Genomic DNA, 72,089 nt, shown 5'->3' on the forward strand with positions numbered 1-72,089 from the left:
TTTCTGTGCAGGTGCAATCAGTTTTAATGCGTTTTTCACGCGCGTGAAAAAAAAAGATGATTTACAAACAACATCTCCTAGAAACCACCAGTGAAAAACGCATTGCATTCGTACTGCATCCGGACGCAATGCGTTTTTCACTGAAGCCCCATTTACTTTAGAGCCAGGTCTTCATGAAAAAAGCAGAATATAGAACATGCTGAGATTTTTCCTGAACGCAGAAATGATGCGTGTAAAACAACTCTTATCTGCACAAACCCATTGAAATGAATGGGTCAGGATTCAGTGCTGGTGCTATGCCTTAGTCGCAATCTGCGACTTTTCCCAGCAGATCTAAAAAAGTGGGAGTGATGTTGGCGGAGAAGGGGACGGCCCGAGAGGCCTGTCTCATTCATCATTTTCTACGCCTGTTTTAGGTGTAGAAAATGGTCTGAATGTAAGCCAGCTAGGAAGGTGGCTTACATTTAGACTGGCAATGGATGTGCCGAAGTTATGTAGAGGATTGTGTCTCTTCATAACTTTGGCGGATCCACCGCCAGATATAGGGGCTAAGACCGGCGTCTAAAACATCAGGGCACACTTAGGCCCCTTTCACACGGGCGAGTATTCCGTGCGGGTGCAATGCGTGAGGTGAACGCACTGCGCCCGCACGGAATCCGGACCCATTCATTTCATAGGGGCTGTGTACATGAGCGGTGATTTTAACGCATCACTTGTGCGTTGCGTGAAAATCGCAGCATGTTCTATATTCTGCGTTTTTCTCACAGCTCTGGCCCCATAGAAGTGAATGGGGCTTCAGTAAAAACGCATTGTATCCGGAAGCAAGTGCGGATTCAGTGCGTTTTTCACTAATGGTTGCTAAGAGATGTTGTTTGTAAACATTCCGTTTTTTATCACGCGCGTGAAAAACGCATCAAAACGCATTGCACCCGCGCGGAAAAAAATGAACAACTGAACGCAATCGCAGACAAAACTGACTGAACTTGCTTGCAAAATAGTGTGAGTTTCACTGAACGCACCCTGAACCCATCCGGACCTAATCCGTGACGCTCGTGTGAAAGAGGCCTTAGGCTACTTTCACACGGGCGAGTTTTCCGCGCGGGTGCTATGCGTGAGGTGAACGCATTGCGCCTTCACGGAATCCAGCCCTATTCATTTCAATGGGGCTGTGTACATGACCGTTGTTTTTCACGCATCGCTTCTGCGTTGCGTGAAAATCGCAGCATGTTCTATATTCTGTGTGTTTAGCATGTTCTATATTCGCAGACAAAACTGACTTAACTTGCTCTTAAAATGGTGCGAGTTTCACTGAACGCACCCTGAACGCATCCTGAGCCAATCCGTCATGCTCGTGTTAACTCAGCCTTAACAAATTGGTGTAAAATATAAATGGCTTAGTTGCCCATAGCAACCAATCAGATTCCTTCTTTCATTTTCCATGCTTCGGCAGATCCATGGCCAGATATAGGGGTTATTAAGACCGGTGTCTAAAACGTCGGCATCTAAAACAGACCTAATAAGCGTGCCCCTATGTGCCTCTACTTGACCTTACTTGTACAGGATCACAGTGACATAAAGCTGTCGGTATGATCCTGTAGAAGTAAGGTCAAGCAGAGACACATAGGGGCACCTTTATCAAACTGGTGTAAAGTAGAACTGGCTTAGTTGCCCATAGCAACCAATCCGATTCCTCCTTTCATTCTCCAAAGGAGCTGTCCAAAATGTAAAGAGGAATCTGATTGGCTGCTATGGGCAACTAAGCCAGCTCTACTTTACATCAGTTTGATAAACGACCCCCATAGCATTATAAATCAGTATAATGTGGTCAGCTCCTGCAAGTCCAGAACGGAGGATCACACTCACAGACGGAGCGTCATTCCCACAATGGAGTCACTCATGTGAAACAGCCCTTAGGCCACATTTATGACGAGGCCTGTCCCTTGTGCTGAAAATGACAGTTTTTTACTGTTGTGGGAATGAGGCTGGTGACAAACTGACTAGGACTGAAGAATGAAAACCCTGTTATCAGCCATTTCAGGCCGGGGAGAAGCTGACTAGATTGGAGAATGCAATACTTTGCTACCCTGCTATATCAGCCTTTCCAAACTGAGGAAAAATTGGCTAACACAGGAGAACACAGGCTACTGCTCTCTGTCATCAGCCATTTCAGGGTCGGCAGAGGCTCATGGTAGGATAGGTGTATGCATTTATTGGGGGTCATTTACTAACAGCTCTACGGCAGTTTTTGGAGAAAAAAGTTTCAAGGCCTCACTTTGCATCTTTATAACTGTTACTGCGTTACAGGGCTTATTATACCGTCCTCGCCATTGCAAAGTGGTGGGGACCAAGCCATGGGACCCAGCAAATTCACTAACATTCTGCATGGGGGTCCTGGGCAATTGCTTTTGCCCCCCTCACCCCCGATCATAGAAGAATGCATCATTTTCAGTAAAAAAAAATGTCCTTATGTTTTATATGAAATGTACATTATGAAGTAACTCATTATTAGTGGGAAAAAACACAGTATACCACTATGGTGATTTATCCTTTAATAATTACACTACTCTTGTATCTTAAAATCTCTTTAACATCTGAAGTGCTTATTCACATGTCCGTGATGAGCCCGTAACAAGAAGCCACTGTTTCAACTGTGAAGATGTTGGTCCACGTGTCTGTTTGTAGCTTTCCAACTGTCATCCGTATTTCACATGCACACCAAGTAGTGCATGTCTCCGTGATTTTTTTTACTGACCCACAGTGAGTAATAAATATTCATGTGCGAGCAAACACGTTCAAATCAATGGGTACGTGTGCAATATGAGGAAAATACAGACAGCATTCACAACGGTGAAAAATGGAACTGTGGACGAGGACTTAGAAGGTGTGCAGAACACATTGTAAGACTATACATTTGCTGTTTTTCATGTGGTTGTTGCCACACAATCAAAAAGTCCCATGTAAATATATCCTTACATAAGGAACATGTCAGCATGGTGGAAGGAAGAAACTTATCCAAACTGGAGAAAGTCTGGATGTCTTGTGCCTTATTAAAACCATACAAAATTCAACTGATCCTTACCTACTACTTTAGGGTGAACTGTTCCTGCAGCGCCTGGGATTATTAACTGAAGATCTTACAGACATGGAGATGATGCTGGAGTTGACTGAGAGCTAAAATGACATGTCTGATGGCATGTAAAATGGCCGCCGCAAATGAACTGCTGCAGCAGTTGCCGGATACATCACAATGCCTTAACATTCCATCAGCTGTGATGTCCGTAGCTAAAGGGAGTAGTCTATGATGTCTAGAGAGACCAGAAAGGGGGGCTCAGCAATATATGCTACAGAAATTCATTATTTTCATTGAGATGAAAGCACATCCTTATGTTTTATTATCTGAAATATACATTATGATGCAACTCTGCATTAGAAGAAGAAATCACAGTATACCACTATAACGATTTACCCCAGAATCACTGCTCTACTATTGTATATTAAAATCTCTTAACATCTGAAGGGCTTAGTCCTTATTTATGCATCTGAGCAATGGTCACCAAAAACCACTGATCAAACATGGATGCCATCAATTTTCTGTCAGTGGTTCTCCCATCCCATAGATATCAATGAGTGTTTGCTCAAAAATACTTACCTAAGTAGTCCATTTTAGGGCTCATGCATGCGACCGTATGTTTGGTCCATATCAAATCCACATTTTTTGCGGATCGGATGAGAACAGATTAATTTCAATGGGGACAGAGTCATTTCAATGGGACTGCAAAAGATGCGAACAGCACACCATATGCTGTCCACATCCGCCTGTCCATTCTGCGGCCATGAAAAAAAGATGGACCATGTCCTATTCTTATCTGTTTTCTGGACAAGTATAGGACATTTCTATTGTTGTGAAAGAGAAAATGGCAGTATTGCAGATCCGCAATTTGAGGACCGCAAAAACACTAACGTCTATGTGCCTGAGTCCATATCTGTTGTTTTTCCACTGACCCACATTCAGTGGAAAAACAAGGATGTGTGAACAAAAACCTTAAAATCAATGGATAGCTCCCAGCATGCATATCTGCTCTGCTCTTCTCAGAACTCTCATAGAAATAAATGGAACATGTTGGGAATTGTAGTTTCACAACAGCTGGAGTGCCGAAGGTTGCTGTCCCCAGTCTGTGAGATAAATTCTGAAATGGATGAATGCAAAAGTGTCAGATATGTTGCAGATTTTCAAGGCGGAGTCTATAGTAAATATCGACAGTTTATAGTACACTACCTGTGGATGGGGTGTTCAAAATCCTATGCACATTAACCTGTTCCGGACATAGGGCGTACAGGTACGCCCTGATGTCCCGGTACTTAAGGACACAGGGCATACCGGTACATCCTATGTATTTCCGATCACCGCCGCTCGGCGGGCGGTGATCGGAACCCGGTGCCTGCTCAAATCATTGAGCAGGCACCTGGGAACAATGCGCCGGGGGGTCCTGTGACCCCTCCGTGTAGGCAATCGCAGCAAACCGCAGGTCAATTCAGACCTGCGATTTGCTGCGTTTCCAGGTTATTCGGGTCTCTGGGGACCCGATAAACCGGAACAGGATGGTGACCGGTGGTGTGATAATACACCACCAATCACCATCCTGCGATCCTGAGAGGTGATGGTGACATCACCTCTCAGGATCGGCTATCATTGGCTGCAGGGGCTGGCGGGCCATTCAAATTATCGCAGCGCTCCTCTCCTCTTCCTTTTGTGTCCGGAAGCCGAGGGGAGAGGAGCGCTGCATCGGATCTCCAGCCAGCACCCCCATCTGTTCAGAGCTCAGGATCCAGGGATCGTCAGCCAGCACCCCATCTTTGCCCCAGCACCCCCATATGTGCACCCAGGTATTTAGGGAAAGGTTAGGGAAAGGTTAGGTTAGGCAGAGATATTCAGGGAAAGTTAGTGGAAGAAAAAAAAAAAAGTTTATGATTGCATCACCCTAAATCGGGTGTCTGGGGTCTGCAGCACAGCTGTGTGACCCTAGACCCTCCAGGGGTGCTGCAGCTTGCCCACCTGCCCCCCTCCACCCCCCACAACTTTTTTGGGGGCGCAACCATTATTTTAATTTTTTTGTGTGCGTACGCTGACTGGTGCCGGCACTCTTAGCGTCCGGCCACTGTTAGCGTATCGCACACCCCACCGCTGATCAACTTCGGACGGTTGATCAGTGAGTTAGAATTTTTTTTTTTTTAAATTTGCCCTTTTTTTAGTTAGTTATTTTTTTTTCTCTGTTAGATTTAGGGTAAATTCGCGAACACCCGTGCCCCCACACACACGCACACCAAATAAAGTTTATCATGCACGCATGCACACACACACTCCCCTATGGCCCGCCGGATGTTCTCAGCCGAGGAGGCATACGCCCAGCTTGCCTCCGAATCCAAGAGTCCCAGTGAGGACGAGGATGAACCCACTTTCCTTTTGTCATCCGCGTCCTCCTCATCATCTAGCGATGATGATGAGCCCCCAAGGCGGTGGAGCAAGGGGACCGCCATGCTAGGGACCCTGTGGTCCACCCTATTACGAGCAGCTCTGGGGCTCGTACTAGTTTTCCGGCCCACCAGTTAAGTCTAACGGAGCCCCCTGCCGGTGAACTTGCATGGTATACCCCAGAGCGTTTTGAACCCGTGATTCTTGATTTTGTAGGCCAACCAGGAATCCAGATTTCCACAGTGAGCTTCACTGAATATGTCTACTTTAGTCTTTTTTTCAGTGACCACTTTGTAAATCTAATTTTGGAGCAAACAAACCTGTACGCCCAACAGTTTGTTGCTCAACACCCGGGCTCCAGGGTAGGCTAGGCCTGGTGACTGGACTCCGGTCAGTGCAGCCGAGATGAGGACATTTTTGGGCCTTGTGCTGCACATGGGCCTAGTCAAGAAACCTAGTGTCAGGTATTACTGGAGTGGGGACGTCCTCTACCAGACCCCACTTTACAGTATGGCCATGACACGCTCCCGGTTTGAGGCCATCCGGAAATGCCTGCCTTATTCAGATAATGCAGCATATCCCCCACAAGGTGAGCCTGCCTATGACCGCCTGTACAAAATCAGGCCGGTCATCGATTACTTTGGGGCCAAATTTGTACAGACCTATGTACCTGGAAGGGAGGTCGCGGTTGATGAGTCTCTCATTGCTTTCAAGGGGAGACTCCTTTTCCGGCAGAATGTTCCCTCTAAGCGGGCGAGGTATGGCGTGAAGCTGTACAAACTTTGTGAGAGTACCTCAGGGTACATTTACAAGTTTTGTGTGTACGAGGGGCGAGATTCCCGTATTCAACCCCCAAAATGTCCCCCCACTCTGGATGTTAGCGGGAAACTTGTGTGGGACCTTATGCACCCACTGCTAGATAAGGGTTACCACCTGTACGTGGATAACTTTTATGCTAGTATCCCCTTGTTCCAGTCCCTCACCGCCAGATCCACGTCCGCTTGAGGAACCGTGCAGAAAAATCAACGCGGCCTCCCTACCTACCCCCTTCAGGTACCTATCCCCAGGGGTGCGACCCGTGCCCTTACCAGTGGAAACCTGTTGCTGGTCAGATAAAAGGACAAGAGGGATGTCCTTGTACTGTCTACAATTCATGGTAACGGCATCACCCCTGTCCCTGTGCGAGGTACCGCGGCAACGGTCCTCAAGCCCGATTGTATCGTCGACTACAATCGGTATATGGGAGGAGGTGATCTCTCTGATCAAGTCCTCAAGCCATATAAGACCATGCACAAAACCCGGGCATGGTACAAAAAATTTGCGGTCTACTATTATTTTTTTTGTTTATAAAAAGATAATACAGTGTAAAACATAAATAAATTTTAAAAAAGTAGACACATTAGGTATCGCTGTGTCCATAAGAATCTGCTCTATAAAAATCCATGACCTAAAAATCTATAAAAACCCCATGACCTAACCCCTCAGATGAACACGGTCAAAAATTTAATTAAAAACGGTGCCAAAACAGCAATTTTTTCGAAAATTTCCCATTTTAATCAGTTTTTTCCAATAACAAAGCAAGGGTTAACAGCCAAACAAAACTTAATATTTATTACCCTGATTCTGCAGTTTACAGAAACACCACATATGTGGTCGTAAACTGCTGTATGACCAAACGGCAGGGAGCAGAAGGAAAGGAACACCGTATGGTTTCTGGAAAGGCAGATTTTTATGGCCTTTACTTTTTTTTGGCACCATGTGCCATTTGAAGCCCCCCTGATGCACCCCTAGAGTAGAAACTCCATAAAAGCGACCCCTTCTAAGAAACTACACCCCTCAAGGTATTCAAAACTGATTTTACAAACTTTATTAACCCTTTAGGTGTTCCTCAACAGTTTATGGCAAATGGAGTACATATAGTAGTGTGAAACAGCTAGTGTGGAACATCATCATACACAGTCCCAGTGTTGCAGAACAAAATACTCACTGGCGTAGCTATAAGAGTCACAGCAGATGCAGTTGTGTCTGGGCCCCTAAGCCAGTGGGCCCAGAGGGTTCCCCTTGCCAGGGGTACTGTACTTTTCCAGTTATAAGATGCAGTGCATCTTATAAAGGGAATACTAGTGAGTGCTTCCATTATGGAAGCGCTCACTAGTCTGCAAAAGGTGGGGGAGTGAAGTGCTATGAGCGCTGTACTTATCCCTCCTCCCTGCTTGCTCTTTTCAGGGCCCACGCTGCTGTGTTCTGGCTGCCTACAGCATCAGGACATACGGTACACAGGGCACTATGATCTGATGCTGCAGGTAGTTAGGTGACTGTGCAGCGCGGGCCCCGAGAAGACAAGAGACCCCGCCGGACATGGAGAATGGCGGCAGAGCAGGAGAGGTAAGTAAATTTATTTATTTTAAAGTCTGATCTGAGGTCTGATATAAGGGGTCTGACAGGTCTAATGGGGACCTGGAGGTCTGGTCAGAAATCTGATATGGTGGGTCTGGAAGTCTAATTGGGGTTTGGAAGTCTAATAGAGGTCTGAAGGTCTAATGGGGGTCTGATATGGTAGTCTGGAAGTCTAATGGGGGTCGGATATCGAGGTCTGGAAGTCTAATAGGGGTCTGGAGGTCTAATAGGGATCTGTCTGTGGTCTGATATGGGGTTTTGAGAGGTCTAAGGGGGTCTGGTCTGAGGTCTTATATGGGGGGGTCTGAGAGTTCTTATGGGGTCTGAGTGGTCTAAAAGTGGACTGATCTGAGTTCTAAAACTAGAATTTGATATGGGTTCCGACCTGAGATCTGAGATGGGAGGGGGGTGTTTCATCAGAGCTTTGATAAGGGGGTCTGATCTGAGGATCTATTCTGGGGTCTGATCTGAGGTCTGATATGGGGGTCTGATCTGAAACGTAAGGAGAGATTTTTTCTACTGGCACACAATATAAGGGGGTATCTTTTGCAATGGGGCACATTATAAGGGAGTATTTGCACGGATGTACATTATAAGCGGGTATTTTTGCCCCTCCATAGTAGAAATGCCCATTGTGCCACCTTCACATTAGCAATGACCATTGTGCCCCCTCCAGAGAAGAAATGCCCATTGTGCCCCCTCCAGAGTAGAAATTCCCATTGTGTCCCCTTCACATTAGCAATGCCCTCTGTGCCCCCTCCAGAGTAGAAATGCCTATCGTGCCCCTCCATAATATAAATGCCCATTGTGCCCCCTTCACATTAGCAATGACCATTGTGCCCCCTCCAGAGAAGAAATTCCCATTGTGACCCCTCCAGAGAAAAAATTCCCATTGTGCCCCCTTCACATTAGCAATGCCCATTGTGCCCCCTCCAGAGTAGAAATGCTCATTCTGCCCCTTCACATTAGCAAAGCCCATTGTGCCCCCTCCATACAATAAATGCCCATTGTGCCACCTCCAGAGTGGAAATGCCCATTGTGCCCCCTCCAGAGTAGAAATGCCCATTGTGCCCCCTTCATATTAGCAATGACCATCGTGCCCCCTTCACATTAGCAATGCCCATTGCCCACCCTCCAGAGTAGAAATGCCCATTGTGCCGCCTTCACATTAGCAATGACCATTGTGCCCCCTTCACATTAGCAATGACCATTGTGCCCCCTTCACATTAGCAATGACCATTGTGCCCACTTCACATTAGCAATGACCATTGTGCCCCCTCCAGAGAAGAAATTCCCATTGTGACCTCTCCAGAGAAAAAATTCCCATTGTGCCCCCTTCACATTAGCAATGCCCATTGTGCCCCCTCCAGAGTAGAAATGCTCATTCTGCCCCCTTCACATTAGCAAAGCCCATTGTGCCCCCTCCATACAATAAATGCCCATTGTGCCACCTCCAGAGTGGAAATGCCCATTGTGCCCCCTCCAGAGTAGAAATGCCCATTGTGCCCCCTTCATATTAGCAATGACCATTGTGCCCCCTTCACATTAGCAATGACCATTGTGCCCACTTCACATTAGCAATGACCATTGTGCCCCCTATACAAAAAAAGAACAAATACTAAAACAAAAAAAACACAGTACCTACTCACCTTGTCCCGTTCCGGAAGCTCACATACCTCTCTACTCTGCCGGCACAGATCGCCCTGCAGCACTGTGTGGGCGGAGCTTATGCAGATTCCCGGGCTGCAGGCTCCGCCCACACATGCTGGCAGCGCGATCCATGTCTGCAGGCTGAATGGTGGAGCGGGGAGAAGTCTTCCTACTCTACCATTCAGAGCGCCGCTGGCCTGAAGGAGGGGAGGAGTGCGGGGAGCTGAGTGACAGAACAGCAGCTCCCTGTGCTCCAACAATGAGCGCTTCCATCTGTATTGATGGAAGCGCTCATTGCTTCTGGCACCCACCTGAGAGCGGCACCCGGGGTGGACTGCCCTCTCTCTTAGTACGCCACTGCTTGAGAGCGCTTCTTGAGTAGAAGGCAGGAGCGCTGATAAACTGCGCCTGCCTTCTCCTCGGCTCCCCCACTCTCACCAATAGCCAGGGACCCGTCCTGCTCCAGACTCCTGCTATAGTACAGGGGCAGGAGCTGTCATCCTTCCTTGTGTGGTGCTCCAGGAAGAAACACAGCAGATCGCATGATCAGCTGTGTTTCTGTCCAGCAGGACGGGGGCCGCAAACCTTGCCTCCGGGGGCCGCATGCGGCCCGCGGGCCGCAGGTTGTGCACCCCTGAGCTACAGGTTTTCTCACATGCATCTCCCATTCTCAGGAACTCCCTACCCCAGCACGTCAGACTCTCCCCCAACATGTAAACCTTCAAAAGCAACCCAAAAAAAACACCTCTTCAGGAAATCCTATTACCTCCCATAAGGATGTTACTACCACACAGCCAGATGAGCATCTCTCAACCTCCCCTACTGTCTCGGGGGTCTTCACCCTGTCTGTGCCAGTCTGTTAATAAGTTCATGCTTATTGTACTTTCATGTTATGTATACCCTTTTAGATGTACAGCGACGCCTTGCTGAAAAACGAAATAATAAAAAGGAACTCACTTGTAAAATACATAACACATAGAAGTATGGTAAATAGTCATCTATATGGGTCGGCTGCATCCCAGTACCTTCAATATCTATATGATAGGGCTTCAGAGGCCGAGTAGAAATAGACCCTACAGGGCAAAATATGCGGTGGGCCAATACGTAGCAGGGCACTTGCTTTATTAATGCTGTAAAAGGCCTTCCTGGGTGCTGGCCTGGTACATAAGGACCTGATGCTTCTAGCACCAGGACATGACAGAACACAGGATCCATCGACATGCTCTGCCTCCTTCTTACCTGCTTCTACCGCCTGGTGTGGTGGTACCTGCTGTATAATACGTGTATATATATATATACACTCACCTAAAGAATTATTAGGAACACCATACTAATACGGTGTTGGACCCCCTTTTGCCTTCAGAACTGCCTTAATTCTACGTGGCATTGATTCAACAAGGTGCTGATAGCATTCTTTAGAAATGTTGGCCCATATTGATAGGATAGCATCTTCCAGTTGATGGAGATTTGAGGGATGCACATCCAGGGCACGAAGCTCCCGTTCCACCACATCCCAAAGATGTTCTATTGGGTTGAGATCTGGTGACTGTGGGGGCCATTTTAGTACAGTGAACTCATTGTCATGTTCAAGAAACCAATTTGAAATGATTCGAGCTTTGTGACATGGTGCATTATCCTGCTGGAAGTAGCCATCAGAGGATGGATACATGTTCTCATGCTGTTTACGCCAAATTTGGACTCTACCATTTGAATGTCTCAACAGAAATCGAGACTCATCAGACCAGGCAACATTTTTCCAGTCTTCAACAGTCCAATTTTGGTGAGCTCGTGCAAATTGTAGCCTCTTTTTCCTATTTGTAGTGGAGATGAGTGGTACCCGGTGGGGTCTTCTGCTGTTGTAGCCCATCCGCCTCAAGGTTGTGCATGTTGTGGCTTCACAAATGCTTTGCTGCATACCTCGGTTGTAACGAGTGGTTATTTCAGTCAACGTTGCTCTTCTATCAGTTTGAATCAGTCGGCCCATTCTCCTCTGACCTCTAGCATCCACAAGGCATTTTTGCCCACAGGACTGCCGCATACTGGATGTTTTTCCCTTTTCACACCATTCTTTGTAAACCCTAGAAATGGTTGTGCGTGAAAATCCGAGTAACTGAGCAGATTGTGAATTACTCAGACCGGCCCGTCTGGCACCAACAACCATGCCACGCTCAAAATTGCTTAAATCACTTTTCTTTCCCATTCTGACATTCAGTTATGAGTTCAGGAGATTGTCTTGACCAGGACCACCCCCCTAAATGCATTGAAGCAACTGCCATGTGATTGGTTGACTAGATAATTGCATTAATGAGAAATAGAACAGGTGTTCCTAATAATTCTTTAGGTGAGTGTATATATATATATATATATATATATATATATATATATATATACAAGCTGTATGTGGTGTGAAGGAATAGAGTGTAGTCAGGTGCATAAGTCAAATCCAAAGAGGAGTCTACATCTCAAAGGGTGAAATCCGGGCAGTAATCAGCAGCATGGACATGTAATTTACATCCGCAAGTTATTTTATCCAATTTTATCCATGAAAAAAAAAAGGTTCTGCAACTGCAGATGAAGACCAGGTCTTTGAGGTTTAGTCAAGTCACTTTGAAGCAGCTAAATAGAATTACATTTCAGGACCAGGGGACAAAAATCGTCCCTACATTGGAAGGCAAATAGGCTAGGGCTACACAACGACATGTGTTGCGCGACAATTTTTATAATGATAGTCTATCGTGACGCACTGCGACACGACAGTAGCAAAAAATCTATCCAAGATGGATTTTTCTACGATTGTCATGTCACAGTGCAACACCATAGACTATCATTATAAAAATTGTCGCCCGACACTAGTGCGACATCAATGTCATCGTGTAGCCCTAGCCCTAGACAATTGCTGTAGATCTGCCTATTTCCCATCACTGGTAAGGACCAGATTCTTCGGGAGTCCATTCAGGACCTGACCACTAGGGGGCCAAAGAGACAAATCTACACTACGGTAGTAATTAGTGGACCAGGTCCTTGCGGCGCATAGCTTTAAGACACAGGTCGCTTGTGGTGACGTCAGCGGAGGCGCACTAAATATCCGGAAGCGAGATCCACCAATCGTAGTCGGCGCATATTGGCCGGGGAGACGTCTCTCTGCACAAGCTGCTCCAGCTGACAGCCAATCAGGGCTCAGCAGCTTCGGTTTCGTTTGCACACCGGTGTTAGTGGCTGCCGTCAACATGGTGCTGTCGGAGATGTCGGTGGAGGGGAAGATCTTCTACTCGGTGCTGCTGTTCTCATGGGTGGTGTACATCTGGGAGGCTTATCTGGCCAGCAGGCAGGTGAGAGGAGCTGCGGCGCCCGCTTGCTTTGTCACTGTATGAGGCCCTGTCTGCCATCATGGCTGTGCTCTGCGGGTGTGTCCCGTCAGCTCGTATGTGGGGTCACTTACCTCTTTGCCCTGGAAATACATTAAAGGGGTTATCCAACCCCCCTAATGCCTGGGCACCTCATCCAGGTTATACTTGCCCAGCTCCTTGGTACCTGTCTCTCTCCTGATGCCCGCCACTGCATCACTGGGTGACACTAGGGAGGCTCGCTCCCATCCTGGCTTGCTATTGGTTGCCCCTGCCCCGTGTGGGTGCCGGAGGGGGGTAAGTATAACATGTATGAAGTGCCTGGGTATTTTGGGGGGGGGGCATTCAAGGGGTTGGAGGGAGAGAATCCCATAGAATGTCCTTCACTGTAGAGCTAAACCTGCCATAGATTTCCGTGGAGGGTGGCCATGCACAGCACTAGGGGTAGGCACACTCGGAATCAGTTAGACGCCCACCCATGAGACCCGTCGGACCTGCACTTAAGAATGCAACCCTGTTCCTGCTAACCTTTCCCATAACTTCCTTTCTGGTATTAATAGCCAGGAAACAAACAATGTATTCCACTTCTGGGGTACTACAAATCCCCCCCATGGTGAAATGCAGGTCAGGTTGTGCTTGTGGTTTCCTCCTGGTAGTTTTGCATCAGATGTCCAAGAAGGCTGTGAAGAGACCAGGTTAAGGACATAAGGGCTTATACATAAATCCAAACTACCCAAGGAGGGGTCCATGATGGTGCCAAGGAGGGGTGCTAGCTATCCTAGACTAATGCATAAAACACGCTTCACAACAAGCCCCCAAAAGCAGACGGCGCATGTGCAGCCAACCGCCATTCCTTGCTATGGGAGTTCTGAATATGAATGGAGGGAAGCTACGCCTACACGGCTGCCTTCCACCCACTTCCGGTGTCCTGTTCTGGGACTTGCATCTGTCTCCAGAACGGGACCTCTAAAGTGGTTGGAGAGCAGCTGCGTATGTGCATCTGCTCTCCATCTCCGCCAGGCCCATAGAAGTGAATGGAGTGGTGGCCGTGCTTGCGCTCTCCACTAATGTCTATGGAACTGCTGAAAATAGCCACGCGCTCTCTTAGCTATTATTGGAGCTCCCTAGAAATGAATGGAGAGCATGACGAGCATATGTGACTCTCTCTCCTTCACTTTCAGGGGCACATTCTGGAGATGGGTGCAGGTCCCACCACCTCCTCTGAGACCTGCACCTACCTCAGATGAGACAACCCCTTTATGGCTGGGGCTACACAGAGATTTTGTAGTCACGGAACTGAGTTGGGTCGCAGAGTGACTCTCAAGTTGCTGCAACCTTTAGGCCTCTTTCAGACGGGTGTTGCGGGAAAAGGTGCGGGTGCATTACGGGAACACCCGCGATTTTTCCGCGCAAGTGCAAAACATTGTAATGCGTTTTGCACTCGTGTGGGAAAAATCGCGCATGTTTGGTACCCAAACCCGAACTTCTTCACAGAAGTTCGGGCTTGGGATCGGTGTTCTGTAGATTGTATTATTTTCCCTTAACATGATTATAAGGGAAAATAATTGCAGTCTGAATACAGAATGCATAGTAAACTAGCGCTGGAGGGGTTAAAAAAAATAATATATTTTTTTTAACTCACCTTAATCCACTTGTTCGCGCAGCCCGGCTTCTGTTCTGTCTTTAACTGTGAGCAATAGGACCTTTGATGTCACTGCTTTCATCACATGATCCATCACCATGGTAATGGATCATGTGATGAGCGTAGTGACGTCATCAAAGGTCCTATTGCTCACAGTTAAAGACAGAACAGAAGCCGGGCTGCGCGAACAAGTGGATTAAGGTGAGTTAAAAAAAATATATTATTTTTTTTAACCCCTCCAGCGCTAGTTTACTATGCATTCTGTATTCAGACTGCAATTATTTTCTCTTATAACCATGTTATCAGGGAAAATAATAATGATCGGGTCTCCATCCCGATCGTCTCCTAGCAACCGTGCGTGAAAATCGCACCGCATCCGCACTTGCTTGCGGATGCTTGCGATTTTCACGCAACCCCATTCACTTCTATAGGGCCTGCGTTGCGTGAAAAATGCACAATATAGAGCATGCTGCGATTTTCATGCAACGCACAAGTGATGCGTGAAAATCCCCGCTCATGTGAACAGCCCCATAGAAATGAATGGGTCGGTATTCAGTGCGGGTGCAATGCGTTCAACTCACGCATCGCATCCGCGCGGAATACTCACCCGTGTGAAAGGGGCCTTAGAATTGCACACAAATTCCACACTGCTGGATTTTTGGCAATTCTGAGATTTTGTTTGTGCCTCACTGCTACACAGCGATCTTTGACCATTCGGTGGATGCCACGTCTAAGGTCGCTGTGTAGCCCCAGCCTGCTGGAGAAAGCGGAGCACTGTACTATAGGCAGTGAATGGAGTGGTGATCACTGCCGCACCGTTCGCACAGGTACGCGGGTGCCACCGTTCTTCTGATCCCAATGGTGGAATGTGCACCGTGGGACTCAATACAAATCCATGGCAATTCTGCAGCAGAATCCTTTAGCATGCTTCGGGTTTGAAAATCCTGCGAGTTGTTTTTCCATCTGAAAAATTTCTCTTTATGTTTGGATGATGTTTTTAAAACCTCATCTATGGGCATGCTTCTGTCACTTGCTGCGGAGTTCCACAAATCTGCAATGTCTGAGCTGGTCCTTTAAAGGGGTTATCCCACAAAGTAAAAAAAATATTGAAGTAGTACGGCACACCATTATTTTACCTACATCGGTGGCTTCATGCCTGTTCTTGTGATGTAGATTGGAGGGGATTTTATTAAGACCAGTGTGTGGTATGCCAGTCTATAATATTCTCTGCGTTGCCAGAGGATGCCCTTAATTTACGGTGAGGTAAAGGCCTTATCACAAATTTGGCGCATTCTCCGGCAGTCTATCTGTGGCAGCTGGGATCTTCCGTAGGTCTCGGTCTTCATTTACACCTGGAAACTGGAGTAACAGGAAATACATGACTCTGCTGTGCCTACCCTGCCCTCCTCATGCTTCCTGCTTGGAAAGTGGCGAGGGCGGCATAGAAATGCTATGGGCAACTAAATATAGTTGCAGCGGAGTTGCAAACATGGGGTTTGACTTTTTTTTTTTTTTTTTCTTCAGACAGAAAACTGGCTTGGGGGAATGATAAATTCCCCCCCCCCCCCTCACTGGGTGTATTATGTGAACTTTGCTTAACTATGATTCATGTTCGTTTACTGGTTTCTAATGACAACCAGCAGAATTCTGAATGCAGCTCTGGGGAATTTATCATGCCCTGCACTTCAGAATTCCGGCTTCAAAAAGTTGCTACATAGTGTTTTGCGACTTTTTGGGCTTATTTCCGAAAAGAAAATTGTAACCTTTCACATTTTTTCCACCACTCTCTCCAGTTTTGAACAGTGAGTGGGGAAGTCGAGCAGATTTATCAACTGCGAAAAGACACAAAAATTGTCTCAATCTTATAGCGGTGGCAAAGACGGTGGATGATATCTCAAGACATAAGAAGCATCAAAACTTTGTCAAACGTGACATTGGATAAATTTGGCACAAAATACAGCAGCACAAAGTCCTACAAAACTGACTGTAAAAATTCTCCCCTTGATATAACTTTTAGGTGGCAGACAATAATGTTCTTAGTTGCCGATTCTCGGTATACCGGCCAGAAGTGGCCTTGAGTAGCTCCACATTCCTGCTCTGAATAGCTCTTGTTAGAATTTCACCATACTTAGGAATGGTCTGTTTTTTGCAGCGTAAGATATATGAAGCTAGAAGACATGTGCCAGCCGAACTTGGTAATATTATGGATCCGGAAACCTTTGAGAAGTCTCGGTTGTATCAGCTTGATAAGAGTACATTCGGTTTCTGGTCTGGACTATACTCGGAGGCAGAAGGCACAGTAAGACTCCTTTACCTTTACATCCATTCAGTATGCATGCTTGCCGTTCTAAAAAGGATTTCCAAGTTAAAAGGGTTCTCCGGGCTTTTTCTATTAATGAACTATCCTCAGGATAGGTCTTCAATATCAGATGGGCGGGGGTCTGACACCAGGCAGCCCTGCCGATCAGCTGTATGGGGAGACGGCGCGCGCAGTGTGCACGTGCCGTCTCCCTTCTCTCTTTCTGTCTGTTGCGGTCCCATAGACATACAGCTGATCGGCGGGGCTGCCTGGTATCAATCATGTTAATGCTCCATGTCTCTGCTGTCCGGAGCGGGGCTTGGCACTCTTTCACGCACAGCGTGAAAAGAAGGGTTTATCCGTCTCTGCAGTCAGGAATTTCTTGTCAACCTCTGTTAAAAGCACTGAATAATGTAATTTATTTTTTTCGGTCTCTAACATCTTCTGATTTTGTGCAGCTCATCCTTGTTCTTGGTGGTATTCCTTTCCTGTGGAGCGTGTCGGAGCACATCCTGGATCGTGCAGGCTTTGGTTCCGAATACGAGGTCAGCATTTCTTATTAAAATCAGTTTAGTTTTTTTTTTTCCACACTACGAAAATATACATATATATAAGGTACACGTCCCTATGATATAGCAAACACAAATATTATAAAGGAGGACGCTTAAAATTTTAAGCGTCCTCTATAATATTTGTGTTTAGTTTTTTCTTCCCCTTAATTTGATTCTGGATACTGAAGGTTGGTGGATATAAAAATACATAAAGAATAAAAAAACGTATTGGGTATCACAGAGTCATAAAATGTCTGAACTATTAGAATGGTAAAAAAAAATAAAAAATCATGTACGATGAACGCCGTCACAGGAAAAAAATTAAAAACACGCGATTTGCCTTTTTTTTTTTTTTTCTTCTCATCTTGTCCCCCCTAAAAAAAATTAAAGACATGATCAAAAAGACATGCATTCCACAAAAAATGGTACCAACAAAAAAGTTTTACGCAACAAACAAGCCCTCATACAGCTCTGTACACCGAAATATTAAAAAAGTTATGGTTGTCAGAATATGGCAATGCAAAGAAATTTTTTATTTTTTTTTATTTATTTTTTTAAGTAGTAAAAAAAAAACTGTACAAGCTTGGTATCGCCGCATTCTGTGTTGTGTGTGTGTGTGTTTTTTTTTTTGTTTAGTTTCCCCCCCGATTTCCAATACAAGAAATGGTAAATTAAATGGTGGCATAAAAACGCACTGTGTCCCGCAAAAAATAAGCCCTCCTATAGCTATGTGAATGGAAAAATAAATAAGTTATGGTTATTTGAACGCGGGGAGAAAAATCTAAAAAGCAAAAATGAAAATGGGCATTGACCCCAAAGGGGTTTTCCAAACTATGCGCTTCTTTGCATCTGGGTATCATAGTAGTCAGGATTGTTCTAGCTTTCCTTATCTACATAGACTTGTTTGGAGATGACCGTCCACATGCTCATTCATAGCTCTGTACATCTTCATAGCAACAGGAGACATTGGCTGCCACCCTTTTAGCCAGGAGAGACCCCAGTCTAACACTTATTTCTTGTCCCTTATTAAGGCTACTTTCGCACTAGCGTTTTTCTGTTTCCGCTATTGAGATCCGTCATAGGGTCTCAATACCGGGACAAAACTGAACTGAAGGTAACGGAGTGCACCAGAATGCAATACGTTCCGTTTCATTGTGTTCCCATGACGCGCACACAAGCGTTGCAAGCAGCGTTTCTGAGTGCGTCCTAAGATGTGGAGCAAGATGGGTCCGTCATGACTCGCAATGTAAGGGCTCGTTCACACAAACGTTTTTTGCGTTCCATATACGGGCTGTTTTTTGCGTTCCGTATACAGAACCATTTATTTCAGTGGTGCCGCAAAATAAACTGTACGTATCCATTCCATTTCCCTATTTCTGTTCCGTTGAAAGATCGAACATGTCCTATTATTGCCCGCAAATAACGTTGTGTGGCTCCATTCAAGTTAATGGGTCAGCAAAAACGGAACACATGCGGAATATACTCCGTATGTCTTCCGTATCCGTTCCGTTTTTGCAGAACCATCCATTGAAAATTTTATGCTCAGCCCAATTTTTTTTCTATATAATTACTGTATATATGCGGAAAAACGAAACAGAACAATGGATCTGGGGAAAACGGCCCTCAAAACACTGAAAAAGATATAGGGTCGCGTGAAAGAGGCCTTACTCTCACAATTGTGTTGTATGACAAAGCAGTAGACTATGTTCACGTTGCAAAAAAACAAGCAAACAGAATATTCCGCGTGTAGATAAGTTTTCATAATGCACTTCCAGAATAGAACAAAAGAGATTTCCAATATTTTTTTTCAAGCCCGGGCCATTTTTCATTTTGCGATTTGATTTTTCACTCCCCGCCTTCCCATAGTCCTTACTTTTTTATTTTTCCATTCACATAGCCTTATGAGGGCTTATTTTTTGAGGGCCAAGTTGTACTTTCTAATGGTGCCATTTATGGTTGCATACCATGTAGTGGGAAGCAGAGAAAATATTCCAAATGAGATAGAATTGGGGAAAAAACAAAATTTCTGAAAGGTTTTTATTTTTTTATTACACTGTACAGTATGCGGTAAAAGTGACCTGTTGCCTTCATTCTCCAGGTCAGTACGGTTCCAATGATACCACACTTTTTTTTCCTTGCGTTTTAATACTGAAAAAAAAATTACCTTATTTTCTCGCCCATATTCCTTGGGGGACACAGGAAACCATGGGTATAGCTCTGCTCCCTAGGAGGCGTGACACTAAGTGAAAGCTGTAAGCCCCTCCTCCATCAGCTATACCCTTCAGCCTGGAGAAGAGACTGCCAGTTTTTGCTTGGTGTCCAAGGAGGCAAGACACCCCCTGCTTATGCAGGGTTGTTTTCCTATGATTTTTTTTATTTTTGCGTTATTTGTTGTTTTTAATTCGATTTTTTTTTTTCTACCTACAGGGACAACAGAGGCGCATTAGACCCCTCTGTTTCTCCCGGGGTTGAGTTGCGCCAGTGCCGGTAATTCCGCACTGCCGCCTCCCCCACAGAAGACAAGGTGGACCAGGGCAGCTTCGCTCCCCTGCGTCCCGCCAGCTCAGGGTCGCCCGCACGCCAAGTCCCTCCCCCGGCTTCCTGCCACTGCGTGCCAGGAGCTGAAGGGGCGACCCCCGCTGGATGGACTGAGGGCGAAGACAGCGTATGGTGAGAGTGGCTGCTCCAGCCTCCCCTTCCTCCCTCCCACCGCTGCTACATCCCCCATGGCCGCTGCTACATCCCCCATGGCCACTGCTACATCGACCGCCCCCCCTCCCCCCCCGGGCATATCGGGACCGTTACCGGGCAGGGGAGTTTATCTGGGCAAGTCCTTGGCAGGGACGCTGCCTTCAGGGGACGGCTGCAGGCAAGCAAGCCGTCTGCCACATCCAGGCGCGGCGGGGGCCGCTTACTTGGCGTGAACGGCGCCATTTCATCTTGGCCGGCACTTCATCACCTTGGGGGTTAAAATCATTTTGCCGCGCGCGCGCGGCTCTGCTTCTTCAGCGCGGCAGAGGGGGGGCGGAGCTTCCTACATGCGCTCCGCTACTTCCGGTTTCATCGGGCTCCACTTCTCAGTGCTGCGTGGAATCCTCTCTGCCGTGCGATCCTGAAGCCATTCATCTCCGTGCTGCTGCCTCTCCTCCACAGCCTCCTCAGTCTGTTCCCCTCACCGCTGCCGCTTGCATCATCCGGGTCTGGTAGGACTGTTAACCCCCTCCGTGCCACCACTTTTCTTTGGGGTCTCCCACTTTAAGTGCAACATCTTTTTTCCACCATGTCAGACCCTTCTGCAGCCGCCAAGCCTTGGTACCATGCCTGTACTGCTTGTAGGGAACCCTTTCCCCGGGGGCAGTCTGATCCGCACTGTACTGCATGCCGAGCTCCACCGCATCCTCAGTCGCCCGCTGTGTCGCTCCCTGCTTCCTCTGACCCGCCTGACTGGGCTAGATCCCTGTCCCAGGCCGTGGAAAGCCTCACTCATGTCGTGGGCCGCCTAATAGACAGGCCACCTACCCCGCAGGACGCCTCTCTGACTGTCGCGCCCTCCGGGTCCACTGCTTCTGCCGCTGCAGCGGGTTCACTCTCTCTTAGTGACCCCTCCCGAGCTAGGCACTCTCAGAAGCGTATTAGAGTAGAGCGAGCCTCCTCCTCTGAGGCCTCACTCTCCCCGCGTGCGCACCCAGACGGGCCTCTCCTCTCCAAAGGATTCGCTCTCTGAAGGTGAATTGGTTTCAGATTTGGAAATGGACTCGGCCCTGCCGTCCAAGCTAGCCTCAGCGATGGGTCAACTCATCTCTGATATTCGTGACACCTTTAAGGTGCAGGATGATCCCCCTAGCTCTGACGCAGCTAGCGTCTCCTTTATCAGACCCAGGCAGGCCTCAAAAGTCTTTCCAATCCACTCTGATTTCTCCTCTGTGGTGTCTAAGGCTTGGGCTCGCCCGGACGCCCGTTTTGTCAACCCCAAGAAGCTGGACATTTGCTATCCTTTTCCAGCCGATGTCGTGGCCACATGGTCTTCCCCACCCAAGGTGGACCCCCCTGTGGCCCGGCTGTCAAAGAACACGGCCATCCCTGTTCCCGACGGGTCCTCTCTTCAGTCAGCGGAGGACCGTCGCATGGAGACCCTTTCCAAGGGCATTTTTGCTGCCTCCGGTTCTGCTCTCAGACCGGTTTTTGCCTCTGCTTGGGCAGGGAAAGCAATCTCTGCTTGGGGTGCGCAGCTGGAACAGGAGTTGGACTCGGACGTCCCCATCCAGGACCTACGTTCCTTGGCCCAGCTTATTATTCGGGCCGGGAATTTTGTTTGTGAGGCCTCCCTTGATGCGGGAGCCCTTATTGCACGCTCCTCCGCCCTGGCAGTTTCCGTCAGGAGGGAGCTCTGGCTGAAGGTTTGGAAAGCGGACGCTGCCTCCAAACGTTCCTTGGCGGGGCTACCGTTTGCGGGTTCCCGCCTTTTCGGGGTCCGCCTAGACGAACTTATTTCGGAGGCCACGGGTGGTAAAAGCACCCATCTTCCTCAACCCCAAGCCAGGGGCGCCAACCGCAGACGCCCTGGTGCGTCTCGTTTTCGGTCCTCCCGCAGGGCCTCTGGGGCTCCCACCACAGCTGCCGCTTCGGCTCCTCCCCAGGATAAGCGTAGGAAGCCGTTTTTTCGGGCGCAGCCCTCCTGGCGCAAGCCGCAGGCTGCCCGCACACCCGCAGCAAAGCAGTCCTCTGCCTGAAGGCGCGCCCCCACCCACCCGGGTGGGGGGCCGGCTCCTCCTTTTCAGGGACGTCTGGATGGCTCACGTCTCCGACGCCTGGGCCCTCGAAATTGTGTCCTCCGGATACAAAATCGAATTTGCATCCTTCCCTCCAGATCGGTTCTTTCGCTCCCGCCCGCCGCGGGACCCGAAAAGCGCGGCTGCGTTCTCCGCGGCCGTTCAAGCCTTACTGGACAGGGGGGTGATTACCCCCGTTCCTCTAGAGGAAAGGTTCCAAGGGTTCTACTCGAACCTCTTTGTAGTTCCCAAGAAGCGAGGTTCGGTGCGGCCCATTTTGGACCTCAAAAAGCTCAACCGTTTTCTCCTCCTTCGACGGTTTCGGATGGAGTCCCTCCGTTCCGCGGTGGCTTCCCTGGAGCAGGGAGATTTCATGTCTTCCATCGATATACAGGATGCCTACCTCCATGTTCCGGTAGCCCGGTGTCACCATCGCTTCCTCCGATTCGCCGTGGGGGACCTCCACTTCCAGTTTGTCGCCCTTCCCTTTGGGCTGGCAACAGCCCCCCGGGTGTTCACCAAGGTCCTGGCCCCGGTTTTGGCCTTACTCCGTTCCAGGGGTGTTTTTCTGCTACCGTACTTGGACGATATCCTCATCAAGGCTCCGTCCCTTTCTCAAGCGGTTGCCAGCGTGGATCTCACTCTAGAGACTCTGGCGAGGTTCGGTTGGGTCATCAACTTCCCCAAGTCCTCCCTTCCCCCCTCCAGACAACTAGTCTTCCTGGGAATGCTTTTAGACACAGGAGCGGCGGAGGTACGTCTTCCCTCGGAAAAACGTCTGATCCTCCGTGGGGCGGTTCGGGGTCTCCTTCTCCACCGTCGACCGTCCTTCCGCTTCTGCATGCGGGTCTTGGGGCAGATGGTTGCCTGCTTCGAGGCGATCCCATTTGCGCAGTTTCACTCCCGCCCTCTCCAACGGGCGATCATCTCCTCCTGGGACAAATCGCCGGAGTCTCTGGATCATCCCTTCCATCTATCGCCTCCGGTGCGGTCATCTCTCCGCTGGTGGTTACAGTCCCCTCTTCTGGGCAGGTCCTTTCTGCCACTCAACTGGTTGGTGGTTACAACCGATGCCAGTCTCTTGGGCTGGGGAGGCGTGTTTCCTCCCCGATCCGTCCAGGGCATTTGGTCTCCATCGGAGTCCAAACTCTCGATCAATGTCCTGGAGCTGAGAGCGGCCCTTCTGTCTCTACGACACTGGACTCATCTGCTGAAGGGTCATCCAGTTCGTGTACAATCGGACAACGCCACGGCTGTGGCGTACATAAACCACCAGGGGGGCACTCGCAGCGCTGCAGCAATGCGGGAGGTCACCAGCATTCTCCGTTGGGCGGAAGCCCACGTCCCGGCCCTATCTGCAATTTTTATTCCAGGGGTGGACAATTGGGCGGCGGACTTCCTCAGTCGCACCACCGTCGACCCCGGCGAGTGGTCTCTTCACCCGGAGGTATTCGAGGCCATTTGCCTTCGTTGGGGCATACCGGACGTGGACCTCATGGCCTCAAAATTCAATCACAAGGTCCCCGCCTATCTGTCCAGGGCCAGGGATCCGGGAGCTTGCGGAGCCGACGCCCTCGTTCTTCCTTGGCGAGGCTTCGCGCGCCCATACATATTCCCTCCCATCCCTCTCCTGCCCAAGGTCCTTCGGAAGATCGCGGCGGAAGGCGTCTCGGTGATTCTGGTCGCTCCGGACTGGCCCCGCCGGTCTTGGTATGCCGACCTCATGCTGCTCCTGGCAGACGCGCCCTGGCCGCTGCCCGCCAGGGAAGATCTTCTCTCTCAGGGACCGATCTTCCACCCGCGTTTAGGGTCCCTACATTTGACGGCGTGGTTGTTGAGACCACCGTCCTGACACGTAGGGGTTTTTCTGCGGACGTCGTCCGCACCATGATCCGCGCCCGTAAGCCGTCCTCTTCTAGGATCTATTATAGGACCTGGAGGACCTTTTTGGGGTTCTGTGCCGATCTGGGGATTCTTCCGCTCCGCTTTTCTCTCCCCACCGTTTTGTCCTTCCTGCAGAGCGGACTGGCCCAAGGTCTGGGCCTTAGTTCTTTGAAGGGTCAGGTGTCTGCGCTGTCCATTTTGTTTCAGCGCCCACTGGCCCCCCTTGGTCCTGTCAAGACCTTCCTTCAGGGCGTGGCTCACGCGGTTCCCCCGTACCGCCCTCCGGTACCGCCCTGGGACCTGAACCTGGTTCTCTCAGCACTCCAGGCTTCCCCTTTCGAGCCTCTGCGGACGGTTTCCTTGCGACTTCTGTCCTGCAAGGTTATTTTCCTTGTAGCCGTCACCTCTCTTCGGAGGGTGTCCGAATTGGCTGCACTCTCCTGTCTGGAACCTTTCCTAGTGTTCCACCAGGACAAGGTGGTTCTTCGTCCGGTCCCTTCCTTCCTTCCTAAGGTGGTCTCCGCCTTTCATCTGAACGAGGACATCGTTCTCCCCTCTTTGTGTCCTTCCCCTTCCCACCCGCGGGAGAGGAAGCTTCATCGCCTGGACGTTGTCAGGGCGCTCAAGATTTACCTGGAAGTAACCAGCTCTTTCAGGCATACTGACTCGCTCTTTGTGGTCCCGGAGGGGTCGCGCAGAGGGATGGCGGCATCCAAAGTTGCTATCGCCCGTTTTGTCAAGATGGCTGTTACTGAGGCTTATCTCGCCAAGGGCAAGGTTCCGCCCCTTGGTGTTACCGCTCACTCCACTAGAGCGGTCGGGGCTTCCTGGGCTCAGAGGAATCGGGCTTCTACGGAGCAGATTTGCAAGGCGGCCACTTGGTCCTCCTTGCACACCTTCACCAAGTTCTACAGGGTGCATACTCATGCGTCGGCTGACGCTGCTTTAGGCCGTCTGGTGTTGCAGGCGGCAGTTGATTGATGCCTCTGGTGTTGGTTGAGTTTGTTCTGGTCCCTCCCTTCTGGGACTGCTCTGGAACGTCCCATGGTTTCCTGTGTCCCCCAAGGAATATGGGCGAGAAAACGAGACTTTTGTATTACTTACCAGTAAAGTCTCTTTCTCGCTCTTCCTTGGGGGACACAGCACCCGCCCTTCATTTGGGTTACAGTTGTGGTTCCGGCTTGGTTGCCCCCGTTGGGGCTCGACAGTTCTTTTTTCGGTTGGTGGTTATCTTTCACTACTTGGACACGCAACTGGCAGTCTCTTCTCCAGGCTGAAGGGTATAGCTGATGGAGGAGGGGCTTACAGCTTTCACTTAGTGTCACGCCTCCTAGGGAGCAGAGCTATACCCATGGTTTCCTGTGTCCCCCAAGGAAGAGCGAGAAAGAGACTTTACTGGTAAGTAATACAAAAGTCTCCTTTTTTGCTTTTATAAGATGCACTCCACCCCCACCACCCGGAAGTTGGGGGGGGGGAATGGCAATGCGTCTTATAAATGGAATGCTGCCATTTTTCTTTGCTGACACTGATACATCGCCGGCCGCTATGCTGCACAGCGCGGCCTGCGATGTATCAGGGGGGAGGGGCTGGAGGCCGGCAACTCGCGACGGGGCCCGGTGCAGTCGCTGTACTCTTATTACACAGGGCCCTGCACAGCAATCTTCATATGTAAAGTGTATTCATGTAATCCCAATTAAAGTAGCGCAACCCTCTGCAGTAGTACCTGCTTTCAAACTACTGTAGCTGGCAGGACAGCCGGCAGCGTAACGTCACACGCCTGCGCCTCCTGCTTCATTAATAAAGTGGGAGGAGCAGGCGCGTGACTGAGTGAGTGACGTTACGCTGCCGGCTCCCCTGCTTGCTACAGTAGTTTGATAGTAAGTACTATTAGGAGCACATAAAAAGATCTCATTACTGTGCAGTGCAGCCAGGCTTGTGTATCAATAAAGTTATGTGTTCAACAAAACAAGAAGTGGAGAAAGTAAACAGATCTGCCAGGATAATCTGTCTTCCAGGGGGAAGGAAAGCTCGGACATGAAAAACAGGTATTGGGGGCATATGTAGGCATGCATGGTGAGGGCTGTTAGGAGCACATAGAAAGAATTTTGATTTTGGGACCGGACAACCTCTTTAAGGAGTGTAATACAATACAGATGTATTGTAATGCATTGCAGAGGGGCTCAGACCCCCAAAAAGGAACACCAGAAATAAAATAAAGACGAAAAAGTAAAAAAGTGTTTTTAATAACATTAATAAAGTAATAAAATTAATAAAGTAAAAAAGAAAAAACACCCCTTTCCCCTTATTTTATAATAAAAAAAACAAAACCCACATATATTAGGTATCTCACCCTGATCCACCCTGTCCGATTAAACACCATAAAAATAAAACGGTGTAAAAAAGTGCAATTTTTGTCACCTTACATCACAAAAAGTGATCAAAAAGGCATGTCCCACAAAATAGTATCAATAAAACCGTCACCTCATCCCACAAAAAATGAGCCCCTACCTAAGACAATCGCCCAAAAAATAAAAAAAACTATAGCTCTCAGAACATGGAGACACTAAAACATATTTATTTATTTATTTTTTTGTTTCAAAATTGCTTTTGTGCTAAAGTGAAAAAATTAAAGTATACATATTGGGGATCGCCACGTCCGTAACAACCAGCTCTATAAAAATATCACATGACCTAACCACTCAGATGAACACCGTAAAAAAAAAAAAATTGTCACATTACATCACAAAAATTGCAACAGCAAGTGATCAAAAAGCCCTATGCCCCCCAAAATAGTACCAATCAGACCGTCGCCTCATCCTGCAAAAAATTAGACCCTATTAGGTTTTGCCACTTCCGTAACAATCTGCTCTTTAAAAAAGTCACATGACCTAATCCCTCAGGTATACGCTGTAAAAAAAAAAAACACTGTGCCAAAACTTTTTTTTGTTTTGTTATCTTGCCTCACAAAAAACATAATTATAGAGCAATTAACCACCTCAGCCCCCCTAGCTTAAACACCCTTAATGACCAGGCCACTTTTTACACTTCTGCACTACACTACTTTCACCGTTTTATTGCTCGGTCATGCAACTTACCACCCAAATTAATTTTACCTCCTTTTCTTCTCACTAATAGAGCTTTTATTTGGTGGTATTTCATTGCTGCTCACATTTTTACTTTTTTTGTTATTAATCGAAATTTAACGATTTTTTTGCAAAAAAAATGACATTTTTCACTTTCAGTTGTAAAATTTTGCAAAAAAACAACATCTATATATAAATTTTTCTCTAAATTTATTGTTCTACATGTCTTTGATAAAAAAAAAATGTTTGGGTAAAAAAAATAAATGGTTTGGGTAAAAGTTATAGCGTTTACAAACTATGGTACAAAAATTTGAATTTCCGCTTTTTGAAGCAGCTCTGACTTTCTGAGCACCTGTCATGTTTCCTGAGGTTCTACAATGCCCAGACAGTACAAACACACCACAAATGACCCCATTTCGGAAAGTAGACACCCTAAGGTATTCGCTGATGGGTGCCTTCTTTCCAAAATAGGGTCACTTGTGGGGTAGTTATACTGCCCTGGCATTTTAGGGGCCCGAATGCGTGCGAAGTAGTTTGAAATCAAAATCTGTAAAAAATGGCCGGTGAAATCCGAAAGGTGCTCTTTGGAATGTGGGCCCCTTTGCCCACCTAGGCTGCAAAAAAGTGTCACACATCTGGTATTGCCGTACTCAGGAGAAGTTGGGCAATGTGTTTTGGGGTGTCATTTTACATATACCCATGCTGGGTGAGATAAATATCTCGGTCAAATGCCAACTTTGTATAAAAAAAATAGGAAAAGTTGTCTTTTTGCCAAGATATTTCTCTCACCCAGCATGGGTATATGTAAAATGACACCCCAAAACACATTGCCCAACTTCTCCTGAGTACGGCGATACCAGATGTGTGACACTTTTTTGCAGCCTAGATGCGCAAAGGGGCCCACATTCCTTTTATGCGGGCATTTTTAGACATTTGGATCCCAGACTTCTTCTCACGCTTTAGGGCCCCTAAAATGCCAGGGCAGTATAAATACCCCACATGTGACCCCATTTTGGAAAGAAGACACCCCAAGGTATTCAATGAGGGGCATGGCGAGTTCATAGAAATTTTTTATTTTTTTTTTGCACAAGTTAGCGGAAATTGGTTTGTTTTTTATTTTTTTCTCAGTCTCCCTTTCCGCTATCTTGGGACAAAAATTTTAATCTTTCATGGACTCAATATGCCCCTCACGGAATACCTTGGGGTGTCTTCTTTCCGAAATGGGGTCACATGTGGGGTATTTATACTGCCCTGGCATTCTAGGGGCCCTAAAGCGTGAGAAGAAGTCTGGAATATAAATGTCTAAAATTTTTTACGCATTTGGATTCCGTGAGGGGTATGGTGAGTTCATGTGAGAGATTTCATTTTTTGACACAAGTTAGTGGAATATGAGACTTTGTAAGAAAAAAAAAAAATAATTTCCGCTAACTTGGGCCAAAAAAATGTCTGAATGGAGCCTTACAGGGGGGTGATCAATGACAGGGGGGTGATCAGGGAGTCGATATGGGGTGAATAAGGGGTTAATAAGTAGCACCAAGCACCACTACACTACACCCCCCCCCCCCTGTCACTTATTACTGAGCTGCCTGTGTCCTCTGGTGGTCGATCCAAACAAAAGGGACCACCAGAGGACCAGGTAGCAGGTATATTAGACGCTGTTATCAAAACAGCGTCTAATATACCTGTTAGGGGTTAAAAAAAATAAAAAATCGCATCTCCAGCCTGCCAGCGAACGATCGCCGCTGGCAGGCTGGAGATCCACTCGCTTACCTTCCGATCCTGTGAACGCGCGTGCCGGTGTGCGCGCGTTCACAGGAAATCTCGCGAGATGACGCATATATGCGTGACTGTGCGCAGGGCTGCCGCCTCCGGAACGCGATCCTGCGTTAGGCGGTTAAAAATCATATGTACCCCAAAATGGTACAAAAAAAAATGGCACCTTATCCCGTAGTTTCCAAAATGTGGTCACTTTTTTGAGTTTCTACTGTAGGTGTGCATCAGGGGGGCTTCAAATGGGACATGGCTTCTAAAAAACCAGTTCAGCTAAATCTGCCTTCCAAAAACCATATGGCGTTCCTTTCCTACTGCCCCCTGCCGTGTGCCTGTACAGCAGTTTACGATCACATGTGGGGTGTTTCTGTAAACCGCATAATCAGGGTAATAAATATTGAGTTTTATTTGGCTGTTAACCCTTGCTTTGCTACTGGAAAAAATGGATTAAAATGGAAAATCTGCCAAAAAAGTGAAATTCTGGAATTTCATCTCCATTTTCCATAAATTCTTGTGGAACACCTAAAGGGTTAACAAAGTTTGTAAAATCAGTTTTGTATACCTTGAGGGGTGTAGTTTCTAAAATGGGGTCATTTTTGAGTGGTTTTTATTATGTAAGCCTCACAAAGTGACTTCTGACCTGAACTGGTCCTTAAAAAGTGGGTTTTGGAAATTTTCCGAAAAAATTTCAAGATTTGCTTCCCAACTTCTAAGCCTTCTAACGTCCCTAAAAAATAAAATGTCATTTTCAAAATGATCCAAACATGAAGTAAACATATGGGGAATGTAAAGTAATTACTATTTTTGGAGGTATTACTATCTATTATAAAAGTAGAGAAATTGAAATTTGTAAATGTTACCAAATTTTTATGAATAAAAATATTTTATAAATTTTTTATTTTTTTACTCCTTTTTACCACTGTCATGAAGTACGATATGTGACGAGAAAACAGTCTCAGAATGGCCTGTATAAGTAAAAGCGTTTTAAAGTTATTACCACATTAAGTGACACGTCAGATTTGCAAAAAATGGCCTGGGCAGGAAGGTGAAAACAGGCCCGGGGTTGAAGGGGTTAAATAGTTTGAACTCTTCGGAAGTAATATGTGTATTATTTATATATTTTATATGTAAAATTGGGAAAGGGGGTGATTTATACTTAAAAAAAAAATAAAAAAAAAAAAATAAAATAAAAATAATAATAATATATAGTGGATCTTTTATATAGAGGGGAATAAAAGATCCACTATCCTTTTCACCTTACATCTGGAGTGCTGCCTCATCCTTTTGAATTTATATCTACAGTTAGCCGTTTGAGAGCTTAATTAGGGTAAATAGGACTTCACACTCTCCCTGCTGCCTTGTGCTCTGTACACACAGCAGCAGGGAGATTACCATGGCAGCCAGGGCTTGAGTAGTGTCCTGGCTGCCATGGTAACCGATCGGCGCCCCAGGATTACACTGCTGGGGCTCCGATCACAACTGGCACTGCACCACCAATAAGGAGGCGGGGAGGGGACCCTTTGGCCACTGCCACCAATTACTTTGATACTGGGGGGAGGGCGCACTGCGCCACCAATGAAGATAACTAACCCATTAAAAGAAATAAAGATGGCGGGTGCCGGCTGCAGAATCACATAGCCGGCACCAGACCTCTATGACAAGGCGCCGCGATCCACAGCAGTTAACCCCTCAGGTGCGGAACCTGAGGCGTTAATTGCAGTGGATTGCAGTGCCCTGTCGTAGAGGCCGGGTATGTGATTCTGCTGCTGGCACCCGCCACCTGTATTTGTATTAATGGGTTAGTTATCTTCAATGGTGGCGCAGTGGCCACAGCCCCTCCCCTCTCTCCTGTCATTGGTGGCAGTGGCACAGGGGGAGGGAGAGACGACTCCTCCACTGTGCTGCTGAGGAGAACATGGCACACGTTCAGATTAGCCGTAGCACAGCCTAGTATCGGTAAAAGGCATATCCCGGTATCAAATTGACACCGATACAAAAGTATTGTTTGGGTACCAATAATTCAATACCCGGTGCAACCCTAGGATGAAATAGTTTGTTTAATACATAAAGTTTGTCAGGTATATACAGTTAGGTCCATATATCTTTGGACAGAGACAACATTTTTCTAATTGTTCTGTACATTACCAGAATGGATTTTGAACAAAACAATTCAGATGCCGTTGAAGTTCAGACTTTCAGCTTTAATTCCATGGGTCGAACAAAATGATTGCATAAATATGTGAGGAACTAAAGCATTTTTAAACTCAATCCCTTCAATTCAGGGGCTCAAAAGTAATCGGACAAATTAAATAATTGTAAATAAAAGTTAATTTCTAATACTTGGTTGAAAACCCTTTTGTTGGCAATGACTGCCTGAAGTCTTGAACTCATGGACCTCACCAGACACGGTGTTTCCTCCTTCTTAATGCTCTGCCAGGCCTTTACTGCAGCGGTTGTCAGTTGCTGTTTTTGTGGGACTTTCTGTCTGACGTCTAGTCTTTAACAAGTGAAATGCATGCTCTATTGGGTTCAGATCAGGTGACTGACTTGGCCGTTCAAGAATATTCCACTTCTTTGCTTTAATAAACTCCTGGGTTGCTTTGGCTTTATGTTTTGGGTCATTGTCCATCTGTATTATGAAACACCGGCCAATCAGTTTGGCTGCATTTGAGCACACAGTATGTCTCTGAAAACCCAAGAATTCATCCGGGTGCTTCTGTCCTGTGTCACATCATCAATAAACACTAGGGACCCAGTGCCACTGGCAGCCATGCATGCCTAAGCCATCACACTGCCTCCACCGTGTTTTACAGATGATGTGGTATGCTTTGGATCATGAGCTGTGCCATGCCTTCACCATACTTTTTTTCCCATCATTCTGGTAGAGGTTGATCTTGGTTTCATCTGTCCAAAGAATGCTATTCCAGAAGTGTGCTGGTTTTTTAAGATGTTTTTAGCAAAGTCCAATCTAGCCTTCTTATTCTTGAGGCTTATGAGTGGCTTGCACCGTGCAGTGAACCCTGTGTATATACTTTCATGCAGTCTTCTCTTTATGGTAGATTTGGCTCTTGATACACCTATATCCTGGAGAGTGTTGTTCACTTGGTTGGCTGTTGTGAAGGGGTTTCTCTTTACCATGGTAATTATTATGCCATCATCCACCACTGTTGTCTTCCGTGGGCGTCCAGGTGTTTTTGCATTGTTGAGGTCAACAGTGCTTTCTTTCTTTCTCAGGATGTTCCAAACTGTAGATTTTGTCACTTCTAATAGTGTAGCAATTTCTCGGATGGTTTTTTTTCTGTTTTCGTAGATGAAGGATGGCTTGTTTCACCTGCATGGAGAGCTCCTTTGACTGCATGTTTACTTCTCAGCAAAATTTTCTAAATGCAAGCACCACACCTCAAATCAACTCCAGGCCTTTTATGTGCTTAATTGTGAATGAAATAATGAAGGAATTGCCCACACCTGCCCATGAAACGGCCTTTGAGTCAATTGTCCAATTACTTTCAGTCCCTTTAAAAACAGGGTGCCACATGTAAAGGAGCTGAAATTCCTAAACCCTTCATCCAATTTTAATGTGGATACCCTCAAATGAAAGCTAAAAGTATGGTCTTTGTCCATATCCATTATAAAACTATAACTTGAATATGTTTTCGTAAACGGGTAATAAAAACAAAATTTGTGTCAGATATATATATATCTATCTATTTTTACTTGTAAATATATGCAAAAATTTTTCCCCTTTAAATAATCAAGTACTAGGATTTAAATTTGCTTATCTCGCCTATAAAACATCTTTTATCTTTGTTTTTTAGATAATTCAGTCTTTGGTATTTCTACTCCTTGCTACCTTGTTCAGCTCCCTGACTGGCCTTCCATGGAGCTTGTACAATACTTTTGTGATTGAAGAAAAACATGGCTTTAACCAACAGGTAAGCATGTTGTTTTTGGTGTAAGGGCTCTTTCACACGAGCGGATGCCGTGCGTGGAATCCACTGCATGAAATACAGCCAAGCCCCACTCCGGACAGCAGAGACACGGATAATTACCCTGACTGATAATGCTCAGTGCTTCTCTGTGATCTTTTTACTACAAAATCATAGTGACAACTTTTGTCTCGCTGTGATTTAGTAGTAAAAAGATCACAGAGAAGCATGGAGCATTATCAATCATGATAATGCTCCGTGGCTTGGCTGTCTTTCACGCAGAGGATGAAATGCACGCCATCCGCTCATGTGAAAGAGCCCTAACTGTTTTTTTTTTTTTTTTTAAGCCACACTCCATTTGAAGACAAAAAATTCACTTTAACTGGGGAACAAACCAAAACCTTACATGGTGGCCTCCTTTTCAGCTGTAGATCTGTCATTTCCTGGGCGCCATTTCTGTCATCCAAGAGGGCTGCACCGCTTCTCAGACTACCTGATGCACACTGTGCCCAAGACGCTTGATCTTGGTTTGGGCAGCACTTCTCACATACTCGGGCCAGTCTGAGGGAAGCGGGAAGCTTTGGCCTAATCTTGATCTTTATGTAATCATATAAATGCTTCATTTCAGATATTTCAGCAATGCAGATATTCCCCTTAACACACTGCCCGCACACATTTTTTCTCTGCTTGGTAAAGGACTTTGGCATGCCATTGTATTACAGTAGCTTAGAATAGCATGTCTAGCTGTGTGTGACTACAGAGAGAAGGCAGAGGCAGTTGTGAAGAGTCCTCAAATGTGGTTAGGCATTAACATAACCCCATTTAGGGCTAATCCGAATTAGGCTGGGTTCACGTCTGCTTTGAGCTTTCCGTTCTTCTGATCCGTAATTTTTCATCTTACTGTTCCTCTGATGGACCAGTCTTTTTTTTTTTTTTGTGCATCAGTTCCGTCAGATATCCGTTATTTTTGACGGGAGAAAAAGCACATTTACTCCCATCAAAAATAACTAATTTCTCACTAAACTTGTGCTGTTCTGACGGATCAGAAGAACAGAAAGCTCAATGAATATGTCCTCAGCAGCAGTAGATGTGATAAAATAACAAAAAAGGGTGATGCTTACTGCTTTCTCCCCTTTGTTCTCCGGTCCTGCAGCGGTGACATCCATGCACATAAGTCACTACGCAGCCATTTACTGACCTCAGCAGTATACATGACCACTGATTGGCTGCGGCGGTGATGTGGCATGCATGGAATGTCACTGCTGCAGTCAGGAAACCAAACAGTTCACCCCAGATACCTCTGCTTTGTCATTACCTGTCACCAGTTACTGTTTAACAGGAATGAAAGGTGGTGCCACATTCCTAACCACAAGGGTAGGGTGAATAAAGTTGTGTTTTTTTTTTTTTGTTTTTTTTTGTTTGTTTTTTTTATCACATGCCTACTAAACTTTATTTTTATGTTCACAGACAATGGGATTTTTTTTTAAAGATACCTTAAAGAAATTCTTAGTAACTCAGTGCATTCTCCTCCCGGTAACCTCTCTTCTGTTGTACATCATCAAGATTGGTGGAGATTACTTCTTCATCTATGCATGGCTGTTTACTCTGGTGGTGTCCCTGGTAAGGCCCCTTGTTTTCTGCTCTTAAGGCCTCATGCATGCAACCATATGTATTTGGCGGTCCGCAAACTGCAGATCTGCAAAATACAGATACCGGCCCTGTGCATTCTGCAATCTCCACAGGCCCCATTTTCAAAATTCCTATTCTTGTCTGCAAAATGGACAAGAGTAGGACGTGTTCTATCTCTTTTCCAGGGCTGCAGAATGGACATATGGATTCGGACAATGCCTTTAATTTTTCTTGCGGCCTCATTGAGATGAATGAGTCTGCATCCAATCCGCAAAAATGCATAGTGGATTTGAAAAAAAACAATAGTCGTGTGCATGAGGCCTAATGGATATATGAATGTAATAGTGGAGTCTGCATAATGCATCTTCTATTCCTTTTTTCCAGGTGCTCGTAACAATATATGCAGATTACATTGCTCCATTATTTGATAAGTTTACCCCGCTTCCTGAAGGAGAACTGAAAGAAGCTATTGAAACGATGGCAAAAAGTATTGCCTTTCCACTGACCAAAGTTTATGTTGTCGAAGGTAAGTGGCATATCCTACATACTTAGGCGTCTTGCCCATATATATATGATCATATGAGTGCGGAACAATAGTCCCGCGGGCGGCCCGACGTGCACAGCATCATTGTAATCTATGATGCTGTGTGCTCCCGATGTATGCCGCTCTGGGACATATGACCCGCTCATGGACCATATATCTCAGAGGGCATACGGTCGTGGGCAAGAGGCCTTAAAGAAAACCTCTCAGGGCCTTCATGCTCCCCAAACCATGGGTAGTGTATCAGAGGAAACGTAGTTTAAAGGCATGTTGGACATGGGTATTTTCTGCCTACCTGATATGATTGACAGGTCTCTCCCTATACACAACTAGGGAGAGGCCTCCCAATCAAGCTGAGCCAAGTCGGTAGAAGCCAGTGGGGACCTGCCGAGATGACTCTTCTCCCTGTTAAATTTTTCTGGAACGCCATAGCTGTTTTTAACCCAAGATCCTGTTGGGAAACTTATGATAGGTTGGCTTTAATACTGATGAAAACTTTAGTTTACAATGTCTTTCTCCTGTGTTGTGTACAGTTGTCTCTAATTGTAGTGGGATAATCCCCATAAGTCAGGGTCCCACCAAAAATCAATCACATGTAGTTTTGCTGCCAGTCACCATGGATCAGTTTTAAAGGGGGTTTTCTGGGAATATTTTTTTTATCCAATGCCTGGAGCCTTTTTCCTGAAACAGAAAATTCATACATTCCTGCTCCCCGCTTCGGTCTTCCGCTGAATTAGCTTTCTTCCATTTCTGGTCCCTGAAGTGTTTACCAGGCCTTCTCACTGTTTACAGCCAGCCCACTGACATCATGAATAGTATCAACTAGCGTGGGCGCGGCTAAGCTCTGTTCACTTGACTGGAGCTTAGCCCCGCCCACACTAGTTGATACTAGTCGTGACGTCACTGGGCCTGCAGTAAACAGTGAGAAGGCCGCGGCGCTGCTGGAGCGCCGCTGCCTTCTCAAACAGCTGATCGGCGGGGGTCCCGGCTGTCGGACCCCTGCCGATCAGAAGCTGATGATCTATCCAGAGGATAGATCATCAGTTAAAACAAAGTGCAGAACCCCTTTAAGTCAACAATGGCTTGTCTAATTTACTCACACACCAGTGCAACGAAGAACCTCAGAAAAAAAATAACCTCTTCCTAACCTGATGATATTTTGAGAGCCGCCAGGACATTGTGGCAATCGTGTAGGACATTCTATCATTCCAGAATGATGGAAGAAGATAGATGTTCCTGTCTTATTCCCAAGAAAATGGTTATTAGAATGATTCTATGGGGATTGCATTTCAGAGGCGTGATATGTGAAAAGCCTGTGCTTGTGTTTCCTTATTTTTGACCATTTTAAAGTGGTTGTCTGGGATTTTTATGAATAACCTATATGAAGAATATAAAAGTTCCAGATAAAAAAAAAAAGGTTAAGGTAAATGCTTGAAAAACAAGTCTTGATCTATGAAAATTGAAAATGGTGAGGCATACTTCTAGATTATAAGCCTATGGACAGGGCACTCTCCCCTTCTGTACGGTCTGTCACTTGGTAAGGTTCTGCTTAGAGGCCCCTTTATCGGTCCAAACATTGTAAGATAATGATCAGGCTGTGTAGAGCGGCGCCCCGGGATCTCACTGCACTTACTATTATCCCTGGGTGCCGCTCCGTTCTCCCGCTATGTCCCCCGGTATTTTCGATGAATTGGTTATACTAGGCGGAGTCTGCCCTGTTTTTACCTGGGCGTTCCTTCTCCCTGGCTGTAGCTCTGTCCAATCGCATCACAGAGCTCACAACCTGGGATTTTATTTTTTTTTCTCCCTGGCTGTGAGCCTGGGAGAAGGAACGCCCAGGGAGAAACAGGGCAGACTCCGCCTAGTATAACCAATTCATCGAAAATACCGGGGGACATAGCGGGAGAACGGAGCGGCGCCCCGGAATAATAGTAAGTGCGGTGAGATCCCGGGGCGCCGCTCTACACAGCCTGATAATTATCTTGCAATGTTTGGACCGATGAAAGGTCCTCTTTAATGTACTGATATGTTTTTGTCTCATCTTGCTTTAAAATCTCTCAGATATCTTTAAAAAAGGCATTGTTTTCTGTATTGTGACTTTTTCAAATTTCATTATCTCCAATGTAACGTGTTTTTTGTACTGTGGAATTTCTGAAGGCATGAAAAGCTTCAGTGCAGTGATTGTATAATGGCCGTCTTATCAGGAGTTTTGCGTATTCAGATATCCCTGTACTAGGCTACTTTAATATTTTCCCACTGTCTTTACCTAGGTTCCAAGCGGTCATCTCACAGCAATGCATACTTCTATGGGTTCTTTAAAAACAAGCGTATTGTTTTGTTTGACACCCTGTTGGAGGACTACTCTCCCCTAAATAAAGCCAACGCTGAGGAAACCTCAGAGAGTGAAAATGTGGACCTTAAACCTAAAGCCAAAGTAAGTTAAGGTTGAAATTAAATGCACATTGTGCTCCTCGTGTTCTTCTGATCATTTTCAGCAGAGGTTACATTGTACTGCACTGCTAGGTAGACCTAGCAGTGTTCTCCAGCATGTTCCAGGCCACAATCATCTAGTCTATATACCTTTTTATGGGACAGGAATAAAAGGTCAGAATTGTGCCCTCTCTGCTCGTTTAGGAAGGAAATTCTTCAATATTGGACTGATTCCAGGAATTCAGAAAATCCAACCGTGGACATGCATTCAAAGTGCATCTTATAAAAATATCATTGATGCTGTATGTTGAAATCTTTTTTTTATTTTTTTATTCTAATGCAAATTGATGAATTTTCTGTTCTCTAAACCTAGAATGTAAATAAGAAGCAAGGCTGCAACAACCAAGAGGTCCTCGCTGTTTTAGGTCATGAGCTGGGGCACTGGAAGCTGGGTCATACTGTAAAGAACATTGTCATTAGCCAGGTGCGTATATAGCGCTGTGTGTTTCTACCTAACTGTGGATGTCAGGCTACTTTCACACTTGCGTTTGGGGTTCCGCTTGTGAGATCCGTTTGAGGGCTCTCACAAGCGGCCCGAACTGATCCGTTCATCCCCAATGCATTCTGAATGGATAAGGATCCGTTCAGAATGCATCAGTTTGGCTCTGTTCCGCCTCCATTCCGCTCTGGAGGCGGACACCAAAATGCAGCTTGCAGCGTTTTGGTGTCCACCTGGCCGTGCGGAGCCAAACGGATCCGTCCTGACTTACAATGCAAGTCAATGGGGACGGATCCGTTTGACGTTGACACTATATGGTGCAATTGCAAAAGGATCCGTCCCCCATTGACTTTCAATGTCAAGTCAGGAGTCCCTATTAATATACCATCGGATCGGAGTTTTCTCCAATCCGATGGTATATTTTAACCACCTCAGCCCCCAGTGCTTAAACACCCTGAAAGACCAGGCTACTTTTTACACTTCTGACCTACACTACTTTCACCGTTTATTGCTCGGTCATGCAACCAACCACCCAAATGAATTTTACCTCCTTTTCTTCTCACTAATAGAGCTTTCATTTGGTCGTATTTCATTGCTGCTGACATTTTTACTTTTTTTGTTATTAATCGAAATTTAACGATTTTTTTTGCAAAAAAATGACATTTTTCACTTTCAGTTGTAAATTTTGCAAAAAAAAACGAGATCCATATAGAAATTTTGCTCTAAATTTATTGTTCTACATGTCTTTGATAAAAAAAAAAAATGTTTGGGTAACAGTTATAGCGTTTACAAACTATGGTACAAAAATGTGAATTTCCGCTTTTTGAAGCAGCTCTGACTTTCTGAGCACCTGTCATGTTTCCTGAGGTTCTACTATGCCCAGACAGTACAAACACCCCACAAATGACCCCATTTCGGAAAGTAGACACCCTAAGGTATTCGCTGATGGGCATAGTGAGTTCATAGAACTTTTATTTTTTGTCACAAGTTAGCGGAAAATGATGATTTTTTTTTTTTTTTTTCTTACAAAGTCTCATATTCCACTAACTTGTGACAAAAAATAAAAAGTTCTATGAACTCACTATGCCCATCACGAAATACCTTGGGGTCTCTTCTTTCCAAAATGGGGTCACTTGTGGGGGTAGTTATACTGCCCTGGCATTCTAGGGGCCCAAATGTGTGGTAAGGAGTTTGAAATCAAATTCTGTAAAAAATGACCAGTGAAATCCGAAAGGTGCTCTTTGGAATATGGGCCCCTTTGCCCCACCTAGGCTGCAAAAAAGTGTCACACATCTGGTATCTCTGTATTCAGGAGAAGTTGAGGAATGTGTTTTGGGGTGTCTTTTTACATATACCCATGCTGGGTGAGATAAATATCTTGGTCAAATGCCAACTTTGTATAAAAAAAATAGGAAAAGTTGTCTTTTGCCAAGATATTTATCTCACGCAGCATGGGTATATGTAAAATGACACCCCAAAACACATTCCTCAACTTCTCCTGAGTACGGCGATACCACATGTGTGACACTTTTTTGCAGCCTAGATGTGCAAAGGGGCCCACATTCATTTTATGAGGGCATTTTTAGTCATTTGGATCCCAGACTTCTTCTCACGCTTTAGGACCCCTAGAATGCCAGGGCAGTATAAATACCCCACATGTGACCCCTTTTGGAAAGAAGACACCCCAAGGTATTCAATGAGGGGCATGACGAGTTCATAGAAATTTTTTTTTTTTTGGCACAAGTTAGCAGAAATTGATATATATTTTTTTTTTTTCTCAAAGTCTCCCTTTCCGCTAACTTGGGACAAAAATTTCAATCTTTCATGGACTCAATATGCCCCTCACGGAATACCTTGGGGTGGTCTTCTTTCCGAAATGGGGTCACATGTGGGGTATTTATACTGCCCTGGCATTCTAGGGGCCCTAAAGCGTGAGAAGAAGTCTGGAATATAAATGTCTAAAAATTTTTACGCATTTGGATTCCGTGAGTGGTATGGTGAGTTCATGTGAGGTTTTATTTTTTGACACAAGTTAGTGGAATATGAGACTTTGTAAGAAAAAAATAAATAATTTCCGCTAACTTGTGCCAAAAAAATGTCTGAATGGAGCCTTACAGAGGGGTGATCAATGACAGGGGGGGTGATCAATGACAGGGGGGTGATCAGAGAGTCTTTATGGGGGTGATCACCCCCCTGTCATTGATCACCCCCCTGTAAGGCTCCATTCAGATGTCCGTATGTGTTTTGCGGATCCGATCCATGTATCCGTGGATCCGTAAAAATCATACGGACATCTGAATGCAGCATGACAGGGGGGGGTGATCAATGACAGGGGGATGATCAGGGAGTCTATATGGGGTGATCACCCCCCCTGGAAGGCTCCAGGGAGACGCCTGTATGTGTTTTGCGGATCCGATCCATCTATCAGTGGATCCGTAAAAATCATGCGGACATCTGAATGGAGCTTTACAGGGGGTTGATCAATGACAGGGGTGTAATCAATGACAGGGGGGTGATCAGGGAGTCTATATGGGGTGATCACCACAGTCATTGATCACGCCCCTGTAAGGCTTCATTCAGACGCCCGTATGCGTTTTGCGGATCCGATCCATCTATCAGTGGATCCGTAAAAATCATGCGGACATCTGAATGGAGCTTTACAGGGGGTTGATCAATGACAGGGGTGTAATCAATGACAGGGGGGTGATCAGGGAGTCTATATGGGGTGATCACCACAGTCATTGATCACGCCCCTGTAAGGCTTCATTCAGACGTCCGTATGCGTTTTGCGGATCCGATCCATCTATCAGTGGATCCGTAAAAATCATGCAGACATCTGAATGGAGCTTTACAGGGGGTTGATCAATGACAGGGGGGTAATCAATGACAGGGGGGGTGATCAGGGAGTCTATATGGGGTGATCAGGGGTGATCAAGGGTGAATAAGGGGTTAATAAGTGACAGGGGGGGTGTAGTGTAGTGGTGCTTGGTGCAACATATTTACTGAGCTACCTGTGTCCTCTGGTGGTCGATCCAAACAAAGGGGGACCACCAGAGGACCAGGTAGCAGGTATATTGGACGCTGTTATCAAAACAGCGTCTAATATACCTGTTAGGGGTTAAAAAAAACACATCTCCAGCCTGCCAGCGAACGATCGCCGCTGGCAGGCTGGAGATCAACTCTCTACCTTCCGTTCCTGTGAACGCGCGCACCTGTGTGCGCGCGTTCACAGGAAATCTCGCGTCTCGCGAGAGGACGCGCCGGCGCGTCCACCCAGAAGAGCAGGGCCGCCGCAAAGACGCAATCCTGCGTACGGCGGTCCTGAGGAGGTTAACTTGAAGCGTCCCCATCACCATGGGAACGCCTCTGTTAGAATATACCATCGGATTTGAGTTAGATCGTGAAAACTTGGATCCGACAGTATATTCTAACACATAGGGGTTTCCATAGTGATGGGGACGCTTCAAGTTAGAATATACTAAGAACTGTGTACATGACTGCTGCCTGGCAGCACCCGATCTCTTACAGGGGGCTGTGATCTGCACCTGAGGGGTTAATTGTGCGTATCATAGCCCCCTGTAAGAGATCAGGTGCTGCCAGGCAGCAGGGGCCAGACCCCCCTCCCTCCCCAGTTTTAAATTCATTGGTGGCCAGTGCAGCCCCCCCCCCCCCCCAGTATTAAATTCATTGGTTGCCAGTGCGGCCCCCCCCCCCCCCCCCAGTATTAAATTCATTGGTGGCCAGTGCGGCCTCCCCTCCCCCCCCCCCCCCCCCCCCCCCCCCCCTAATTAAAATCACCCCCCCCCCCACCCCCCCATCATTGGTGGCGCCAATCGGTTACCATGGCAGCCAAGACGCTACTGCAGTCCTGGCTGCCATGGTTACTCAGCAATTTTAGAAGCATTATACTTACCTGTGCTGTCTGTGGCCGGCCGCTCCTCCTACTGGTAAGTGAAAGGTCTGTGCTATAAGCAATGCGCCACACAGACCTTTCACTTACCAGTAGGAGGAGCGGCCGGCCACAGACGGCGCAGGTAAGTATAATGCTTCCAAAATTGCTAAGTAACTATGGCAGCTAGGACTGCAGTAGCGTCCAAATGTTTTTGTCTCCTCGACCTTGGAGACCTACTATGGTATCAGAACCTGGGCCCACAGGAGGATCCTCTGGTACTTCGGTGTGCTAGTCTGATGCTGACGACATATTTAAATTTGGCCACCATCCGATTTTTCACAGAATATTAAAGAGGACCTTTCACCAGAATAAAACCTCTAAACTAACTATACAGACGTGTAGAGCGGCGCCCAGGGATCTCCCTGCACTTACTGTTATACCTGGGCGCCGCTCCGTTCGCCCGGTATAGCCTCCGGTATCTTCATAGTTAGGATCCACCCAGGGTACCCTGACAGTCTCATTCTCCCATGCTGTAGCGCTGGCCAATCGCAGCGTTCAGCTCATAGCCTGAGTTTTTTTTTTTCTCTCAGGTTATGAGCTGAGCGCTGCGATTGGCCAGCACTACAGCATAGGAGGAAAGAGACGCCGTCAGGTTCCCCTGGGTGGATCCTAACTAGGAAGATACCGGAGGCTATACCGGGCGAACGGAGCGGCGTCCAGGTATAACAGTAAGTGCAGGGGGATCCCTGGGTGCCGCTCTACACGTCTGTATAGTTAGTTTAGAGGTTTTATTCTGGTGAAAGGTCCTCTTTAAGATTATGTTCTCCCAATCTTTCGTGATGGCATAGTACTGTCTGCCAAAACCGTGACCAGTCATGTGGGAATTTTCCAACTATTCTTGGCTGCAATTAGACATGTATGACAGATCACATGTAAAATAAATTTGTGTTTGACATAACCGTTTTTAGTCTGGCATTTCAGTGCTGAGATTGTATGAATGTTCCACCATCGGACTGATTGGGCGCATTCTGGCTGACCCTACATGCATGTGTGTGGACCACTTTAGTCATGTCTTCATACCTCACCTGCCTAGCTAGAAGAGATGGCAAAGTACAATCTCTTAGTCCTACACAGATTTGACATATTTCCATGTAAAGTATTGTTTTAGTATGTTGATCCCAACTGTTCTGGGGATGTAATACAGGCCCACATGATTTACTGAGAAGGTCTTGGTTTTCTTTCCTTCAGGTGAACTCTTTCCTCTGTTTCTTCTTGTTTGCCACCCTTATTGGACGCAAAGAACTCTTTGCAGCTTTTGGATTTCATTCCGCACAACCCACTCTAATTGGTCTGATGATTATATTTCAGTTCATCTTCTCCCCATACAATGAGGTAAGAATTACGTGTCGGTCAGTAATGAGACTATAACAAGGGAGTGGGATTTCACCAATGAGGACTTCGGGGCAAATTCTCTTAGAATCGTATGATTAAGTTGCTCATAGTACTGCTTACAGTAGTTTTGGGAAACTGTGTTAAGGCTGCGTGAATGTTTGCGTAATTTATATAGCCTTAATCTATATTTAAACGGGTTGTCCAAGTTCAATGAAAAGATGCTAATGTATCAAAAGAAGCCATACTTGCCCCTTTTCTCCCCTGCTGTTTGTTTTGCTGTCTGCAGCGGTGACGTTCTGTATACTGCTGAGACCAGTGATTGTGTGCACAGAACGTCACCGCTGCAGCCAGGAAGATGTCAGCCACATGGAGGACTATAACACAGCACTGGAAGCGGCAGGGGAGATGAGGGATTGGTGTGGCTTCTTATTTTATTTTTTTTATTGAACTTGGACAACTTGTTTATTTTTACGTAATTTTATAAATCTTTCTTATTTTAAGACAGGATTTTTACTATAGCTTCTGAATGGGATTCCAGTTTAGGCTGAAACCACCTTGGAAATGACAGCTAGCAGGACATTTTTATGACTTGTTTTGGTTAGCTGTTACTTTTCTGACACCTATAGTTGCACCTTTTGTGTGAATTCACACAGGCAGTGTGCCGCACAGTCAAAAATCTGTGGCTTGTACAGGTGTAACACATTGAAACAACACTAAGGCCCCTTGCAGACGAGCGAGTGTCCCGCTACGGACTCGCAGCGAGGCCCCTGCCCTGAACTCCCAGCACTGCCAAGATGACATAGCATTCTATTGATTTTATGATGTAACCCATAGAGGTCTGGAATGTATTGAATAACACTGACAGCATTATGTCAGTGTTATCCAATACATTCCAGAACTCTTAAGGCCTCTTTCACCCGCACTGAATCCTGACCCATTCATTTCAATGGGTCTGTGTACATGAGCATTTGCGTTGCGTGAAAAACACAGCATGTTCTATGTGCTATGTTTTTCACGCAGCCCCGGCCCCATAGAAGTGAATGGGGCTTCAGTGAAAAACACATTGCATCCAGAAGCAAGTGCGGATACGATGTGTTTTTTTACTGATTGTTGCTAAGAGATGTTGTTTGTAAAACTTCAGTTTTTTTTTATCACACGCGTTAACGCATCAAAACTCATTGCACTAGTGCGGAAAAAACTGAACACCATTGCAGACAAAACTGACTGAACTTGCTTGCAAAATGGTGTGAGTTTCACTGAACGCATCCAGACCTAATCCGTCGCGCTTGTGTGAAAGAGGCCTAAGGGTTGCATAGCATCATAAATCAATATAATGCTATGTGACCCCGGCAGTGCTGGAAGTTCAGGACGGGAGCTGCAATGAGTCTGCAAGGGGCCGAAGGGTCCAACCACATGGTGCAGTCGTGTCTTGGTTCTGACATGACAGAGTACTGTGTAGCCGTATGGGCCCCAGCTGGCTCTTGTTAACGAACAAAGACTGTCTAGTCGGTCTGCATTGCTAATGGCCATGTGGTATTGAAAGTGCCACACAGCCATTATTAATGCAGGCCGACTTAACAATGCAGTCTTCATTAGTTAAAGAGAGCTAGTTGTGGCCCCTACGGCTGCTCTGTACCCAACCGCAGCCCGGCCAATTTATAATACCTAATGTGCAAATATTATGTTTGGTGCAATGAGGGTGTCACCATTGCTCTTGTGGCACCCAAGCTCCACTCGTTACTGTGGCCAGCTCCCCTCTGACTGCTTTGCCACTGTTTGGCACTGTTAATCAAATCGCCCAGGGAGGGGCTGGCCACAGAAATGAATTGAGCTTGGGTGCAACAAGATCAATGGTGACTCCCTCATTGCACCAGAGGCCTAATTTGCATATTAAAAAAGTATCCTAACTGATCAACAAGAGACACAGGAGTATTAATCAGGTGAACCACAGCCATGTGTCTATGGAAACAGTCTGATCGGTTTGGTCGCTGGTGACGGGTTCCCCTTTAATAAATGAATTCACTATGAATTGTATGTAATACTTTTATTTGAAGCCAGAGTGGGAGTCTGTATCTTTCTACAGACTGACTCCACCGCCCTGTGTGTGAGAATATCTCTGCCTTGAACTTCCCGTACAAGATTTGTCTGTCTTCTCATTCTAGGTCCTGTCATTCTGTCTTACTGTCCTTAGCCGGAGATTTGAATTTCAGGCCGATGCTTTTGCCAGGAACCTTGGAAAAGCAAAAGACTTGTATTCTGCTCTGATTAAACTAAATAAGGATAATTTAGGATTTCCAGTTTCAGACTGGATGTTTTCAATGTGGCATTATTCTCACCCTCCCTTACTGGAAAGACTGCAAGCTTTAAAAGTCGAGAAGCAGAATTGACGAAATGCGTTCCCGCTGAAAAAGGACTTGACATTTTTGGTTCCTCTCTTCAGTTCTGACACTGCACGTGAAAGTGCAGACGGTATTCTAAATGCGTTGTTGATCTATATACTATGAGGACATTTTTAATGATCTGGAAATGTATAAAATGTACAGCACAGCTTTTCATAAAAAGTTACTGTGTTTTATTTGAAAGTGTACTTTCCTCCATTGAGCCTTATTGTGTTTTTTACTTATTACATGCTGTAACTGCTATAGGCAGTTTTTTGGCTTCTGCGATCAACAGGACTTTTTTTTTTTTTTCTTTTTAAATTTGCATTATGTTAAAAACAGGTATCACAACAAAATACATGTATAAATGGATGTATGACGCTGTATGTTCTCTATTAAATGTTTCAATTTCAGTTTGTTCTTTTATTATTATTTTTTTTTTTTGTGTCCCTGCATAGTCTGACACCAACACCAGTAGTCAGACACACCCGCTACTGGTAACACCCAGCAGTACCTTTACTGCAGGCAATTTATTTGTAAACTTCTAGCAGGAATAATGTAGGAATGGCAAAACAGTCATAAGAAAAGATTCACCAGAATTTGTTAGTACATGGGGAATGCAAGGTGTTACTAAAAGATACATGTCAGGAGAGGTGACAGGTCCTCTGCCACGGAACCACCACACATTGTGCTGTCCGCATCTTTTGTGGCCCCATTGAAGTGAATGGGACCACATCCAACCCTCAAAAAATGCGGATCTGATGCGGACATAAAATAATTGTGTGCATGAGCCCTTACACGGAGTACAGTCATTGACGTGCAGGTGTAAGTCATGCGATTGCTGCCTGCTACAGCCAATCACTGTCCCCAGCATTAGACTATTGAGAACAGTGACTGGCTGCAGAGGTCACGTCTGGGGGGAAGACTGCTCGCGCTCACAGAATTGCTGCAGTACAGTGTGAGGGGAATTTATTAAGCCCAGAATTCATCAAAGTCACAAAATAGAGTTTTTGTTACTTTTTGGGTTCACTTGTGAAAAAAAAGTGACCCCTTTTTCCGTTTTACACTACTCGCTCCAGTTTTGGAAAGGGGGCATGTTTAGCTATGTTCTCTGGAACTAGGAGTTTTTTAAGGGAGTGGTGCAGAAAACTGGAGTAACCTTTCTAGACAAAAGTGCACCAACTTTAACAAAAAACACATGAAGTTTGATAAACATATTGCAAAGTACACCAACGCAGACTCAAGGAAAACTGTAAACTAGGGATTGACCGATTTTATAGATATTTATTTTATTATTATTTTTTTTGAGCCGATACCGATAATCTGTGAACTTTCAGGCCGATAGCCGATAATTTATACCAATATTTTTATCTCATAATATATATTATATTACAGGGAATGAGAGAAAAGAACGCAACCGGCACTGCTACATGTGCCTATACAGTCACTGGAGCACATAAAACACTTGGATCCCGAACCTTCACGGTGGTGCTCTGTCGGTGATGTAGTAGTTAAAATGATAGCAGAAGAAAAAAGCACCGCGGCACTCACCACTGGTCACAAAGTTGCTGTTTATTAACCCCTATCAGACCTCAGATGAATAAAATAAACTACTGCGGCTCCTCTTCATCTCCGGGTCCGGCGTCTCGCTTGCCTGTGTTCGCCGGCCCGCGCTGCACTGTCACCTGACAGCATGCAGCGTCAGGTCATAGTGCGCGCACTATGTCCTGACGCTGTACGGGGTCAGGACAGTGCAGCGCGGGCCCCCATCAAAGAAGACCAGGAAGGGTGAGTATCGGAAGCGCTTGCTGCGCTTCTTCCCGGCACCGGATGCATACTAGTGCGCGCTTCCATTTAGGGTTGTTGCGGGTATCGAAATTTCGATACCCAATCGATACTTTTGTCCCGGTATCGATACGATACCGGGATTTCCGTTTTTTCGATACTGGGCTGCGCTGCTGCGCAGTCTAGTATCTCTGAACATGAGCGCGCTGCTATCGGCGCGCTCATGTTCTCTCTCAGCAGCACGGGGAGAAGGAAGCTGTCCTCCCTCCCCCTGTGCTGCTGCCGCTGCCACCAATGAGAAGAGAGGGGCGGAGGAGGGGCGGCAATGAGAAGAGAGGGGCGGAGGAGGGGCGGCAATGAGAAGAGAGGGGGGGGGGGAGGGGCGGCAATGAGAAGAGAGGGGCGGAGGAGGGGCGGGCGCACTGCGCCACCAATGATAGGATTACTATCGGAGCGATGGGAGGAGACATCAGCTTCACTAGTGGGCGTTCCTTTTCCCTGCGCTGCGATTGGACAGCGCTACAGCCAGGGAGAAGGAACGCCCACTAGTGAAGCTGATGTCTCCTCCCATCGCTCCGATAGTAATCAGCTCAGCAGCATGTGGAGCAGGAGAGGAGACAGTAATGGGGCACTGCGGGCGAACGGAGCGGCGCCCAGGACTAAATGGTGAGTGCTGAGACATCGCTGGGCGCCGCTCTGTGTGGCCTAATAGTGAAAGTCTGGACTCATATACAGTAGTCAGTCTTTAACACATACAGGAGGCGGGTGCCGGCAGCAGAATCGCATTGCCGGCACCCTGCCCCTGACAGGGAGCTGCGATCAGCGGCAGTTAACTGCCGCTGATCTGCTAGTACCCGCCTCCTGTATAAAGGGGTAAAATCATTGGTGGTGCAGTGTGCCCCCCCCCCCCCCTCAATCCCCCCCATCCCATTAAAATCATTGGTGGCACAGTGCGCCGGCCCCTCTCAACCCTCCAGTATTAAAATCATTGGTGGCAGTGGCCACAGGGACCTCTCCACTCCCCCTCATTGGTGGTGCAGTGGCAGCTTCTGATCGGAGCCCCAGCTGTGTAAGCCTGGGGCTCCGATCGGTTACCATGGCAGCCAGGACGCTACAGAAGCCCTGGTTGCCATGGTAACATCCCTGATGCTGTGTGCACAAAGCACAGAGCAGCAGGGACAGTGTGGAGTCTTATTCACCCTGATAGAGATCTATCAGGGTGAATAGGAAAAGGGATGAAAGATCCCAGGTTCTAGCCCCTAAGGGGGGAAATAGTTATTAAATAAAAAGTGAAAAAAAAAAAAAACACTAAAATATGAAGTATAAATCACCCCCCTTTTCCCAATTTCACATATAAAATATATAAATAAACATATTACATCGCCACGTCAGAAAAGTCCAAACTATTAAAATATTAAAAAAAAATCTAGGTGGTGAATGCCGGAACAGAAAAAATAAAATAAAAACTGCGCGATTCGCCATTTTTAAAAATGAGGAATGCACGTGGCTTTTTTTGTTTATTTTTTTCGCGTGGTATCGAATGGTATCGAGTATCGCAATACTTTTTCATGGTATCGAAACCGAATCAAAAATTTGGTATCGCAACAACTCTACTTCCATTATAGAAGCGCTCATTAGTATTCGCTTTATACGCATTATCGGTATATCGGCAAGGTTAGATGCCGATACCGATAATGTACAAAATCCTGAATATTGGCCGATAATATCGGTACTTCCGATTAATCAGTCGATGCCTAATTAAAACCACCGCCTAATACTGTGTAGACCACCGTGTGCCGGGAAAACAGCTCTAACTGGTCTGGACTCCACAAGACCTCTGAAGGTGTCCTGTATAATCTGACCCCAAGATGTTAGCAGCAGTAAGTTGTGAGGAGGGGTCTCTTTAGACTGCACTTGTTTTCCCACCATATCTCACAGATCTCAATGAGATTGAGATCTGGGAAATTGGAAGCCAGAAACTCATGTTCTTATGCAATGTTGGTAGTGTGGCAGGAGCATTATACTGCTGAAAGTGACCACCGCCATTGGGGAATATCATTACCATGATGGGGTGCACTTGATCTGCAGCGATGTTTAGGTAGGTGGTCTGTGTCAAGAATGTGAGAACCTAAGGTTTCTGCCTCCACCTCCGTGCCTTCTTCCTATAGTGCATCGTGATGCCATCTTTCCCCCAGGTAAATGACACATGCACCTGGCTGTCCACATGATGTTATGATGATGGGTATGATATTCACTTTTTCAATGGACAGGGCAATTTTTGGCAGCCCCACACCCCGCTAGAACACAAATAAAACAGAAAGTCAGTCCTGCGTCTCAACACGGACAGTTACTTGCGCTGCTGCTGGTCCCGGGTTCGTGTGGTAGGTTTCACACTGGCAAAGTCAAGTTCATAGGTTTTGGAACCGCGCTGCTGGGAGCTATGTATTCCGGTCACAGGTGGATGATACAAGGGTGTCAGCCCCTCTCCTCGACAACCAAAGGATATGGTCCTCCCAGACCTCCTCCTCTACAGGGTTTAAGGGGATAGGCAAGATAGTGAAGCACCCTTGAGAATGTTGTTCTAAAAGGTTTTATTCTACTTACAACAGGTCAGTAGACAAAAGGCATAAAAATACAAGATGATCGTCACGTTCCACACCCCGCTAGACTTGTAGAGGGAAGCATGTTGCTTGTAGACACGCGACCTAAAGCCAGTCATTGGCAGCAGCGGAACATGTGACCATGCTCATGCTGCTTCGGGTGTCAATACTGTCGAGACCGGAATATAGAGGCAGCATGGAGGACCAGAGCGGCAGGACCAGGCAATTGCAAAAATGTCCTTATTCCCGGAGAACTCCTTTAAGGGTGTGTACACATCTGTACGGAAGGCTCTGGTCGGGGCCTCTGTTGCAGATTCTGTTAAAAAGACCGAACGAAAAAGTCCTGCACGTATTCGGTAAAAAAAGGGGATTCTGAATGGACTTTCAGTGGACTCTGTTCAGCTTAGTTTTGGTCAGTTATGTGCCCTATCTGGCACTTTCATTATTTCTGTTGTTCTGCTCCTCTAACGGAACAGAACAGAAAAAATTGTGGTGATGTGAACGCAGCCTATGCCCCTTTCAGAGGAGCGAGTTCCACACTCAGGACTTGCAGTGTGAGTATGCGGCAGCTCCTGTCCTGACTTCCCAGCACTGACGGGGTTGCATACCATTATATTGATTAATGATGCTATGTAACCCTTAGAGGTCTGGAATCTATTGGATAACACTGACCGCATTATGTCAGTGTTATCCAATACATTCCAGAACTGTAAGGGTTACCGACTGATGAAGCAGATCCTGAAGGTGTGCAGAGTACAAACATGATGACTAAGGTTACTTTCACATTAGCGTTTTTTGTGGATCCGTCGAGGATCTGCAAAATGCTTCCATTACCATAATACAACCGCATGCATCCGTCATGAACGGATCCGGTTGTATTATGTCTTCTATAGCCATGACTGATCCGTCTTGAACACCATTGAAAGTCAATGGGGACGGATCCATTTTCTATTGTCAGAGAAAACGGATCCGCCCCTACTGACTTAAATTGTGTGTCATGACGCTCCGTACCACATCGCAGACAGAAAAACACTGCTTGCAGCGTTTTCCTTTTCAGTGATGGGGATGCATCCGAACGGAACGGAATGCATTTTCGTTAAGTTCAGTTTTGTCCCCATGGACAATAAATGGGGACAAAACTGAAGCGTTTTCTTCCGATGTTGAGAGCCTATGACTAGTGGCAGATTATAATTGGGGCGTTTGGGTCAGTAGCCCCGGGCCCGGCATTGCTGGGGGGCCCAAAGCCGACCCAAACGCCCACAAACTACGGCGGGGCACGGGAGCGCATAGTTCCCTGCCCCGCAGATCACCGCCATAGGCTTCAGGCCTAGTAGGCCTGAAGCCTATGCAGTAGTAAAATCCTGGCGTAGGCGGGCGTGATGACTGCACAATCTACGAGTGAGCACCGACTGGGATACAGGTAAGTATTAGCTTTTGTTTTTTGTGTGCCAACTTTGGGGGACATTACTTAACCACCTCCGGACCGCCTAACGCAGGATCGCGTTCCGGAGGTGGCAGCCCTGCGCAGAGTCACGCATATATGCGTCATCTCGCGATGGCCGAGATTTCCTGTGAACGCGCGCACACAGGCGCGCGCGCTCACAGGAACGGAAGGTAAGAGAGTTGATCTCCAGCCTGCCAGCGGCGATCGTTCGCTGGCAGGCTGGAGATGTGTTTTTTTTTTAACCCCTAACAGGTATATTAGACGCTGTTTTGATAACAGCGTCTAATATACCTGCTACCTGGTCCTCTGGTGGTCCCATTTGTTTGGATCGACCACCAGAGGACACAGGTAGCTCAGTAAAGTCCCACCAAGCACCACTACACTACACTACACCCCCCCCCCCCGTCACTTATTAACCCCTTATTAGCCCCTGATCACCCCATATAGACTCCCTGATCACCCCCCTGTCATTGATCACCCCCCCTGTCATTGATTACCCCCCTGTAAAGCTCCATTCAGATGTCCGCATGATTTTTACGGATCCACTGATAGATGGATCGGATCCGCAAAACGCATCCGGACGTCTGAATGAAGCCTTACAGGGGCGTGATCAATGACTGTGGTTATCACCCCATATAGACTCCCTGATCACCCCCCCTGTCATTGATTACACCCCTGTCATTGATCAACCCCCTGTAAAGCTCCATTCAGACGTCCGCATGATTTTTACGGATCCACTGATAGATGGATCGGATCCGCAAAACGCATCCTGACGTCTGAATGAAGCCTTACAGGGGCGTGATCAATGACTGTGGTGATCACCCCATATAGACTCCCTGATCACCCCCCTGTAAAGCTCCATTCAGATGTCCGCATGATTTTTACGGATGCACTGATAGATGGATCCGATCCGCAAAACGCATCCGGACGTCTGAATGAAGCCTTACAGGGGCATGATCAATGACTGTGGTGATCACCCCATATAGACTCCCTGATCACCCCCCTGTAAAGCTCCATTCAGATGTCCGCATGATTTTTACGGATGCACTGATAGATGGATCCGATCCGCAAAACGCATCCGGACGTCTGAATGAAGCCTTACAGGGGCATGATCAATGACTGTGGTGATCACCCCATATAGACTCCCTGATCACCCCCCTGTAAAGCTCCATTCAGATGTCCGCATGATTTTTACGGATGCACTGATAGATGGATCCGATCCGCAAAACGCATCCGGACGTCTGAATGAAGCCTTACAGGGGCGTGATCAATGACTGTGGTGATCACCCCATATAGACTCCCTGATCACCCCCCTGTCATTGATTACCCCCCTGTCATTGATTACCCCCCTGTAAAGCTCCATTCAGACGTCCGCATGATTTTTACGGATCCACTGATAGATGGATCGGATCCGCAAAACGCATCCGGACGTCTGAATGAAGCCTTACAGGGGCGTGATCAATGACTGTGGTGATCACCCCATATAGACTCCCTGATCAACCCCCCTGTCATTGATCAACCCCCCTGTCATTGATCAACCCCCCTGTCATTGATCAACCCCCCTGTCATTGATCAACCCCCCTGTCATTGATCAACCCCCCTGTCATTGATCAACCCCCCTGTCATTGATCACCCCTCTGTAAGGCTCCATTCAGATATTTTTTTGGCCCAAATTAGCGGAATTTATATTTTTTTTTCTTACAAAGTCTCATATTCCACTAACTTGTGTCAAAAAATAAAATCTCACATGAACTCACCATACCCCTCACGGAATCCAAATGCGTAAAATTTTTTAGACATTTATATTCCAGACTTCTTCTCACGCTTTAGGGCCCCTAGAATGCCAGGGCAGTATAAATACCCCACATGTGACCCCATTTCGGAAAGAAGACACCCCCAGGTATTCCGTGAGGGGCATATTGAGTCCATGAAAGATTGAAATTTTTGTCCCAAGTTAGCGGAACGGGAGACTTTGTGAGAAAAAAATTAAAAATATCAATTTCCGCTAACTTGTGCCAAAAAAAAAAAATTTCTATGAACTCGCCATGCCCCTCATTGAATACCTTGGGGTGTCTTCTTTCCAAAATGGGGTCACATGTGGGGTATTTATACTGCCCTGGCATTCTAGGGGCCCCAAAGCGTGAGAAGAAGTCTGGTATCCAAATGTCTAAAAATGCCCTCCTAAAAGGAATTTGGGCACCTTTTGCGCATCTAGGCTGCAAAAAAGTGTCACACATCTGGTATCGCCGTACTCAGGAGAAGTTGGGGAATGTGTTTTGGGGTGTCATTTTACATATACCCATGCTGGGTGAGAGAAATATCTTGGTCAAATGCCAACTTTGTATAAAAAAATGGGAAAAGTTGTCTTTTGCCAAGATATTTCTCTCACCCAGCATGGGTATATGTAAAATGACACCCCAAAACACATTCCCCAACTTCTCCTGAGTACGGCGATACCACATGTGTGACACTTTTTTGCAGCCTAGGTGGGCAAAGGGGCCCATATTCCAAAGAGCACCTTTAGGATTTCACAGGTCATTTACCTACTTACCACACATTAGGGCCCCTGGAAAATGCCAGGGCAGTATAACTACCCCACAAGTGACCCCATTTTGGAAAGAAGAGACCCCAAGGTATTCCGTGAGGGGCATGGCGAGTTCCTAGAATTTTTTATTTTTTGTCACAAGTTAGTGGAAAATGCTTATTTTTTTTTTTATTTTTTTTTTCATACAAAGTCTCATATTCCACTAACTTGTGACAAAAAATAAAAAGTTCCATGAACTCACTATGCCCATCAGCGAATACCTTGGGGTCTCTTCTTTCCAAAATGGGGTCACTTGTGGGGTATTTATACTGCCCTGGCATTCTAGGGGCCCAAATGTGTGGTAAGGAGTTTGAAATCAAATTCTGTAAAAAATGACCTGTGAAATCCGAAAGGTGCTCTTTTGAATATGGGCCCCTTTGCCCACCTAGGCTGCAAAAAAGTGTCACACATCTGGTATCTCCGTAATCGGGAGAAGTTGGGGAATGTGTTTTGGGGTGTCATTTTACATATACCCATGCTGGGTGAGAGAAATATCTTGGCAAAAGACAACTTTTCCCATTTTTTTATACAAAGTTGGCATTTGACCAAGATATTTATCTCACCCAGCATGGGTATATGTAAAAAGACACCCCAAAACACATTCCTAAACTTCTCCTGAATACAGAGATACCAGATGTGTGACACTTTTTTGCAGCCTAGGTGGGCAAAGGGGCCCACATTCCAAAGAGCACCTTTCGGATTTCACAGGTCATTTACCTACTTACCACACATTTGGGCCCCTAGAATGCCAGGGCAGTATAACTACCCCACAAGTGACCCCATTTTGGAAAGAAGAGACCCCAAGGTATTCGCTGATGGGCATAGTGAGTTCATGGAAGTTTTTATTTTTTGTCACAAGTTTGTGGAATATGAGACTTTGTATGAAAAAAAAAAAAAAAAAAAATCATCATTTTCCACTAACTTGTGACAAAAAATAAAAAATTCTAGGAACTCGCCATGCCCCTCACGGAATACCTTGGGGTGTCTTCTTTCCAAAATGGGGTCACTTGTGGGGTAGTTATACTGCCCTGGTATTCTAGGGGCCCAAATGTGTGGTAAGGAGTTTGAAATCAAATTCAGGAAAAAATGAGGAGTGAAATCCGAAAGGTGCTCTTTGGAATATGGGCCCCTTTGCCCACCTAGGCTGCAAAAAAGTGTCACACATCTGGTATCCCCGTACTCAGGAGAAGTTGAGGAATGTGTTTTGCGGTGTCTTTTTACATATACCCATGCTGGGTGAGATAAATATCTTGGTCAAATGACAACTTTGTATAAAAAAAAATGGGAAAAGTTGTCTTTTGCCAAGATATTTCTGTCACCCAGCATGGGTATATATAAAATGACACCCCAAAACACATTCCCCACCTTCTCCTGAGTACGGAGATACCAGATGTGTGACACTTTTTTGCAGCCTAGGTGGGCAAAGGGGCCCATATTCCAAAGAGCACCTTTCGGATTTCACAGGTCATTTTTTACAGAATTTGATTTCAAACTCCTTACCACACATTTGGGCCCCTAGAATGCCAGGGCAGTATAACTACCCCACAAGTGACCCCATTTTGGAAAGAAGAGACCCCAAGGTATTCGCTGATGGGCATAGTGAGTTCATAGAACTTTTTATTTTTTGTCACAAGTTAGTGGAATATGAGACTTTGTGAGAAAAAAAAAAAAAATAAATAAATCATAATTTTCCGCTAACTTGTGACAAAAAATAAAAAGTTCTATGAACTCACTATGCCCATCAGCGAATACCTTAGGGTGTGTACTTTCAGAAATGGGGTCATTTGTGGGGTGTTTGTACTGTCTGGGCATTGTAGAACCTCAGGAAACATGACAGGTGCTCAGAAAGTCAGAGCTGCTTCAAAAAGCGGAAATTCACATTTTTGTACCATAGTTTGTAAATGCTATAACTTTTACCCAAACCATTTTTTTTTTTTACCCAAACATTTTTTTTTTATCAAAGACATGTAGAACTATAAATTTAGAGCAAAATTTCTATATGGATGTCGTTTTTTTTTGCAAAATTTTAGAACTGAAAGTGAAAAATGTCATTTTTTTGCAAAAAAATCGTTAAATTTCGATTAATAACAAAAAAAAGTAAAAATGTCAGCAGCAATGAAATACCACCAAATGAAAGCTCTATTAGTGAGAAGAAAAGGAGGTAAAATTCATTTGGGTGGTAAGTTGCATGACCGAGCAATAAACGGTGAAAGTAGTGTAGGTCAGAAGTGTAAAAAGTGGCCTGGTCTTTCAGGGTGTTTAAGCACTGGGGGCTGAAGTGGTTAAGGGACAGTGGGGGGGGGGACTACTAGGTGGGGGCAAATTACTAGTGTGGGGGAAATTAATGCTGTGGGGGCAAATTACTACCATGGGGGGAATTAATACTGTGAGGGCAGTGTGGAGAAAATAATACTGTGGGGGCAAATTACTTAATGGATGGCAGTGTGGGGGCAAATTACTATATGGATGGCAGTGTCAGGGCAAATTATCTAATGGGCAGTGTGTGGGGTTATTACCTGATGGGGGCAAATTACTGTGTGGAAGAAATTACTGTATGGAGCAGTCTGAGGGAAATTACTATATGGGGCAGTGTGGGGGAAATTACCATATGGGGGCAGTGTGGGGGCGTTTCTATTTGGGGACACGTTACAGGCATTATTACCTGGAGCACAATATAGGGTGTTATTATTACTGGGGGCACTTTAAGGGACATTATAATTGCTGTAGACACAATAGGGACCTTTTTGAGGTAATTTATCAAACTGGTGTAAAGTAGAACTGGGTTAGTTACCCTTTGCAACAGATTTCACCTTTCATTTTTCACAGCTCCTTTGGAAAATGAAAGGTGGAATCTGATTGGTTGCTATGGGCACCTAAGCCAGTTATACTTTACACCAGTTTTATAAATGACCCCAATTATGAGAACTCTAACATGTCTGTGTAACAAACTCTGTAGAGACTAGATGTGACTAAAATAATTTGTCATGGTGGTCTGTGTCTGGGGAGGAGAAGAGGAAAGAGAAGATCTACATGACAGGAGATGTCATTGGATGTAACAGGTATGTGATGTGGTATTCCCCTATATGTAGAGCTGGGTCACTACTGTGAACTGCGTCTCATCTTCTCCAAGTCTTTTTTTATTTTTTTATCATAATCGTATGTATTTTAAATTTGGCAACAAAATTTTTTATTTGTCACCTGCAGTCCTATGTAACATCCCAGATAACGGTGATAACTTTCTGTGTACAGATAATGTACTAGATGTTCCATGCAGTCTTATGTAACAGCCCACATAACACAATAGTTCACTGTGTTATGTGGGGTGTTACATAGGACTGCAGGTAACATCTATGAAATCTGTACTCTGAGAGTTATGAGATGGTGGGGCTCCGACTCCTGGCACCCCCGCCAATCCACTGTTTGAGGAGACCGGGATATTCCAGTGAGCGCCGCAGCCTATTTGCTCCTTACCAAGCACAGTTCTGTCCATTTGATAGCACTGTGCTTGGTATTACAGCTCAGACCCAATCACTCAGATGGGACAGAGCTGCACCTAGACCATGTGAACAATGTCATATAGCCTAGGAAGAGACTTTGGCGCTTGTAAAGCACCGCAGCCTCTTCATACAGAAAAAAAACTTGGGTAGACAGCCCCGGGCCTATCATGCACTTAATACGCCCCGCCAATGACAGATCTCAATAGCTAAATTGAAAGCGCAAATGTGAAAGTAGCCTAAGGCTTCATCTACATTTCCATGTCAGTGACACGTCTGTGAAGGGTCTGTGGTTGGTCCGTGTGTCATCCGTAATTCACTGATGTTGCTCAGCTGAAAATTAATGTCCAAAGAATCTCCTATCAGTCTTCAGTGAAAAACGGATGCCATCCTTGGTGTGTCCGTGATTTTCAGACCTATAGACTTGGTCTGCATCACAGATTAAAGTAGTGCATGTCTCTGTGATTTTTTTTTTTTACTGACCCACAGTCAGTAAAAAAAAAATACTGAAATGTGAACAGACACATTTAAATAAATGGGTACATGTGCTGTCCACGCGGACAGCACGCGTTAGTGAAAAAGGGAAATGCGGCGAGGCCTAAGGGCTCATGCACATGGCCATAGCCGTTTTTGCGGTCCACAAAACATGGATACCAGCCGCGTGAGTTCCGCAAAATGTCCGTAAAGCAGACAAGAACAGGGGTACAGCTACACAGCCACATTTGTCGCACGACAAAAGGGTACAACTACACTGCGACATGTCGCAATAATGTCACGCAACATTTTTTAGTGATAGTCTATGGTGTCGCACTGTGACATACTGCGATATGGCAGTCGCATAAAAATCCAACTTGGATGGATATTTGGGAGACTGTCGTGTTGCAGTTGCAGCATATCACAGTGCGACACCATAGACTATCATTACAAAAAATGTCTTAGGGCTACGGAACGGAGATACAGATGCAGACCTCACACGTTGTCCTGTCCGCATCTTTTGCTGCTCCACTGAAGTGAATGGGTCCGCATCTGACCTGTAAAAAATGCAAAACAAATATACAGTCGTGTGCATGAGCCCTTTTTCTGATGCCTAGAATGGTAAATACACATTTCACCAGTAGGTGTCTCTCTGTCCTATTAAAAAATAATCCAAGGGCCATATAATCCATTTTATCCAACAAGAGTTTCCAGATCTAGTGCAGCTAAATGTACTTTAGACATGCACAATGCTCTAATAGAGCCTTTTTACTTTCAATATGGTTTGTTAAAAAAAAAAAAAAAAGAGACTCTGCGTGTAGATGTGAACAGAGCCTGGGGGTGGCCATGCACAGTAGATAGAGTTTGGTTGATGGCTGAACAACAGTTGAAAAATCATCAAGTAAATGATCATTTCGCAAATACAGTCATACATATTTTACTCCACGGCTGTTCAGTCTGGCCGCACATCTTCTCGCGCCGTTGAGTATTCGTCGCAGGCGCAGTGAGGAGGCCAGCAGCCGCCGAGTCGAATACTGAACGCCGCAAGATTTACACTGCAGACACGGCCGGCGGGAGGAGAGCAGCGCTGCCCTGTCAATCAAGAGAAGAAGGGCGTGAAAAGAGGTGGCCAAACGGAGCCTCTAGGAGCAGGTGCAACGCCCCCCCCCCTGCTCTTAGAGGCTAATTAGCATATTATAAAAGTTTGTTTTTCTCAATAAAGGCTTTAGGCAGTGAGATGGCACTAATATAGTTATGTTCAGCTGACATTAGCACATCGCTAATGTCAGCCAGCTTAATACCCATTTTTCAGGTGACAGAAACCCTTTAAACACAGCTGACTTCTTCTCAGGCGATAATGGTCAGTCATCAGTGGGGTACAGAGATTGTTGTTAAAGGGGTTGTCCACTTTCTGGCTACTTGACCAATGTGTATATAAGAGGACTATGTGACACTTACTAATACAGCCATTGCTGATTTTCTGTGATGTTTCCTATATTTCATAAGCCATGTCCCCTTGTTAGGCAAATCTTCTGTGCTGTCCACACAGGAGATCTGTCCATAAAATGGCTGCTGATGGAGGATCATGTGACCAGGCAAAAATAGCTCCAGACACATCACTCAGCCTTCTCACCTCAAATACATCACATCTGCCATCTGCACTTGCCCTGTTGGGAGTTTAGTACAGGTGTAGTGTATTTGAGTGGAGGAGACTGACCCTCAATCAGCAGCCATTTTATGGACAGGACCGCTGTGTGGACAGCACAAAAGATTTGGCCAACAAGGGAGAATACCTTATAAAATATACACTGCTCAAAAAAATAAAGGGAACACTTAAACAACACAATGTAACTCCAAGTCAATCACACTTCTGTGAAATCAAACTGTCCACTTAGGAAGCAATACTGAGTGACAATCAATTTCACATGCTGTTGTGCAAATGGGATAGACAACAGGTGGAAATTATAGGCAATTAGCAAGACACCCCCAATAAAGGAGTGGTTCTGCAGGTAGTGACAACAGACCACTTCTCAGTTCCTATGCTTCCTGGCTTATGTTTTGGTCACTTTTGAATGCTGGCGGTGCTTTCACTCTAGTGGTAGCATGAGACAGAGTCTACAACCCACACAAGTGGCTCAGGTAGTGTAGCTTATCCAGGATGGCACATCAATGCGATCTGTGTCAATAAGGTTTGCTGTGTCTGTCAGCGTAGTGTCCAGAGCATGGAGACGCTAACAGGAGATAGGCCAGTACATCAGGAGACGTGGAGGAGGCCGTAGGAGGGCAACAACCCAGCAGCAGGACTGCTACCTCCGCCTTTGTGCAAGGAGGAACAGGAGGAGCACTGCCGGAGCACTGCCAGAGCCCTGCAAAATGACCTCCAGCAGGCCACAAATGTGCATGTGTCTGCTCAAACGGTCAGAAACAGACTCCATGAGGGTGATATGAGGGCCCGACATCCACAGGTGGGGGTTGTGCTTCCAGCCCAACACCGTGCAGGACGTTTGGCATTTGCCAGAGAACACCAAGATTGGCAAATTGGCCACTGGCGCCCTGTGCTCTTCACAGATGAAAGCAGGTTCACACTGAGCACATGTGACAGACGTGACAGAGTCTGGAGAAGCCGTGGAGAAAGTTCTGCTGCCTGCAACATCCTCCAGCATGACCGGTTTGGCATTGGGTCAGTAATGGTGTGGGGTGGCATTTCTTTGGAGGGCCGCACAGCCCTCCATGTGCTCGCCAGAGGTAGCCTGACTGCCATTAGGTACCGAGATGAGATCCTCAGACCCCTTGTGAGACCATATGCTGGTGCGGTTGGCCCTGGGTTCCTCCTAATGCAAGACAATGCTAGACCTCATGTGGCTGGAGTGTGTCAGCAGTTCCTGCAAGACGAAAGCATTGATGCTATGGACTGGCCCGCCCGTTCCCCAGACCTGAATCCAATTGAGCACATCTGGGACATCATGTCTCGCTCTATCCACCAACATCACGTTGCACCACAGACTATCCAGGAGTTGGCAGATGCTTTAGTCCAGGTCTGGGAGGAGATCCCTCAGGAGACCGTCCGCCACCTCATCAGGAGCATGCACAGGCGTTGTAGGGAGGTAATACAGGCACGTGGAGGCCACACACACTACTGAGCCTCATTTTGACTTGTTTTAAGGACATTACATCAAAGTTGGATCAGCCTCTAGTGTGTTTTTCCACTTTAATTTTGAGTGTGACTCCAAATCCAGACCTCCATGGGTTGAAAAATTTGATTTCCTTTTTTTTTATTTTTGTGTGATTTTGTTGTCAGCACATTCAACTATGTAAAGAACAAAGTATTTCAGAAGAATATTTAATTAACTCAGATCTAGGATGTGTTATTTTTGTGTTCCCTTTATTTTTTTGTGCAGTGTAGAACATGGCGCAGAATATCAACAGAGACTATATTAGTAAGCGTCATATAATCATCTTACAAACACACTGATTAACAGTAGCTAGAAAGTGGCCAACCCCTTAAAATTTCACCCGATGAACGTTCATTTTGACTAATGTGTACGGCCACCTTTAGGTGTGATTCACATGTCGGTATTATGACCTGTTTTCCTCGTGTGTTACACACATCTGCAGGGTTAGTCAATCCAAACATACAGCATCATAAATCTGTTAAACCTGCGATTGGATTGTGAATGTGGCCTTAGGCTCCCTGCAGGGGTGCACCACCAATGAGGCCAGGTGAAGCGATCGCCTCAGGCAGCACCAGGTAGGGGCTGAATGGAAGGGGTTAGGTTAAGAAATTGGCATTCGGGAGAGGCACCGTTTCAGTTTTCGCCTCTGGCAGCAGAAAGACTAGGTGCACCCCTGGCTCCCTGTACACAAGTACAGGATTCAAAACAGAAAATCTGCACATTTTTCAGGCGGATTTCTGTGTTTGCACCAAAAACACGTTAGGCCGCTTTCATACGAGCGAGCGTCCCACTACGGACTCGCAGCGCAGCACCCGTTCTGAACTTCCAGCACTGCCGGGGTCACATAGCATTATATTTATTTACTATGCTATGTAACCCTTACGGTTCTGGAATGTACTGAATAACAGTGACAGCATTATGTCAGTGTTATCCAATACATTCCAGACCTCTAAGGGTTATATTGCATCATAAATCAATATAATGTCATGTGACCGCGGTAGTGCTGGAAGTTCAGGACGGGAGCTGCAATGCGAGTCCGGAGCGTGACACCCGCTCGTCTGAAAGGGGCCTTACTTGTAGTTTTTGGTTCAGGTTGATTCAGACTTTCAGCAGATCTCATCCTTGCATTGCAAAGGGGGAAATCCGCACAAAGAATTGACAGGCTGAGGATTTCTAAATTTAATCTGCAAAGTGTAAATGAGAAATGTCTATTCTCAGCTGCTGTTTTTCCAGATAAGAATCCACAGAGAAAAACCATGCGTAATCCGCCACGTGTGCAGAATGCCTTTGTGCTGGGTTAGAGGCCTGTCCTGCCTCGCAGTAGTGATGTTCTAGCAAATGTGTCTGCTGAAGAAGGGATCAGAAATGGACAGGACAGAACATGTCTCTAAAGAAGGCAATGAACAGACGCTCACAGGCTTATTCACAGAAGGGTGAAGAGTTTGGAGAAGGGAACAATCTAGGACAACATAACTGAATAGGAAAGTGAGCTGAATTGGAGAATTTTTTTCAAATCAGCTATGTTGTCCTATATTGTTCACTTCTCCAAACTCTTCACCCTTTTGTGAAATAACCCTGTGGGCGTTGTTGGTGTGTGTGCAACTAATACTTCTGCTTGTAAAGCAGAATGTGGTGGTCAGGGGTGCGTGTAACTCAGGGTGCTCTGGTCAGTGGTGCGTGTAGCTCAGGGGGTGCTGGTAATGCAGGGCGGCGCTAGTCAGGGGTGCATGTAACGCAGGGGGTGCTGGTCAGGGGTGCATGTAACGCAGGGGGTGCTGGTCAGGGGTGCGTGTAACTCAGGGGTGCATGTAATGCAGGGGGGCGCTAGTCAGGGGTGCATGTAACGCAGGGGGGCGCTGGTCAGGGGTGCATGTAACGCAGGGGATGCTGGTCAGGGGTGCATCGCTGATAGAAAAGTTACTTACAGTTCTGATGTGCTCTGTCCTCGTGCCTTCTTCCTCTAGGCGTGGTGGCAGGGGGTGGGGCACGCAGCGATGTTTTCTGATGTTAAATACCCAAGCCGCATTCTTTTCTGCCTCTGCAGGCCCTGCTAGGCTGAAATACACAGGCAGCCAATGGCAGTGCTGCCCTCTCCCTCCCAGCCAATAGCAGCTGAGGTGGGCGGGAGAAGATTCACTTGGCAGCCGACTGCCGGGGAGCCCGTAGTGAAGCGGGTGGGCAGCATGGGCAGTACTTTCAGTTTGGCAAAACTGACAGATCGCCGCTGTACTCAGGGCCGTCTTTAATTTTGATTGGACCCTGGGCAAGAATTTACTTGGGCCCCCTGGATCCCGCCTTCCCACACCCTAGCATGCAATCACGCCCTCCACCACAACACACACACAAAATAAAAATCCACACACCTCGTAGAGTAGTAAACTTTAATAATGATGAGTGGCCACTAGAGGTGTTCCTTGGCAGTAATAGAAAAACTGCCTTTTTTTTCTGAAAACTGAATTTTTGCATCAGGGCCTGTAAGTCCTTAGTTATGTTCATGCAGGAGATATGTTGCAGAATTTACAGCAACTGCCGCATTCCTCTGAAGGGAGTACAGAAGGTACAGGTATTTGTATAAACTCCCTTCAGAGGAATGCGGCAGTTGCTGTAATTTCTGCAACATATCTCCTGCATGAACATAACTAAGGACTTACAGGCCCTGGTGCAAAAATTCAGTTTGGGTCCCGCAGCATAAGTCACATCTCTGATTAGAATTGTCTGTTTCTCAAATATTGACTGCAGCATTTAAGACCATCTCCACCGGTGATTTTGCGCCAAAGCAGAACCTCTTTCGTTGCAAGTATCCTTTGGGGGACTGGACATCCTATCCAAAAGAAACTCTGTTTGCGGCTGCAGTCCTGGTGAAAAGGTCTTATTTACACAAGTTTAGAATAGGGTTGTGCCTATTACTAGCACAACCCCATAAGGTGAGCCTCCAGATTTCTCACTTCCTGTTGTAATTATACTGAACATACTACCCTATTGTGCGCACTTTTCTCTTTCTTTCTTTATTCCCCTTATGTATTTGAGTGGAATCTAGATACGTCCAGTATTTAAAAAAAAAATATCTGAAAAGGCAGTGTTTACATTAAAAAGCTTGCAGAGATATGCTATAGACACCAGAACTACTACGTTTAGCTGGTGTGGTTCTGGGGACTATAGTGTCCCTTAATATATATATATATATATATATATAAAAAATAATCAGTTCAAAAGTATCATTATTCAAAAAATTAAAAAAGCACAACTTCTGACACAGAGATATAGTATTTAGCAGATTACTTTTTTTTTTTTTACAATGTGCAGATAGTACTGTACTACAAACCCCTCCATACAGGGTAATACAGTGCCACAAACCTCCTACATCCAGTGACGTCTCTTTGATGTAGATGTTCTATTTCCTCATCTTCTCCTTTCAGATCTTCAGACCAGACCACCATTTTTCAGCCATTTCTCGTCTCTGCAGTTTGACAAACAAAATCTTAGTTTACTACTTTTCCATCATCCTCCCATCTTCTGGACAAATCATCCTACCACCCCCAATACTGTGCCGCTGTGCTCCCCAATACTATATACTGCAGAAACAGATAAACCCCCTGATAATAATAGTACCATGCAGATAATGCCCTTCAATAATTATTGGCACACAGTGCCGTAAAATAACTGCGCCCAGCAAATAGTGCCCCTGACACTAATAGTGTAAACATAACTTCCCCCAAAAATTATTGTGGTAAGCTGATACTGTGCCAAGGTGCCCCCACAGTAATAGTGCTCCCAAAATTCCCACCAATAGGTGTAGTTCTGTGCTAGAGCACGCATGGTAGTAATAGTGCTCCTACAGTGCCCCCAACATGTTCCCATAGTGCCCATAGACCCCCAGTAGTAATAAAGCCCGTCATAATGCCCCCAGTAGTAATAATTCTCCTTATAATGTGCCAGTGCAAAAAATACCCCCTTTTAATGCCCTCAGTTGAACTAATGTCCCCATAGTGCCCCCATAATATGCCAGTATAAAATACCCCTATATAGTGCCCCCAGTAAATGCCCCATAGTGCTTCTCTCCCCCCTTCTTCCTAGTGCCCCCATAATGTACCAGTATAAAATGCCCCATATATAGTGCCCCAGTAGATGCCCTCAGTGTCCCCCATAATTTGCAAGTATAAAATACCCCTTCCTAGTGCCCCCCAAAGATGAGCCCATAGTACTCATCTCTCTCCTTCCCCATAGTACCCAGCATAATGTGACCCAGTATAAAATACCCCTATACAGAGCCCTCATTTAAAATACCCCTTCTTTGTGGCCTCAGTAGAAGCCCCATAGTGTTCCTCTCCCCCTTCCCCCATATAAAATACCCCTTCTTTGTGGCCTCAGTAGATGCCCCCAATAATGTGCCAGTAAGAAGTGTCCCCTTAGATGTCCCGATAGTGCCACCCAATAATCTGCCAGTAAAAAGTGCCACAATTAATGTTCCAGTAAGAAGTGCCCCCATAGATGCCCCCACAGTGCCCCTAATAATGTGCCAGTAGCAAGTGCCCCAATAGATGCCCCCCAATCATGTGCCAGTAACAGTAACAAGTGCCCCCATAAATGCCCCCAATCATGTGCCAATAACACATGCCCCCATAGATGCCCCTCAATCATGTGCCAGTAACAAGTGCCCCCATAGATGCCCCCCAATCATGTGCCAGTAACAAGTGCCCCCATAGATGCCCCCAATCATGTGCCAGTAATAAGTGCCCCCATAGATGCCCCCCAATCATGTGCCAGTAACAAGTGCCACCCAATCATGTGCGAATAACAAGTGCCCCCATAGATGCCCCCAATCGTGTGCCAGTAACAAGTGCCCCCTTAGATGCCCCCAATCATGTGCCAGTAAGAAGTGCCCCCATAGATGCCCCCAATCGTGCCAGTAATAAGTGCCCCCATAGATGCCCCCAATCGTGCCAGTAATAAGTGCCCCCATAGATGCCCCCCAATCATGTGTTAGTAATAAGTGCCCCCATAGATGCCCCCCAATCATGTGCCAGCAATAAGTGCCCCCATAGATGCCCCTCAATCATGTGCCAGTAATAAGGGCCCCCATAGATGCCCCCAATCATGTGCCAGTAATAGGTGAACCCATAGATGCCCACCAATCATGTGCCAGTAACAGGTGCCCCCATAGATGCCTCCCAATCATGTGCCAGTAACAGGTGCCCCCATAGATGCCCTCCAATCATGTGCCAGTAGTAGTACCATATAAAAAAAAATAAACACTTATACTTACCTCCATCAGGCTGGCAGCGATGCGATGCAGGCCACTTCCGGCCTGTGTCCCGCGCTGTACGGCTCAGGCAGCCTAGTGCCTGCACCCAGCCTATCAGAGGAACGGGGAAGGGAGACGCCTTTCCCTCCCCTGCCCCGCCGCAGCACTTCCATCTGTATCGCTGTCCTGAGACCGGCTATACAGATTACTATGGAGATGAGTGCTTCCACAATGGAAGCACTCATCTCCCTGTGCCCTGCCGCTGCCCCCCACCACGTTACCAGTGGCACCAGTGGCCAGCAGGGGTCAAGAGGCAGCTGCCTTGGGCCCCCCAGGAGCAACTTTGGCCATCTTTTGCCCCGCATTAAAGATGGCCCTGGCTGTACTAGCGGCGGTGGCCAGCGTTTTAAAGGGGAATCAGGGGGGGGGGGGGGGGGGGTCAAGGAATAACAGGGGGGGGCCCCCCCTCTAGCGAAGCCTATGATTCGCTACCTCATATCTATCTATCTCTCATATCTATCTATCTATCTATCTGTCATATATTTATTATCTTTCTTATATCTATCTATCTCATATCTATCTATCATATATTTATTATCTTATCCAGGGGCGTAGCTAGAAGTGACTGGGCCCCACGGCAAAGTTTTGTACGCCCCCCCCCCCTCCCGCGTGCTTTGCAACTCCCTCCTCCTGTGTAAACCCCACTCTTTTGGCTACTCACGATCATCCACGCCACGCCATCCTTTTCCTATATAATATATACAGTCAGGTCCATAAATATTGGGACATCTACACAATTCTAACATTTTTGTCTCTATACACCACCACAATGGATTTGAAATGAAACAAACAAGATGTGCTTTAACTGCAGACTGTCAGCTTTAATTCAAGGGTATTTACATCCAAATCAGGTGAACGGTGTAGGAATTACAACAGTTTGCATATGTGCCTCCCACTTGTTAAGGGACCAAAAGTAATGGGACAATTGGCTTCTCACCTGTTCCATGGCCAGATGTGTGTTATTCCCTAATTATCCCAATTACAATGAGCAGATAAAAGGTTGAGAGTTAATTTCAAGTGTGCTATTTGCATTTGGAATGTATTGCTCTCAACTCTCAAGATGAGATCCAAAGAGCTGTCACTATCAGTAAAGCAAGCCATCATTAGGCTGAAAAAACAAAACAAACCCATCAGAGAGACAGCAAAAACATTAGGCGTGGCCAAAACAACTGTTTGGAACATTCTTAAAAAGAAGGAACACACCGGTGAGCTCAGCAACACCAAAAGACCCAGAAGACCACGGAAAACAACTGTGGTGGATGACCGAAGAATTCTTTCCCTGGTGAAGGAAACACCCTTCGCAACAGTTGGCCAGATCAAGAACACTCTCCAGGAGGTAGGTGTATGTGTGTCAGAGTCAACAATCAAGAGACGTCTTCACCAGAGTGAATACAGAGGGTTCACCACAAGATGTAAACCATTGGTGAGCCTCAAAAACAGGAAGGCCAGATTAGAGTTTTCCAAACGACAGCTAAAAAAGCCTTCACAGTTCTGGAACAACATTCTATGGATAGATGAGACCAAGATCAACTTGTACCAGATGGGAAGAGAAGAGTATGGAGAAGGAAAGGAACTGCTCATGATCCTAAGCGCACCACCTCATCAATGAAGCATGGTGGTGGTAGTGTCATGGCGTGGGAATGTATGGCTGCCAATGGAACTGGTTCTCTTGTATTTATTGATGATGTGACGGCTGACAAAAGCAGCAGGATGAATTCTGAAGTGTTTCGGGCAATATTATCTGCTCATATTCAGCCAAATGCTTCAGAACTCACTGGACGGCGCTTCACAGTGCAGATGGACAATGACCCAAAGCATACTGCAAAAGCAACCAAAGAGTTTATTAAGGGAAAGAAGTGGAATGTTATGCAATGGCCAAGTCAATCACCTGAGCTGAATCCGATTGAGCATGCATTTAACTTGCTGAAGACAAAACTAAAGGGAAAATGCCCCAAGAACAAGCAGGAACTGAAGACAGTTGCAGTAGAGGCCTGGCAGAGCATCACCAGGGATGAAACCCAGCGTCTGGTGATGTCTATGCGTTTCAGACTTCAGGCTGTAATTGACTGCAAAGGATTTGCAACCAAGTATTAAAAAGTGAAAGTTTGATTTATGATTATTATTCTGTCCCATTACTTTTGGTCCCTTAACAAGTGGGAGACATATACACAAACTGTTGTAATTCCTACACCATTCTCCTGATTTGGATGTAAATACTCTCAAATTAAAGCTGACAGTCTGCAGTTAAAGCACATCTTGTTCGTTTCATTTCAAACCCATTGTGGTGGTGTATAGAGCCAAAAATGTTACAAACCGGATTCCAAAAAAGTTGGGACACTAAACAAATTGTGAATAAAAACTGAATGCAATGATGTGGAGATGGCAAATGTCAATATTTTATTTGTAATAGAACGTAGATGACAGATCAAACGTTTAATCCGAGTAAATGTATCATTTTAAAGGAAAAATACGTTGATTCCAATTTTCACGGTGTCAACAAATCCCAAAAAAGTTGGGACAAGTAGCAATAAGAGGCTGGAAAAAGTAAATTTGAGCATAACGAAGAGCTGGAAGACCAATTAACACTAATTAGGTCAATTGGCAACATGATTGGGTATAAAAAAAGCTTCTCAGAGTGGCAGTGTCTCTCAGAAGCCAAGATGGGTAGAGGATCACCAATTCCCACAATGTTGCGCAGAAAGATAGTGGAGCAATATCAGAAAGGTGTTACCCAGCGAAAAATTGCAAAGACTTTGCATCTATCATCATCAACTGTGCATAACATCATCCGAAGATTCAGAGAATCTGGAACAATCTCTGTGCGTAAGGGTCAAGGCCGTAAAACCATACTGGATGCCCGTGATCTCCGGGCCCTTAAACGACACTGCACCACAAACAGGAATACTACTGTAAAGGAAATCACAGAATGGGCTCAGGAATACTTCCAGAAACCATTGTCAGTGAACACAATCCACCGTGCCATCCGCCGTTGCCAGCTGAAACTCTACAGTGCAAAGAAGAAGCCATTTCTAAGCAAGATCCACAAGCTCAGGTGTTTTCACTGGGCCAGGGATCATTTAAAATGGAGTGTGGCAAAATGGAAGACTGTTCTGTGGTCAGACGAGTCACGATTCGAAGTTCTTTCTGGAAATCTGGGACGCCATGTCATCTGGACCAAAGAGGACAAGGACAACCCAAGTTGTTATCAACGCTCAGTTCAGAAGCCTGCATCTCTGATGGTATGGGGTTGCATGAGTGCGTGTGGCATGGGCAGCTTGCATGTCTGGAAAGGCACCATCAATGCAGAAAAATATATTCAGGTTCTAGAACAACATATGCTCCCATCCAGACGTCATCTCTTTCAGGGAAGACCCTGCATTTTTCAACAAGATAATGCCAGACCACATTCTGCATCAGCACTCTGCTAGTCAATTGCGCAAAGATATAAGCAAACACTAAAAGAATAAATGCTTGGGGGTCATACTTACTGCAAATGCAGCTAGAAGCTTTTTGCGAATATAATTGATCAAAAATATTTCGGGCCCATCTACCGGTCGTCAAGGTCGCTTCTAATCAGATGGGTCCTACTCTGACATGCCTCTCCTGGGCTTACAGCCTACAATCTGGGCAAAGTAGTACCAAGCTGCATCCTACACATGCCTCTCCCAGGTTGTGAGCCTGCAGTATGGGCTGGGTAGAATACAGCTGTACAAGCTATCTAATTAAAAGCACATGGTAAATGGGCTGGTGGTGCACGGTTCAATCTCACCACCAGGGGGAGCCACTCCCCTAGTGGCAGTGACAATGGGGAAAAAATAAACGAACCAGCACCTCCACAATAAGTGAATATAAGAACGCAGGTGCACGCTACCTTGGCTAAAACACACTTGGATACGTAGAACTACAGGTAACAGCACTCTGCTAGTCAATTGCGCAAAGATATAAGCAAGCACTAAAAGAATAAATGCTTGGGGGTCATACTTACTGCAAATGCAGCTAGAAGCTTTTTGCGAATATAATTGATCAAAAATATTTCGGGCCCATCTACCGGTCGTCAAGGTCGCTTCTAATCAGATGGGTCCTACTCTGACATGCCTCTCCTGGGCTTACAGCCTACAATCTGGGCAAAGTAGTACCAAGCTGCATCCTACACATGCCTCTCCCAGGTTGTGAGCCTGCAGTATGGGCTGGGTAGAATACAGCTGTACAAGCTATCTAATTAAAAGCACATGGTAAATGGGCTGGTGGTGCACGGTTCAATCTCACCACCAGGGGGAGCCACTCCCCTAGTGGCAGTGACAATGGGGAAAAAATAAACGAACCAGCACCTCCACAATAAGTGAATATAAGAACGCAGGTGCACGCTACCTTGGCTAAAACACACTTGGATACGTAGAACTACAGGTAACAGCACTCTGCTAGTCAATTGCGCAAAGATATAAGCAAACACTAAAAGAATAAATGCTTGGGGGTCATACTTACTGCAAATGCAGCTAGAAGCTTTTTGCGAATATAATTGATCAAAAATATTTCGGGCCCATCTACCGGTCGTCAAGGTCGCTTCTAATCAGATGGGTCCTACTCTGACATGCCTCTCCTGGGCTTACAGCCTACAATCTGGGCAAAGTAGTACCAAGCTGCATCCTACACATGCCTCTCCCAGGTTGTGAGCCTGCAGTATGGGCTGGGTAGAATACAGCTGTACAAGCTATCTAATTAAAAGCACATGGTAAATGGGCTGGTGGTGCACGGTTCAATCTCACCACCAGGGGGAGCCACTCCCCTAGTGGCAGTGACAATGGGGAAAAAATAAACGAACCAGCACCTCCACAATAAGTGAATATAAGAACGCAGGTGCACGCTACCTTGGCTAAAACACACTTGGATACGTAGAACTACAGGTAACAGCACTCTGCTAGTCAATTGCGCAAAGATATAAGCAAACACTAAAAGAATAAATGCTTGGGGGTCATACTTACTGCAAATGCAGCTAGAAGCTTTTTGCGAATATAATTGATCAAAAATATTTCGGGCCCATCTACCGGTCGTCAAGGTCGCTTCTAATCAGATGGGTCCTACTCTGACATGCCTCTCCTGGGCTTACAGCCTACAATCTGGGCAAAGTAGTACCAAGCTGCATCCTACACATGCCTCTCCCAGGTTGTGAGCCTGCAGTATGGGCTGGGTAGAATACAGCTGTACAAGCTATCTAATTAAAAGCACATGGTAAATGGGCTGGTGGTGCATGGTTCAATCTCACCACCAGGGGGAGCCACTCCCCTAGTGGCAGTGACAATGGGGAAAAAATAAACGAACCAGCACCTCCACAATAAGTGAATATAAGAACGCAGGTGCACGCTACCTTGGCTAAAACACACTTGGATACGTAGAACTACAGGTAACAGCACTCTGCTAGTCAATTGCGCAAAGATATAAGCAAACACTAAAAGAATAAATGCTTGGGGGTCATACTTACTGCAAATGCAGCTAGAAGCTTTTTGCGAATATAATTGATCAAAAATATTTCGGGCCCATCTACCGGTCGTCAAGGTCGCTTCTAATCAGATGGGTCCTACTCTGACATGCCTCTCCTGGGCTTACAGCCTACAATCTGGGCAAAGTAGTACCAAGCTGCATCCTACACATGCCTCTCCCAGGTTGTGAGCCTGCAGTATGGGCTGGGTAGA

The 72,089-nt window shown here is 46.1% G+C and overlaps 1 protein-coding gene across 1 annotated transcript; it reads left to right on the plus strand.

Moving 5' to 3' along the window:
* The first annotated feature begins 7,835 nt into the window (after window positions 1-7,835).
* On the plus strand, window positions 7,836-45,885 carry ZMPSTE24 (zinc metallopeptidase STE24). The gene is made up of 11 exons (XM_040422261.1): window positions 7,836-7,855; window positions 12,552-12,846; window positions 16,656-16,802; window positions 17,261-17,347; window positions 32,675-32,791; window positions 34,253-34,405; window positions 34,799-34,940; window positions 37,226-37,389; window positions 37,759-37,869; window positions 43,025-43,168; window positions 45,331-45,885. The coding sequence occupies exons 1-11, from the start codon at window positions 7,836-7,838 to the stop codon at window positions 45,553-45,555; spliced, it is 1,605 nt and encodes a 534-aa protein (XP_040278195.1). The 3' UTR covers window positions 45,556-45,885.
* The last annotated feature ends 26,204 nt before the right edge of the window (window positions 45,886-72,089 follow it).

This window comes from Bufo bufo, chromosome 3 (genome assembly GCF_905171765.1).
Source record: "Bufo bufo chromosome 3, aBufBuf1.1, whole genome shotgun sequence".
Taxonomy (NCBI): domain Eukaryota; kingdom Metazoa; phylum Chordata; class Amphibia; order Anura; family Bufonidae; genus Bufo; species Bufo bufo.

Coding starts and splice junctions, on each gene's coding strand:
- ZMPSTE24 (XM_040422261.1), top strand. CDS start 7,836: ATGGCGGCAGAGCAGGAGAG. Junction 12,847..16,655: donor CTTATCTGGCCAGCAGGCAG/GTGAGAGGAGCT, acceptor TGTTTTTTGCAG/CGTAAGATATATGAAGCTAG. Junction 37,870..43,024: donor AGAACATTGTCATTAGCCAG/GTGCGTATATAG, acceptor TCTTTCCTTCAG/GTGAACTCTTTCCTCTGTTT.